At 46.1% G+C, this 72089-nt stretch overlaps 2 protein-coding genes across 4 annotated transcripts; both read right to left on the bottom strand.

Moving 5' to 3' along the window:
- Positions 1-26030: 26030 nt before the first annotated feature.
- LOC123771361 (uncharacterized) lies at positions 26031-41248 on the bottom strand. The gene is made up of 5 exons (XM_069305281.1): positions 40969-41248; positions 28293-28363; positions 26607-27074; positions 26339-26529; positions 26031-26247 (listed from the first exon to the last, which is right to left on the bottom strand). The coding sequence occupies exons 1-5, from the start codon at positions 41246-41248 to the stop codon at positions 26121-26123; spliced, it is 1137 nt and encodes a 378-aa protein (XP_069161382.1). The 3' UTR covers positions 26031-26120.
- A 3875-nt stretch (positions 41249-45123) lies between these two features.
- On the bottom strand, positions 45124-46773 carry LOC123771282 (uncharacterized). Of its 3 annotated transcripts, none has more exons than XM_045763758.2 (5): positions 46672-46773; positions 45886-45927; positions 45730-45813; positions 45352-45645; positions 45124-45275 (listed from the first exon to the last, which is right to left on the bottom strand). In XM_045763758.2, exons 2-5 carry the CDS (start codon positions 45925-45927, stop codon positions 45162-45164), a joined length of 534 nt encoding a protein of 177 aa, XP_045619714.2. In that variant the 5' UTR covers positions 46672-46773; the 3' UTR covers positions 45124-45161. The 3 variants fall into 3 exon arrangements, with proteins under 3 accessions (XP_045619714.2, XP_045619717.2, XP_069161239.1); XM_045763761.2 differs by having other exon boundaries at positions 46693-46773; XM_069305138.1 differs by having other exon boundaries at positions 46575-46679.
- Positions 46774-72089: the final 25316 nt, after the last annotated feature.

The following is a 72089-nucleotide window of genomic DNA, read 5'->3' as shown; positions in this document are numbered from 1 at the left end:
CAGGCAATGATATAATAGAACAAAAAATGTTATTTTTAAATTTATATACGTATTCTGCTAGGAGTACGTAACAGGTCCCTCCTCACCTGTACTCCTCTTTCTCCCTTCCTCACCATTTCCCACCACCTTTGCCTGGCCCTCACTTCACCCACTCAACTTGGTCCTACTCCCTCTACCTATTCCTTCACCCTCTCCATCCCCGTTTCTCTCCTAAAATATATTTTATTAATAATAATTATAGTGTCCTCATTCAATTGCTGTAAATGATATGCACACAGAATCTAATAAACACTTGAATTGAGTCTCCCCCACCCCCCCCCCCCCTACTTATGGGAGGGAGAAGTTCAGAATGTTACATGGGATTATGACCTCAGTTTAAAAGGCAGGGTGTTTCAGTTAATCCTCCAGAGACAAATGAATATTGGTGTATTTTTATAAGATGCTTTAATCCTTTTTTCAATATTTACATAGGTATTGGGACGGACAGTGCAAGAAATCGTGTGGCATCTGAATGTGACCCCAGCACACTGGTACCGATTGAATTCTGGCGTCCCTGACCAGCCTATGTTCATCCCGGACTGCCACCTGAGTGTCAAATTAGGTGACACTAGGCCCAAAAGTCTGGCCTACAACTTTGGACAGAAAATAATCTCTCACAGCTACAGATTAAACAATACAATCTCCTAACTGAAGACGTAAATACAAAGACTTCACATTTACTTCCCGCCTCGATTACACCTTGATGTTGAGGGAGGGGGCGGGGGGGGGGGTTGTGTTCTGCCCGGGTAAGTGAGTGGCTCCTACTGTCCTCTTATATGCTTGCTGTGGCGGTACACAAGCGAAGTGCCTCCCGTGTGTTTGCTGTGCATAGACCCATGCATTCACTTCAGTTCCTTTATTTGGTTAAGCCTACTCAGTCGTTGCATCACCTGGGTGGGGTAAAATGGGAGGTTGCGTGGCCCTCCTGAATCAGCCGTCTAGTTCAGACATTGCATCAACCTAGTATTGTAGGGCTGTTATTCCAATCGGTCCTTGGGCTATTTTTAAGGCCCTTATATAATGGCCCAAGTATACTATCCGTTAGCCCCGAAGATATTCGAGTGCTTGTGCCTAACCTTGTTGGGTTCAATGGCGGGAAGGGGTGCATTGATGTGAAGTCCAATTTCTAGTTACGTGCTTCTAAATACATATCTATTTTAGGATCTGAGAGAGCGAGTAGTCTCCAGAGTTGTACAGACGGAATATCGGGTTCCATATCTAAGGCAATGGTGGTCCCAGACCATGTTTAGTCTTTGGCTCCCTCTCGGTGGACGGTGCCTTGGCACAGTGAACGGACACTGGTGCACTGTCCTCAGGTAGGAGGGGGTATTTCCCACTCCCCTCAACTGCCTGCTGTGACGGGGCACATGCTAAACATGTTCCTATATGTTGGTCATGTATGGAGATTTCTGCATTCCTCAGTATGCTTTCATCTTGGGGTTAAGCCTACCCTGGGGTTGACCACTAAGAGTGGGGGAAATTGGAGGTTCAGAGCATCCCACCTGAACCAATCGCCTCTAATTAGCACCACCTAAACAGATATCGGGTCAAGTGAACATTGTAGGATTGGTGTCCTTATTGGACCTTGGGCTCAGTTCAGGAGTACATTCACTCTCCATGCCTTTGCATGGAGAGGGAATGTACTTCCCTCTTTTCCAAAATTTTGGAAAACTGCCATGGTTCTTTTAAGCGCAGAAGCAAGATGTTCCTTTGCCCCTTGTATGGTGATCCTGGACATTATTGTACTGGCAGCTCTTCCTGATCTCGCAGAATACACTGCGGGAAGGCTCAACCTGCCTTCCCTCATATTTACGTCCATTGTAAGTTTGAACAGATCATCCAGTTTAATCTTCCCTCCTTTCATGGATCGGCGCCAGAACTGGCAGCTGGACTCCTCTACCATTACTAATGCTCGTGTATTGCTTCACACTAATATTCCCTAACTTCCTTCTCTTCCATTGTTCTCATTTTCCAAACCTTAAAAACGGAGCCTCCATCAGTACCCCTTCTTCAAATCTTCTTCAATCTAATGGTAATGCTGCACGCTATTGCAGGCAGGACAGAAAAGTCTAGAGTAGACTGGCGAAATGAAATCAATGAGTAAGGAAAGACAAAGGGGGGGCACACGGACTGTAGGGGGATATGGGGGAAATAAGAGAAGCTTGTTGATGCGTTGGGGGTCTATTGCATGGTAATGTCAAAGATGAAGGATGGCATCTTCACTTTTAATGGAGACAAAAACAACAAATTGGGCATCACCACAGTTGATGTAGTGAATACACCAACATTCTTTCTTAGAATGGTCTGAGGAACCAAATAAGAGGAAACAGAATACCAGATTTCTTGGCTCAATGCCATAATTTCCAGCACCAATTGTACAGGTGAAGAAAGGGACTGTATTCCCGACTAGAGCTTCTGGCACCAGCAAGAATTACATTAGATGGGAGGGGTGCGACTATCGAGCGTTACAGTAAGTAAATTCGCTAACAAAGTCAACTTAGTTGACCTATGCAAAGCTCCTGACAAGCACACTTTTTGTCAAACTCCAACACTATGGAGTAGGGTCACACCCTTCTGTACTTGCAATCTAACCTCAGACAGGCAGCACTATGTTCGAACGATGCTACTTCTCCCACTTTGCTAATTGACATTAACCTGTGGAACGCTAACGTACTTGGTCCATTCATAACATCAAAGACCTAAATGCCAGTTAACATTTGAAGCCTATTCAATATGCCGATGCAACTTATTTTCTCCCATGCTAATCTAGGTAATTTTACAAACACGGTTAGTACCGATATATTTAATGTATCTGTAGTCGATTGCTAACAAGTAATTATCAAAAGGCACCAAACCAGGAAGCAACTGCTTACAAACTGGGAGTCGACTGCTAGCGGCCGTGGAGTGAGGACGTTTACCGACCTCCGTGGCTGTTGGAGTTGTTTGCTGTTTGGTCGCCTGTTACGAACCCGGATCCGACGTCCGAGCACGGAGCAGTGACGACCGCGCCATCTGTGGGTCAGCTCCCGAAACCCCCGCCAAACGGACGACGACACCTGGTGAGGACGGCAAATACTGGCCACAAGGGCCAGTTTCCAGTCCTGTGCAGCTCACAACACCGCCGCTGCTGACCTCTGGTGAGGTGGTGCTCAGACACCAGCGCCATCTATGGAGTGGATAGGTGGGCGTTTGTGTCTGAGCCTGTAAGTGAGGTGCCTTAGTGTGTCCCAGTTATTGATGACGTGTCTGCTTACAGAGTCTACCTGGGACTGCTGTGATGGAAGTTGAGTCAGTCTACCCAAGGCAGCCGTCTCCATACCTTGTGCTTTGCTGCAGCAGCTGTGAAGTCGTCCCCCGGAAGAACACTGTGGTGTTACCCTGCCAGTGGAGTGGCAGTAGAAGGATTACCCGGGACCGACTGCTGGAGACGTTTATCCACTGGGGTATTGAGGACAGGAGAGTGATTTGTGGCATCACGCGAGGCTCCTGTCTAGGGCGTTACCCTTATATCGTTCGTGGAGTGGCCTGACCAGCCTTGCTGATCTGGAACCTGCCAGCAGACCTGCTGGACGTGTGGTTGACGGCCTCCACGGCGGTGCCCCCAGTGGACCTGTGTTTTGGCTGGCTTGTGTTTGGGGTAGACTCAGCTTGGTCGAAGGATTCGTCGAGGGACCACGAAAGCACCGAGGACTCAGCACCGAGAGTCGGCATCAAGAGTCTTCAGCAGAAGACGTTTGTGCATTTTCCCCTGTACCGTGTTAATACCCCTCCCCCTGTGCACTCTTTTATATATTATTTATAGGTGATGGTAATTATAATCTTAAGTTCTTAACTTTCTTTCCCTTCCCCCTTTACGTTTCTTGCATCACGGATCACATCCCTTGAGAGCCACTATTGGCTTGGGGTCGGATACAACTTCCTCTAACAACATCAGAGTAAGAACCCCGTTGCGTCCCGAGAGGGCCGTAACATCGCCAGGTGATGGGGCGTCACTGCCCTCCCAGTGTTGTTGCCTGCCTGGCTGCGTGCTGACGTGGCCGTTTTGACATGGGGGGCCTTGCAATTCCTCCTGTTTTGCGGGTGAATTCCGTGGGACTAGAATTCTCGTGCCAGGCTGGTTATCCGGCCATTGAGTTGGTGATGTGCGACATGCTTCGTGTCCCGGTGGATGCTGTATATGGAGTTCAGCTTGTTACGGCCCACCGGGTGATTGTCAAGTTCGTGCGGGTGGAGGAGTATCGGGACTTCCTCCGGTGGAACGAAGGGCGTTTGTTGCAGTTGCCGGATGGCGCCGGCTCCGTTACGGTCTCAGACCGAAGTGGTGCTCTGACATATGTCAGTGTGCACGGTGCGCCCCTGGAGTTCCCTGAAGACCTTCTCCGGTGCTTCTTCGGGAGGTATGGTGCTGTCATCAGTGTGCGGGTGAACACGCTTTCCTCGGGGAAGTATGCTGGGAAGCAGACGAACGTCCGTACCTTAGGTATGCGCCTGCGTTCGGAAATCCCATCTTCTGTCCGGCTGCTGGGTTACTACGTTCGGGTGTATTATGCCCGGCAGCCCCGTACTTGTTTCCGGTGTGGCCAGTTAGGGTATCAGGCTGCCGGGTGCTCTGAGGCCCCTGCTGCACCTGTTAACTTGTTTCGGGAAGAGGATTTCCCGCCGTTCCGTCAGGGCGTGGATTCCGGAGATGAAGAGGGGCAGGTCCCATTCGCTGCTGATGCGGCCCCCCCCCCTGCGTCACCCGACATGCCCCCAGTGGTTGTAGTCCCTCCGCCGGGTGTTCCGGTGGCTCCTGTCGCTGGTCACTTCGCTGTGCCAGTTGCTCCCGAGGGTCTTCTGAATGGTCTCTGCGGGTCGTCTGCATCTTCCTCGACTCCTGCTGCTGCGCCTGGTCCTGCACCCTCGCCGGGTGTTACGGCTGTGCTGGGTGTTGGGGGGGCTGCGGAGCGTCCTGTTGTGTGCGGCCCGGTTCCCCATGTGGTTGAGGCTGCTGCTGTCCTGCGACGGGCGTTGGTTCGCCCGGTTCGTGAGGCCCGTGGTTCTGGGTCCGTCTCCGGTTGTGAGGATGTGCGGCCAGTACCCAAGCGTTCCAGGCGTTCTTCTACTGCTTGGGCTGATGTGGAGGACTACGACGCAGGTGGAGCTTCGGGATATGATGTAGCGATTCCAGGCGCTTCGCGCTCTACGTCGCTGGTGGTGGCTGATGTCCATGTGTCTGCTGTTGACGATGGTTGTGCGTCTGATTTACCTCCTATTCTTTCTCCTGCAGAAGGTTCTACGCAGTGGGAGGTGGTTGCTCCTACGGACGTGCGTGGTGTGGGTTCTGGTGCGAGCCGAGGCATCAAGCTGGTGCTGAAGAAGGATGCCAAGCGTGGGGGGTCCCAGCAGGTACAACGTTCGGTGGTTGACGTGGGACCCTGTGAGGCAGCCCAGGAGGCTCCCAGTGCGCTGCTCATTGCCCGGCCTCGTGGGAAGGAGCCTCTCCCTATCATCTTGGCCTCCGGAGTGGCGCATGATGATGAGCATCCTTTGCGGTTTGACATTGTGGACCGCGTGCGTCCTGTTCCGTGGTGCCCTTCTTCCATCTGGGTTCGGCTGGCTCGGTGTTTTATTGTGGGTGTGCTGACGTTAATGCCTGATCCTCGTACGGTTCGTAATGATCCTGTTACGGAGGACGTCATGTTACTTTGGGAGGCGTATTATATTCGATTCCCTGCGGCGGAGTGGCCGGATAAGTATGAGAAATTTTAGTAGTCTGTGTGCTTGCTGTGTGTTTGGTGTGTGCTTGGACCTGTGGTTTGTTTGAAATGTGTTGTACCTATTGTGCGCCCTTCATGCCGGTGTTATGTTTGTTCTCATGACCGTTGTTTTGTTGTATTTCTTCTATTTCTGGTATTGTTTCTTTTTCTTGTTTCATTATGTTTCTGTTTTTGTTGTAGGCCCTTCAGGCCGGTGTTTAGTGTCTTTGTATAAATTTGTATTGATTTGTTTTGTGCTGAAGTGTCTTGTTATATTTCTTGCTGTACTTTGTTGTTTTATTCTCGGTCCTTCAGGCCAGTGCATGTCAGTTGTTGTGTTTGTGCCTGTTTTGTTTTCAGGTGTGTGTGTTATGCTTGTTTATTATTATTGTTTATTTTGGCCTCGCCCTTTGTTTACGGGGCGGATGGCTTGGTGTGTGTTTTTTATTCCTGTATTGTTTGTGCTGTGCGCTTGACCTGGTGTTTTTATATTGCTTTACCAGTTGTACGTGTTTGTTCTTTGTTTTGTTTGAAATGTATTGTTTGTCCTGTTCTGTTTCCTGCTATGCCTCTTGAAGTATATTTTGTTTTTCTGGAGGTTTTGTTTTGTGATGTTACTGTGATTGCTAGTTTGCCATTGAATTATGTTTTGTGCTTTGATGTATGCTGTATTTTTCTATGTTTTTCTCGTGTATGTGTTTTGTTGTGCTATGCTGTCGGCCCTTCTGGCCGGTGGTCTATTGTTTTCCTTTGTTATGTATTCTGTATTGTTTTTATTGTATTTAAATTGCATGCTTTGCATGTAAAAATGAAAAAAAAATAAAAAAATGAAAAACTTACAAACTAAGCTATCGATCATATTGTTACCAATACGTCATTTTGTCTGGTACAATAATCAAATTAACTTAACAATACCCAAAATACTCTTAGGTACTGAATAATGTCATAGGCCTAGTGCTCCGGCTAACAATCGTATCTAGCCTCTTTCATAATTCAGAGCGGCACTTGTGCTGAATTTTCTGCCAAAGTTGTATACAATAGCTTGTTAAATATCGAGTGTGTCTGTTCACGATTAGGGAAGTAAAATAAAAACGTCCTGGAATCAATGATGAGCGGTTGGGTGGCGTCCCTGCCACTCCATTACCTCTATGGAGGTCTAAAACTTCCCCCTGCCGCTAGGAGTCCTACACCTGGCAGCGCACTAGATTGATTCCGGTTCAGATTCCCAGCAGTGGGAGACACTGAATTTATAAGACATACGAAATCTGTAATCATACAAGACTTCTCTCTGACGAAATAAAGTAGCAGCACGATACAAGCCCCTTTTTAAACCACTCAAACAAAACACGAGTGGAAGTAATTATTAATGGCACCAAGCCGGGAAAGCTATGCAACACCAAACACGAGCTGAAGCCATTCTCTGTGCCAAAGTAAGTAATTATCAAAAAGAAGGTACCAAACCGGGAAGGCTATGTAGCACCATCAAATGTGTGGAATAATCAGAGGGCCCTAAATATCACCAAGGATGCCGGTACGAGAACAGAAACGCACAAGGCGAACGATATCAAAAGTATCCGATTCATCAAGAATTCTATTGAAGGACAAGTGACCACGAGGGGTGGTCGGAAAGCAAGACTCACGCTCGTCCTGGAAATCAGGACATTCAACAAGGATATGCACGACTGTAAGAGGGACAACGCAACTTGAACAATAAGGAGCTGGGCGGCACTCCATTAAATGACCCAGAGTTAAGTGAGTATCACCAAAACGCAACCACGCTGGAGCCATTTCCCACGGCTGGTTTCGGGGCAGGAGGAAGGCCATGGGGGGGGAGAACAATGCTTAAGAGTACGCAGTTTATTACCAACAACAGAAGACCAACAACCCTGCCAACGGGCAAGGATGGTGGAATGAATAACTGGATAAAAGTCGGAAAAAGGAATACCTTTAAGGGAAACGGGAAATTTCTAGGAGATTTTTCCTCTCTAGCGGCAACATCCGCACGCTCATTTAAAGAAATATTCCCCCTCTCCATCCGGCCCGTTGGCATTGTGAGGGGGCTTCGTGGTCGCCTGCCGGAGTGTGATGCTCCGTGGGACAGTCCTCTGTTCTTTTATGGCCTTGTTCTCCTGTTGCTGTCTTCTCTAATTATGCCGGATCGCTTTTCCTTTTCATTATGTTTCGTTTTTCTCCCCCCTCTTCTCCTATCTGCTTGTCGTTTCCTGCCGGCCTTTTGCTTGTTTTGGATTGTTTCTTTGGACTTCTTCAATTTTGACGCCCGAGTGCTTGAGGAGGCATACTCTTGCACCCGTAGAACTGTAGTACCCAACGTACCCGAGCGAGGGGAACCTTTTATTGTCAATCCCCCCCTTTCGACGCTGAACCCGATCTCGACGGGCTGACAGTTCTTAAGGTGGCGTTTGTGGGGCATATACTCACGACGCACCCCTAGGGGGGCCCCGGCATGATCGGCGATAGCTTCCTGTTGGGTGTCCTGCCTCTAATTGTGGCTCCATGGTGGGTATGGGGGCACATTCGTGGATGAATTTTTCTCTTCGTCTCTATGTCGATTTATGTTTCCGTTGTACCCTCTCAGGCTCGTGGGGAGGGCGACCAAGCCCCCGAGTCGACCTGTATTGGAAGACCAGGCTCTGTAGCTCCCGCTGCGTTGGGCCCCGACCTTGCTCCTCCTTTGACCATCCTGACTTCTTCCCCCAGCTCCCCTCCTCCTCTGTGGTTGGGTCGAGCTCCCAGCCCCCAGTGGTGACCACTTCGTCCCCTGGTGCGGCTAAGTCTCTCAACCGGTGTTCGGAATCTGCAGGATTGCCACGATGATAATCGGCATTTCCTTGATGCCCAAGGCCATTCTGTCCTCCAGGTTGACTCGTTTACTCGTCCCCTTCGTGGTCGTCGCCGTCAACCCCTTCGCGTTGTGAAGATCACCTTTGAGGGTAGGACCCTTCCATCCTCTGTCATTCTTGCTGGTGCTAGATGCTCTGTCCAGGAGTATATTCCTTCTCCTCGACTTTGTAACAAGTGCTGGAGGTTTGGGCATGGTGCCCTCCGCTGCTCTGGGACTGTCTCTCTCTGTCCTTTGTGTGGGAGTGAAGGTCACTCTAAGTCGGAGTGCACTTCTCCCCAAGCTCGCTGTCTCAACTGCGGTGAGGCCCATCCTACCTTCTCCCGTGCCAGTGTCCATTACAAGCTTGAGGCAGCCGTCCTCAACCTGAAGCACCGGGAGCGTTTATCTTTTCCTGAGGCGAGGCGCCAGGTTCGCCGGCTCCCTCCTTATACTAGCATCTCTTATGCTCGCGTGTTGCGCTCTTCCTCTCCTCGTCCTTCCCCCCTTCCTCAGACTCTCAACCGTTTCCGGGCCTTGGACCGTGATACGCCCACTGCCCCCTCCTCTGTTCCTTTGTGTTCTGTCCCGAGGGGTCCCCCTCCTGGTCCTCTGTCTGGGGTTCCCCTTCTTTCTACCCGGTCTGTCATGTCTCCTGAGTCTTCTTCCTCGTCCCCCTCCGATCCTCCTTCCCATCCTCTTCCTCCATCTATCGGCTCTCCCCGCCGCCTGTCGGTGCAGGCGGATGTCCATCGCTCTCCTAACGGCCGTCATGTGTGCTCTCGTTCAGCTTCTCCTGTTGAGACACTGGAATCCGTTGCCCGGTACGTAGTTGCTGGGACACCAGTCTCTTTAAGTCAGAAGCGCAAGCCTGGCTCCTCTCCTTCCTCCTCCCCGGCGGGTAAGAAGGCTTCGCTTTCTTACCCGCTTCAACAGCTCCTACTTCTGGCTCTGTTGCTCCTTCCCCTCCCGTTTCAGTGATTGCGCCTCCTCTTCCTGCTGCTGTCCTTGACTGCTCCTCTCCGTTGTCTCCTCCTCTTCCTCCTCCTCCGGACCCCGCCCGCCCACCTCTGATCTGTTCTCCCGTTTCCTTCCCTCCGTCTTTGCTCAGTTTACCCATGCCCCCTAACCCTGACTTTGCTGACCCTGATCCCGACCCTGATATTCTTTAACGTGCTCTGTTGCTCTTTCGCCATTGTTTCTTCCTTGTTCTCTGTTTTTGTCCTTTCTCTTCTCGTCGTTGTCCATTCTTCATTGGAACGTTCGAGGTTATTATGCCAATTTCCTCGAACTCCAACTTCTGATTTCGCGGTTTTCGCCCTTTTGTGTCTGTCTCCAGGAGCCGATGCTTGGTGCTCGTCCTGGTCGTTTTCGTGGCTATTCATTTCTCTCCCCCCCCCCCCAGCCGTTGCTGGGGCTTCTAATTCTTCTGCTCTCTTGATTCGTGGTGATGTTCCCTTTGTTCCTTTACTTTTTCCTTCGCCTCTCTATTGTTCTGCTGCTCGTATCTTTATGGGTAAATGGTACACAGTTTGTTCCATTTATCTCCCCCCGAGTGTCCCGCTTTCTCTTCCTGATTTGAAACACCTCCTAGACTCCTTGCCGGAGCCTGTGCTCCTGCTGGGTGACTTCAATTGTCGTCATTCTCTTTGGGGTGACGTTCAGACGAATACCCGGGGTCGCCTTCTTGAGCCGTTTCTCCTCTCTTCTTCCCTGTCTCTTCTGAATTCTGGTGAGCCCACTCATTTGGACTCGCGGACTCGCACCCTTTCTTGTCTTGATCTTTTTCTCTGCTCTTCTTCTCTTTACTTAGATTTCACTTGGCAGGTGAAATTGGTGACCTCCATGGAAGTGATCATTTCCCCATCCATGTTTCCTTTTTCTCTTTTCGCCCTTCTCTCTCTTTCCCTAGGTGGCAGTTTGCAAAGGCGGACTGGACCCTATTTACCCCTCAGTGCTGCTCTCTCTGACCTCTCCCTTCTGCCTCTCTCTCGCGCTCTCATCCTTTTTCATGACACTGTCTTCAACGCTGCCCTCCGCTCTATTCCTCGCTCTTCCTCTCGGGGTCCACGGAAGTGCGTTCCCTGGTGGAATGCGGACTGTGCTCGGGCTGTCCGCTGTAAGCGTGCAGCCTGGAAGAGGCACCGCCGTAGGCAGACGACCGATTCTTTTCTTTTCTTTCGGAGAGCGAGTGCGGTGGCCTGTAGGGCCATCCGTATGGCTAAACGTGAATGTTGGGCATCTTATGTCTCAACAATTACGTCCGAAACTCCTCTGGCCCAGATCTGGAAGCGTATCCGCAAGATAGCGGGTAAGTTCGTTCCCGATGTTTCACCGGTCCTTCACCTCCATGATACTCTTGTGGCGGACCCGTTCCAGGTCGCTTCCGTACTTGGTTCCCACTTTTCTTCTGTTAGCTCTGGTCTTCATCTTCCCCAATCTTTCCTTCTTCCACAGCTTCCTCTCTCGTCGTTCCTTTCGGGTGCGCCTTGGTACCGCTCTCTCTGCCTCTTTTCAGCAATACGAAGGTGTGCCCCAGGGTAGTGTTCTGAGCACTACTCTTTTTCTGGTTGCCCTCAATGGTCTTCTTTCCTCTCTTCCTTAAGGTGTCTTCTCCGCTCTCTATGTCGATGATCTTACCCTTTGCTGTCAGGGTGATGATTCGCCTCTCCTTCAGCGCCGGCTTCAACTTGCAATTGATGCCGTGTCGTCTTGGGCCACCGATCATGGCTTCAAGTTCTCTACTTCTAAGACTTGTGCTATGACTTTTACGCGGAAACGGGTCGTTCTTCGTCCCTCTTTGTCACTTTATGGTCATTCCCTTGGGTACAAAGATTCCGCGAAGCTTTTGGGGTTAATCCTTGACACTCGTTTGTCTTGGTCTCCCCATATTTCTTACCTCCGTGTTGAGTGCTCTAAGGCCCTTACCCTCCTTCGGGTCTTGTCCCATACTTCTTGGGGGGCAGATAGGCGCACTCTCCTTGCTTTACATTCCTCTCTCGTCCTGTCTAAGCTCGATTATGGTTGCCCTGCTTACTCGTCTGCTTCTCCTTCTACTCTTCGCCTTCTTGATGCTTTGCACCATACTGGGTTGCGCCTCAGTTCTGGTGCCTTTCGTTCGACTCCCGTCCTGAGCTTGTATGTTGACACTGGCTTCCTGTCTCTCCAAGACCGCCGTGATCGCTACTGTCTTCGCTATCTTGCGCGGTCCTTACAACATCCTTCCTCTCGCCTCTGTCGTGCTTTAACTTTTACCCGTCCTGCGGTTCCTGTTCCTCTTCAGCACCTCCCTCTTTCTGTCCGGTTATCTCGCCTACAGGACTCTCTTTCCGTTCGTATTTCTAATGTTTCTCCTCGTGTTGTTCCTTCTTTGCCCCCGTGGAGAGTCCCTCTTCCGCGGTTTTGTACATCCTTGACCCGTATCACTAAAGCTTTTACCCCTCCTACGGTTCTAAAATGCCTTTTCCTTGAGCACTTTTCTTCTCACTCCCGCTCCGTTTCTGTCTTCACCGATGGGTCTAAGTCGTGTAGGCTACTCTGTTGTTTTTCCTGATCGCACTTATGTGTGTCGCTTACCTCCGGAGACTAGCATCTTTACAGCGGAGCTTTATGCTATTCTCTATGCTCTTTGTCTCCTGCTTTCTCGTTGTCAGTCTTCCTTTGTAGTTGTTCTTGACTCTCGTAGTGCCCTCATTGCTCTCAGGTCCTTTAATCCGGTTCATCCAGTAGTTGTCGAGATCCAGCATTGGCTGTTTCTTGTTCACAGTAAATTAAAGTCGGTTGAGTTTTGTTGGGTTCCCAGCCATATTGGTGTGTCTTTAAATGAGCGTGCGGATGCTGCCGCCAAGGAAGCTGTCCGCTCTTGTCCCATCTCTCGTAAAGGCATTCCGTATTCCGACTTTTACCCGGTTATCCATTCCTCAGTCCATACCCGTTGGCAGGCTTCTTGGTTGTCTGTTACTGGTAACAAGCTACGTACTCTTAAATGTTGTGTTTACTCGTGGCCGTCCTCCTTCCACCGTAACCGGAGGTGGGAAACAGCTCTGGCGAGGTTGCGTATTGGCCATACTCGCTTAACCCATGGTCACTTGATGGAGCGTCGCCCTGCCCCTTATTGTCCTAGTTGCATTGTCCCTCTTACGGTCGTGCATGTCCTTCTTGAATGTCCTGACTTCCTGGACGAGCGTGTGTCTTGCTTTCCGACCGCCCCTCGCGGTCACCTGTCCCTCGATAGAATTCTTGGTGACTCGGATACTTTTGATATCGTTCGCCTTATGCGTTTTTGTTCTCGCATTGGCATCCTTGGTGATATTTAGCGCCCTCCGATTATTTTGCGCATTTGATGGTGCTACATAGCCTTCCCGGTTTAGTGCCTTCTTTTGATAATTACTTACTTACTTAAAGAAATATTAACATGACTGGGAACCCAGCAAAACTCCACGGATTTAAATTTATTAGAGATAAGAAACGGCCAATGTTGAATCTCGACGACAACAGGATGGACAGGATCAAAGGACCCGAGAGCCATGAGGGCACTACGAGAGTCAACGACGATCACAAAGGAGGATTGACAACGAGAAAGCAGGAGACAGAGCATGGAGAACAGCATAAAGCTCCGCTGTGAAGATGCTAGTCTCCGAAGGGAGGCGACACATAATTGCGGTCAGGAGAAACAACAGAGTAGCCCACACCGTCCGTGGACTTGGACCCATCGGTGAGATGGAAACGGAGCGGGAGTGTGAAGAAAAGTGCTCAAGGAACAGGCGTTTCAGAACCGTAGGAGGAGTAAAAGCATTAGTAATTCGGATCAAGGATTTACAAAACTTCGGAAGACTCTCCACGGGGCCAAGGAAGGAATAATACGAGGAGAAATATGAAAAAGACGAATGGAAAGAGACCTGTAAGCGAGACAGCTGGACAGAAAGAGGGAGGTGGTGAAGAGGAACAGAAACTACAGGAGGGGTAAAAGTCAAAGCACGACAGAGGCGAGAGGAAGGATGTTGCAAGGACCGCGCCAGATAGCGAAGACAGTAGCGATCACGGCGATCCTGGAGAGATAGGAAACCAGTCTCAACATACAAGCTGAGAGCGGGAGTCGAAAGAAGGCACCAGAGCTGAGGCACAACCCAGCATGGTGCAAAGTACCAAGACAACGAAGAGTAGGAGAAGCGAACGAGTAAGCAGGGCAACCATAGAGTTTAGACAGGACGAGCGAGGAATGTAGAGAGGAGCGTATGCCTATCCGCCCCCCCCCCACCTCCCCCCCCCCCCCCCCCCGCAAGAAATATGGGACAACCTTAAGGAGGGAAAGGGCTTTAGAGCATTCAGCGAGGAGGTAAGAGATATGGGCTTACCAAGACAAACGAGTGTCAAAGAATAACCCCAGAAGCTTAGCGGAACCCTTCAACACAAGGGGATGTCCATAAAGAGAGAGGGACGAAGAATGACACGCTTCCGAGTAAAAGTCATAGTACAAGTCTTAGACACAAAGAACTTAAGCCATGATTGGTGGCCCAAGACACTGCATCAATCGCCAGTTGAAGCCGCCGTTGAAGGAGAGGCGAATCATCACCCCGACAGCAATAGGCAAGATCGTCTATATAGAGAGTGGAGAAGACCATTGAGAGCAACAAGAATTGTGCTCAGAACACTACCTTGGGGCACACCCTCATATAGCCGAAAATGGGCATAGAGAGTGGTACCAAGCCTCACTCGAAAGGAATGACAAGAGAGGAAACTATGGAGGAAGAGTAAGCAAGTAATTATCAACAGAAGGCGCCAAACCAGGAAGGCTATGTAGCACCATTAAATGAGCGGGATAATCAGAGGGCGCTAAATATCACCAAGGATGCCAATACGAGAACAAAAACACATAAGGCAAACGATATCAAAAGTATCCGAGTCGCCAAGAATTCTATCGGGGGACAAGCGACCACGGAGGACGGTCGAAAAACAAGACACACGCTCGTCCTGGAAGTCAGGACATTCAACAAGTAAATGCACGACCGTAAGAGGGACAATGCAATGTGAACAATAAGGAGCAGGGCGGCGCGCCATTAAGTGACCATGAGTTAAACGGGTATGGCCAATACGTAACCTAGCCAGAGCCGTTTCCCACCGCCGGTTACAGTGGCAGGAGGAAGGCCACTGGGACACACAACTCTTAAGAGTATGCAGTTTATTACCAATAACAGAAGACCAACAACTCTGCCAGCGGGCAAGGATGGAGGCATGAATAACTAGGCAAAAGTCGGAATAAGGAATACTTTTACGAGAGATGGGACAAGCGCGGATAGCTTCCTTAGCGGCAGCATCCACACGCTCATTTAAAGACACACCAACATGGCTGGGAACCCAGCAAAATGCAACTGACGTAAATTTACTGGAGATAAGAAACAGCCAATGTTGGATCTCGATGACCACAGGGTGGACCAGATTAAAGGACCCTAACGCCATGAGGGCACTACGAGAGTCATCTACCACCACAAAGGAGGATTGACACCGGGAAAGCAGGAGACGAAGAGCATAGTGAATAGCATAAAGTTCTGCTGTGAAGATGCTAGCCTCTGGAGGAAGGCGACACATATAAGTGTGGTCAGGAAAAAAACAGAGTAGCTCACACCGTCAGCAGACTTAGACCCATCGGTGAAGATGGGAATAGAATGGGAGTGAGAAGAAAAGTGCTCAAGGTAGAGGCGTTTCAGAACTGTAGGAGTGGTAAAAGCTTTAGTGATGCGGGTCAGAGAAGTACAAAATTTGGGAAGGGGGACCCTCCACGGGGGCAAGGATGGAACAATACGAGGAGAAACATTGGTAATATGAGCTGAGAGAGAATCCTGTAAGCGAGACAAACGGGCAGAAAGAGGAAGGAGGTGAAGAGGAACAGGAACTACAGGAAGGGGTAAAAGTCAAAGCATGATAGAGGCGAGAGTGAGGATGCTGTAAGGATCGCGCAAGATAGCGAAGACTGTAGCGATCACGGCGATCCTGGAGAGACAGAAAGCCAGTGTCAGCATACAAGCTGAGGGTAGGAGTTGCACGAAAAGCACCAGAGCTGAGGCGCAACCCAGTATGGTGCAAAGGATCAAGAGAGCGAAGAGTAGAAGGAGAAGCAGAAGAGTAGGCAGGGCAACCATAATCGAGTTTAGACAGGACGAGAGAGGAATGCAAATAGAGGAGCGTGCGCCTATCCACTCCCCAAGAGGTATGGGACAAAACCTTTAGTAGGTTAAGGGCCTTAGAGCATTCAACACGGAGGTAAGAGACATGGGGCGACCAAGACAAACGAGTGTCAAAGAATAACCTCAAAAGCTTTGCGGAATCTTTGTATTCGAGGGGATGACCATAAAGTGACAAAGAGGGACGAAGAACTTCCCGCTTCAGAGTAAAAGTCATGGCACAAGTCTTAGTACTAGAGAATCTGAAACCATGATTGGTGGCCCAATAGGACACGGTATCAATCGTTGAAGCCGCCTTTGAAGGAAAGGCATATCACCTCGACAGCAAAGAGTAAAATCGTCAACATAAAGAGCAGAGAAGATGCCAGAAGGAAGGGAGGAAAGACCATCATTGAGGGCAACCAGAAAAATAGTACTCGGAACACTACCTTGGGGCACACCTTCATACTGCTGAAAAGAGGCAGAGAGAGTGGCACCAAGCCTGACCCGGAAGGTACGACGAGAGAGAAAGCTTTGAAGGAAGAGAGGGAGATTACCACGAAGGCCAAAAGAACGAAGTTGGGACAGAATATGGTATCTCCAAGTCGTGTCATAAGCCTTTTCCAGGTCAAAAAGGACAGCAACAACGGAGGTCTTCGCAGCAAAAGCAGTACATATATAGACCACCAAGTTCACCAGGACATCAGTCGTGCTGTGACACTTGCGATAACCAAATTGAGAAGGAGAGAGGTGGCGATGGTGTTCCAAGAACCACATCAGACGGACATTTACCATACGCTTAAAGAGCTTGCAAACACAACTCGTGAGAGCAATAGGGCGGAAGTCCTTAGGGGACGTACCGAGAGACCCTGGTTTCCGAATAGGGAGTACAATTGCATCAGGGACGAACGACGACTCGCAGACCTGGTTACAGACTCAGTAAATACCGAGACGTGCACGGAGGGAGATGGCAAAGCATCTCATAATGAACGTCATTCGAGCCCGCCGCCGTAGATCCGCAGAGGGCCAGGGCAGACTTAGGTTCAGAAAGAGAAAGGATCGTTATAGGGAGGGCGGAAATCTAAAGGACAAGATTCAAGAACAGGCTAACGAAGAAGGAAGGATTGAGGGAAATGAGAACCAGAGCTAACAGAAGAAAAGTGGGAAGCCAGTTCGGTCGCGACCTGCACTGGATCCGCAACAAGATTACCTTGGAGGTGGTGAACCGGCTAGACATCCGGAACGAACTTCCCCGCAATCTTGCAGATTTTCCAGATCTGCGGCAGAGGAGTATCGGACGTAATGGTGGAAACATAAGATATCCAACTCTCACGTTTAACTGTACGGATGGTCCTATGGGCCACCGCACTTGCCTTCCAAAACAGAATAAAAGAATCAGCCGTCTGCCGGCGGCGGAGTTTCTTCCAGGCCGCACGCTTACAGCGGACAGCCCGAGCACAGTCCGCATTCCACTAGGGAACGCACTTCCATGTGCCTCGGGAGGTAGAGCGAGGAATAGAGTGGAGGGCAGCATTGAAGACAGTGTCATAAAGGAGGGCGCGAGGAAGAGGCAGAGAGGAGAGGTCAGAAAGAGTAGCACAGAGGGTGAATATGCACCAGTCAGCCTTGGCAAACTGCCACCTAGGGAAGGAAAGGGGAGGGCGGAAAGAAAAGGGAAACGAGGATAAGGAAAAGATCACTGTTATGGAGGTCATCAAGAACCTGCCACGTGAAATCTAAGTAAAGGGACGACGAGCAGAAAGATCAAGACAGGAAAGGGTGCGAGTTCGAGAGTCCACACGAGTGGGCTCACCAGAATTCAGAAGAGATAGAGAAGAAGCGAGGACGAACGGTTCGAGAAGACGGCGTCGGGTGTTTGTCAGAACATCACCCCAGAAGGAATGGCGACAGTTTAAATCGCCCAAAAGGAGCACCGGCTCTAGCAAGGAGTCCAGGAGTTGCTTAAAATCAGGAAGGGAAAGCGGGACATTTGGTGGGGAGGGGGGGGAAGAGATAAATGGAACAGACTGTATACCATTTACCCACAAAAACACGGGCAGCAGAACAATGGTTAGGTGATGGAAGAAGTAGGGGGACGAAGGGAATATCAGATCGAATTAAGAACAGTGGAGTTACGGGCCCCAGCAAGAGCTGGGGGGGGGGGGAGAAGGAAGGAATTATCAAGGGAAAGCGCCAAGCCATTACGACTGTATAGCACTGGGAAGGGGTCAGGATAAGGGGAGGGGGGGAGAAAGAAAGGAATAACCACGAAAGTGACCAGGACGTAAGCGAGACAAACTGACAAAGAGGAAGGTGGTGAAAAACTACAGGAGAGGTATAGGTCAAAGCACGATAGAGGTGAGAGTGAGGATGCTGTAAGGATTGAGCAAAATAGCGAAGACTGTAGCGATCACGGTGGTCCTGGAGAGACAGTCAGTGTCAGCGTACAAGCTGAGGGTAGGAGTTGCACGAAAAGCACCAGAGCCAAGGCGCAACCCAATATGGTGTAAAGGATCAAGACGGCGATGAGTAGGATTAGCAGAAGAGTATACAGGGCAACCATAATCGAGTTTAGGCAGGACGAGAGAGGAATTCAAATAGAGGAGCGTGCATCTATCAGCTCCCCAAGAATTATGGGACAATACTTTAAGCAGGTTAAGGGCCTTAGAGCATTCAACACGGAGGCTATGGAGGAAGAGGGAGAAATTCCCAGGAAGGCCAAAAGAATGAAAAGGGGGAGGGGGGGACAGAATACGATACCGCCAGGTAGTGTCTTGAGCCTTTTCCAGGTCAAAAAGGATGGTAACAACAGAAGGTCTTCGCAGCAAAAGCAGTACGAATATAGACCAAGCTCACCAGTACATTTGTCGTGCTCTCCGTGCCCAAGTAATTATCAAACTAAAGCACCAAACCGGGAAGGCTCTGTAGCACCATCAAATGTGCGGAATAATCAGAGGGTGCTAAATAAATATCACCAATGATGCCAACACGAGGACAAACTTACTAGACAAACGATATCAAAAGTATCCAATTCACCAAGAATTGTATCTAGGGACAAGTGATCGCGAGGGATGGTCGGTCTCTGCCTAAACCTATACCAGGCACCAATAGTGATGTGCACCCCCAAATATATAATTTTGACCTACACCGAGATTTGTTTGGTTTTGTTACATTCCAGCAAATTTGAGCGTATTTCCCAGTGTTCCACTTCTGCAGGGAAGGGTCAACTCCCAGATACATGTACCCAAGGGGAATGTACAGGTCTCCATCCAAAGTTATTGAACCAGTGTTGCATTTCAATTGTGCACCGTGACAGTAGGAAGAGTGACGCAGCCACTTTGTACGGAGCACGGTACACCCGAGCCGCTCACAATGTCTAGTTATCCCCAATTGTGGATAAAGTGGCTGTATGGATTAAGTGCAGAGGTATGCAGCTAAAGAACAGCAAAAAGTAGAACACGTTTGGAGATTAATATTAAAGAAATTTATTTACCATTTTAGTTTTCCTTGCAGATTGTTTTTTTTTCTATTTACCAGTTACAGGGTTAGTCATGAAGGTATCCTCTTAGATTTGCATACCAGGGGCAGTCAACCTACGAGCCTTAAGAGAACGTTGCTAGGCCAATAATAATAAAAATAAAAGTACGTGGTATAATAGTCGTACTAACAGCAGTCTGTTCTCTTTTGGCATTTTCCCGTGGCCGTTACGTTTTCAAGTGTCCGGAGATGTGCTCCGTTGGATCACCGACTATCTTTAAGGCACCAAATGGTCAATAGCTGGTTTACTAGACATTCCTCCCAGAATGTCATCTTTAGTGCAACACCCGCACTCTCTCAACCTCAAGAATACAGGTAATAAGTAAGTAATTATCAAAAGAAGGCACCAAACCGGGAAGGCTATGTAGCACCATCAAATACGCAAAATAATCAGAGGGCGCTAAATATCACCAAGGATGCCAATACGAGAACAAAAACGCATAAGGCGAACGATATCAAAAGTATCCGAGTCACCAAGAATTCTATCGAGGGACAGGTGACCGCGAGGGGCGGTCGGAAAGCAAGACACACGCTCGTCCTGGAAGTCAGGACATTCAAGAAGGACATGCACGACCGTAAGAGGGACAATGCAACTAGGACAATAAGGAGCAGGGCGGCGCTCCATCAAGTGACCATGGGTTAAGCGAGTATGGCCAATACGCAACCTCGCCAGAGCTGTTTCCCACCGCCGGTTACGGTGGTAGGAGGACGGCCACGAGGAAACACAACATTTAAGAGTACGTAGCTTGTTACCAGTAACAGACAACCAAGAAGCCTGCCAACGGGTAAGGACTGAGGAATGGATAACCGGGTAAAAGTCGGAATACGGAATGCCTTTATGAGAGATGGGACAAGAGCGGACAGCTTCCTTAGCGGCAGCATCCGCACGCTCATTTAAAGACACACCAATATGGCTGGGAACCCAACAAAACTCAACCGACTTAAATTTACTGTGAACAAGAAACAGCCAATGCTGGATCTCGACAACTACTGGATGAACCGGATTAAAGGACCCGAGAGCCATGAGGGCACTACGAGAGTCAACAACAACCACAAAGGAAGACTGACAACGAGAAAGCAGGAGACGAAGAGCATAGAGAATAGCATAAAGTTCCGCTGTAAAGATGCTAGTCTCCGGAGGCAAGCGACACATAAGTGCGATCAGGAAAAACAACAGTAGCCAACACCGTCCGCTGACTTAGACCCATCAGTGAAGACAGAAATGGAGCGGGAGTTAGAAGAAAAGTGCTCGAGGAAAAGGCGTTTTAGAACCGTAGGAGGGGTAAAAGCTTTAGTGATACGGGTCAAGGAAGTACAAAACCGCGGAAGAGGGACCCTCCACGGGGGCAAAGAAGGAACAACACGAGGAGAAACATCAGAAATACAAACGGAGAGAGAATCCTGTAGGCGAGATAACCGGACAGAAAGAGGGAGGTGGTGAAGAGGAAAAGGAACCGCAGGAGGGGTAAAAGTTAAAGCACGACAGAGGCGAGAGGAAGGATGTTGCAAGGACCGCGCAAGATAGCGAAGACAGTAGCGATCACGGCGGTCCTGGAGAGACAGGAAGCCAGTGTCAACATACAAGCTAAGGATGGGAGTCGAACGAAAGGCACCAGAACTGAGGCGCAACCCAGTATGGTGCAAAGCATCAAGACGGCAAAGAGTAGAAGGAGAAGCAGACGAGTAAGCAGGGCAACCATAATCGAGCTTAGACAGGACGAGAGAGGAATGTAAAGCAAGGAGAGTGCGCCTATCTGCCCCCCAAGAAGTATGGGACAAGACCCGAAGGAGGGTAAGGGCCTTAGAGCACTCAACACGGAGGTAAGAGATATGGGGCGACCAAGACAAACGAGTGTCAAGGAATAACCCCAAAAGCTTCGCGGAATCTTTGTATTCAAGGGGATGACCATAAAGTGACAAAGAGGGACGAAGAACAACCCGTTTCCGCGTAAAAGTCATGGCACAAGTCTTAGAAGTAGAGAACTTGAAGCCATGACCTGTGGCCCAAGACGACACGGCATCAATTGCAAGTTGAAGCCGGCGTTGAAGGAGAGGCGAATCATCACCCTGACAACAAAGGGTAAGATCATCGACATTGGGAGCGGAGAAGACACCAGAAGGAAGAGAGGAAAGAAGACCATTGAGGGCAACCAGAAAAAGAGTAGTGCTCAGAACACTACCCTGGGTCACACCTTCGTATTGCTGAAAAGAGGGAGAGAGCGGTACCAAGGCGCACCCGAAAGGAACGACGAGAGAGGAAGCTGCGGAGAAAGAGGGAGATGACCACGAAGGCTAAAAGAATGAAGTTGAGATAGGATATGATAACGCCAAGTGGTGTCGTAAGCCTTTTCTAGGTCAAAAAGGACGGCAACAACGGAGGTCTTCGCAGCAAAAGCAGTACGAATATAGACCTCCAAGTTCACCAGGACATCTGTCATGCTGCAGCACTTGCGGAAACCAAATTGAGAAGGGGAGAGGTGGTGATGGTGTTCCAGGAACCACATCAGACGAACGTTAACCATACGTTCAAAGAGTTTGCAGACACAACTTGTGAGAGCAATAGGGCGAAAGTCCTTAGGGGAAGTACCCAGAGACCCCGGTTTGCGAACAGGGAGGACAACGGCATCGAGCCAGTCCTCAGGGACTGACGACGACTCCCAGATCCGATTATACAGACTCAGTAAATACTGAGACGTGCTCGGAGGGAGATGGCGAAGCATCTCATAATGCATACCATCGGAGCCCGCCGCCGTAGAACCGCAGAGGGCCAGGGCATAACGAAGTTCAGAGAGAGAGAAGGGATCATTATAGGGAAGCTGAAGATGAGTGCAGAAATCTAAAGGACGAGACTCAAGAACAGGTTTACGAAGAAGGAAAGATTGGGGAAGATGAAGACCAGAGCTAACAGAAGAAAAGTGGGAACCCAGTTCGGAAGCGACCTGCAACGGGTCCGCCACAAGAGTATCACGGAGGTGAAGGACCGGTGAAACATCGGGAACGAACTTACCCGCTATCTTGCGGATACGCTTCCAGATCTGGGCCAGAGGGGTCTCGGACGTAATTGTTGAGACATAAGATGCCCAACATTCACGTTTAGCCGTACGGACGGTCCTACGGGCCACCGCACTCGCTTTCCGAAAGAAAAGAAAAGAATCGGTCGTCTGCCTACGGCGGTGCCTCTTCCAGGCTGCACGCTTACCGCGGACAGCCCGAGCACAGTCCGCATTCCACCAGGGAACGCACTTCCGTGGACCCCGAGAGGAAGAGTGAGGAATAGAGCGGAGGGCAGCGTTGAAGACAGTGTCATGAAAAAGGAGGAGAGCGCGAGAGAGAGGCAGAAGGGAGAGGTCAGAGAGAGCAGCACTGAGGGTAAATAGGGTCCAGTCTGCCTTAGCAAACTGCCACCTAGGGAAAGAGAGGGAAGGGCGAAAAGAAAAAAAGGAAACAAGGATGGGGAAATGATCACTTCCATGGAGGTCATCAAGAACCTGCCACGTGAAATCTAAGTAAAGAGAAGAAGAGCAGAGAGAAAGATCAAGACAAGAAAGGGTGCGAGTCCGAGAGTCCAAATGAGTGGGCTCACCAGAATTCAGAAGAGACAGGGAAGAAGAGAGGAGAAACGGCTCAAGGAGGCGACCCCGGGTATTCGTCAGAACGTCACCCCAAAGAGAATGACGACAATTGAAGTCACCCAGCAGGAGCACAGGCTCCGGCAAGGAGTCTAGGAGGTGTTTCAAATCAGGAAGAGAGCGGGACACTCGGGGGGAGATAAATGGAACAAACTGTGTACCATTTCCCCACAAAGATACGAGCAGCAGAACAATGGAGAGGCGAAGGAAAAAGTAAAGGAACAAAGGGAACATCAGCCCGAATCAAGGGAGCAGAAGAATTAGAAGCCCCAGCAACGGCTGGGGGGGGGGGGGGGAAGAGAAAGGAATAGCCACTAAAACGACCAGGACGAGCACCAAGCATTGGCTCCTGGAGACAGACACAAAGGGGCGAAAACCGCGAAATCAGAAGCTGGAGTTCGAGGAAATTGGCGTAATAACCTCGAACGTTCCATTGAAGAATGGACAACGACGAGAAGATTAAAGACAAAAACAGAGAACAAGGAAGAAACAAAGGCGAAAGAGCAACAAAGCACGTTAAAGAATATCAGGGTCGGGATCAGGGTCAGCAAAGTCAGGGTTTGGGGGCATGGGTAAACTGAGCAAAGACGGAGGGAAGGAAACGGGAGAACAGATCAGAGGTGGGCGGGCAGGGTCCAGAGGAGGAGGAGGAGGAAGAGGAGGAGACAACGGAGAGGAGCAGTCAAGGACAGCAGCAGGAAGAGGGGGAGTAGAAAGAGGGGAGCGCACCCCAGCAAGAGCAGCAACCGAAAGGGAAGCAGGGGCCAAAGAAACCTCCATAGCAGGAACAGGGGGCGCAATCACTGAAACGGGAGGGGAAGGAGCAACAGAGCCAGAAGTAGGAGCTGAGGAAGAAAGCGAAGCCTTCTTACCCGCCGGGGAAGAGGAAGGAGAGGAGCCAGGCTTTCGCTTCTGACTTAAAGAGACCGGTGTCCCAGCAACTACGTACCGGGCAACGGATTCCAGTGTCTCAACAGGAGAAGCGGAACGAGAGCACACACGACGGCCGTTAGGAGAGCGATGGACATCCGCCCGCACCGACAGGCGGTGGGGAGAGCCGATAGATGAAGAGGATGGGAAGGAGGATCGGAGGGGGACGAGGAAGAAGACACAGAAGACACGACAGACCGGGTAGAAGGAAGGGGAACCTCAGACAGAGGACCAGGAGGAGGATCCTTCGGGAGAGAACCCAAAGGAACAGGAGAGGGCAGTGGGCGCATCAGGTTCCAAGGCCCGGAAACGGTTGTGAGTCTGAGGAAGGCGGGAAGGACGAGGAGAGGAAGAGTGCAACACGCGAGCATAAGAGATATTAGCATAAGGTGGGAGTCTGCGAACCTGGCGCCTCGCCTCAGGAAAAGATAAACGCTCCCGGTGCTTCAGGTTGAGGACGGCTGCCTCAAGCTTGTAATGGACACACGCACGGGAGAAGGTAGGATGGGCCTCACCGCAGTTGAGGCAACGAGCCTGGGGAGAAATGCACTCCGACTTAGAGTGACCTTCGCCACCACACAAAGGACAGAGAGAGACAGTCCCGGAGCAGCGGAGGGCACCATGCCCAAACCTCCAGCACTTGTTGCAGAGCCGAGGAGAAGGAATGTACTCCTGGACAGAGCACCTGGCACCAGCAAGAATGACAGAGGGTGGAAGGGTCCTACCATCAAAGGTAATCTTCACAACCAGAAGGGGTTGACGGCGACTACCACGAGGGGGACGAGTAAACGTGTCCACCTGGAGAATAGAATGGCCCTGGGCAGCGAGGATATGTCGAATATCGTCGTGGCAGTCGCGCAGGTCCCGAACACCGGTCGCAACATGGGGCGGGAGCAAAATAGTGCCAACACTGGCATTCAACTGAGCGTTCTTCGAGACCCGAACGGGGGTCTCGCCAAGGCAGGATAAGGCAGCCAAGCAGGAAGCAGCATCCTGAGAAGGAGCAGCAACGACACGTGTACCGAGACGAGTGGGGTTGAAAGTAATGGAGGCATCCACGGAATCAATGAGATGTTGATGGAGGGAGAAATCGTCGGGAGGCGCAGAATCAAGAGGGAGGAGATCAAAATATTTGGCCCACGAAGCGGAACCAAACAAGGCTCGATAGGTAGCAGAACTGGAAGGAATCGAGCGAGGGCGGCCGTGACGAGGACGGCGGTGAGAACCCCCAGAGAGAGAGGGGTTAAAAGGCGCAGTAGTTACAACTAGAGAAGGAGCCGCGCCAAGGGACGAGGTAGTCACCACTGGGGGCTTGGGGCTCGACCCAGCCACAGAGGAGGGAGGGGAGCCAGGGGAAGGAGTCAGAGAGGCCAAAGGAGGAGCAAGGTCGGGGCCCAATGCAGCGGAGGCTACAGAGCCCGGTCTTCCAATACGGACCGACTCGGGGGCTTGGTCGCCCACCCCACGAGCCTGAGAAGGTAAGCCAGAAGCAGCCGAAACAGGGGTTATCTTGACGAAAAGAAGAATTCATTCACAAATGTGCCCCCACACCCACCATGGAGCCACAATTAGAGGCAGGACACCCAACAAGAAGCTATCGCCGATCTTGTCGGGGCCTCCTAGGGGTGCGTCGTGAGTATACGCCCCACACACGCCACCTTAAGAAACCGACAGTCCGTCGAGAACGGGTTCAGTGACGAAAGGGGGATTGACAATAAAAGGTTCCCCTCGCTCTCGACGTCGGGTACTACAGTTCTACGGGTGCAAGAGTATGCCTCCTCAAGCACCCGGGCGTCAAAATAGAAGAAGTCCAAAGGAAGAACCAGAACGAGCAAAAGGTCGGCAGGAAACGGCAAGCAGATAGGAGAAGAGGGGGGAGAAAAACGAAACAGAAGGAAAAGGAAAAGATGCCCAGCAGAATTGGAGAGGACGGCAGCAGGAGCACAAGGCTAGAAAAGGACAGAGGACTGTCCCAAGGAGCATCATACTCCAGCAGCCGCCCACGAAGCCCCCACACGGCGACAACGAGCTGAGCGGGGAGGGGGATACAGGTAATAAGAATCTACTCAATCTTCTCAAACGCTTAGATTTTTTTTCTCAGCAAGTAAATGTGCATGCAATTATTTATTATGTACACCAAGTAGCTATTAAAAGAACACCCAATGCTTATATCAAGTTTAATAGCTTATAGAAACCGATGGTGTTAAAGGTTAATATTACATTCTTTAAAATCTTAGCATGGATGAAGGTGCTAGAGTTGTCTATAACCGTAGCGGGCTCCGGGGACGAGGACTGTGTCAGTGACTGTGCGGTAGTCCGTGAACACTGTGCTCTTAGTATTGATGTTTGTTCTCACCAGCGTTGTCGTGTACGACAGCCTGTGGGGAGTAAATTTATAAATTAGCCATTACAAGTAATCAGGAGGCTCACAGTTCCTGTACAATACTGTAAACTTAGAATCGAACTTACACTTGGGTAGCAGTAGTAGTGTAGGTAGTCTGAATGATGACGTAGGAGGTGTGGGCGATGGTCACGTAGTCTAAAGACCTTTCAGTCACAATCCTGAAGTCTGACTGCACATACGTGACCGTTAGTGTTGAAGGTCTGACAACTACCGTTGTCTCGAGGGCGACGCGGTCATCCACCGGCGTCTGCACCACCTGTGTAAGACAACACTTAACTAGCCTAAGCTCAGCGTCCAGACCATCATTTATCACAATACATACCAAGTACTCACCGCGCGTGTTCCAGTGGTGACAGTCTGGACGGTGAGGGAAGTGAGGGTGACAGCCACACTCTGGAAAGCCTGATCAGTGAGGGTGACGAAGCGGTCGATGGTGACGAACTGGGTGACAGTGGGGTTAAATAGTGCATCCACTCTGCTCACTTGAGGACTGCCATACCTAGCACCAGCGTAAGAAGCCGGACCGCTGCTGCCAGAAGCAGCTCGAGGTCCGCTGCTGACCTGTGCAGCCCTGTCACCGCCGCCGGCTCTTTGACTAGAACTGGCAGCTGGACTGCTGGCTTGGCCGAGGTTAGTATCTATTCCTTGACCGCTGCCAAGACCTAATCCAACACCTGGAAGTGGACCGCTGCCGACGCCCGGGCCGCCACCTACAACTGAACCGCTGCCCTGTTGACCCGATGACTCCCGAGAGCTGGCACCTCCCTGTCCTCGGGTCTGACTGCCATAACCAGAGCCAGGCTGATGGGTTGGGGAAGGTATATAGTAGTCCAGATGATGCATAGGAGTGAGCTGGAGCAAGTTTTCTATAAATTCGTAAAATTTTATAAGCCAAATATCAAAATTTATGAGGCACTTGCAAGGGGAAAAAGAGTATGTAGTCTTATCCAAATTTATAAAACTAATTTGTTACTAGGTTTCACATTTATTGAATATTAGGCATGTAGTTGTGCCCAGGTGCCTAAACCATGCTATTTCACCAATTTTCTTTAACTAACCACGTTAACTGTGTGCCATTGTAGGGTCCTCGGGAAACTATGTGACTAAGTTTTAGGAGATGCCGATCCTATTTCACATCGCGGGGGTCCCTTAATTGGAGTAACCAATTGAACATGTAACCCCCCCCCCTCTCTCTTGGGGGGGGGGGGGCTCGGTTAGGGGGAGTTAATATTGTATTGTTAACGAGGGAAAAAAAAAGTAGCTTTGTACATTCAGAAGTTAGGATCAGTGAATTTTTTCCTTTTGCTTGGTTAGCTGGAAATTACTGCAAAATTAACGTTCCCCAGAAGTATAGAGCAGGGTCAATTTCAGGCAGCAATTTAGAGTTTAGCCAGGAAATTTGAACACCCAATATTATCGACGTTGATTAATAATAGCGCACATATATATACGAATATATTTATATTTTATTTTTACATTAGTTAAAACACTATTCAAACTAAAGACTTTTGAATGTACAAAAGTCTTTTAGACAAGTTCTGGCCTCTAGGTGGATGCCTCACCAAGTAAGAATTGACACATACTCGCATGGAGGAAAGTTATAGTGGCCGAATGCCTAGGCTTATTAACAAGCACTTCTGTAAAACTTCATTAATGATCAGTACTCACGGTTGAGTAGTGTGTGGATACTACTACCAGGTATATTTGCAACACTAGTTATACTAACGATCAAAATTTTCATCGTTCAGGGTTATGGCTTTAGTACATGGATGGTTTAGCGAGATCCGAAATTAACTTATTCCTAAACAAAAATTCTTACCATTTTAACAATTCCTGATTTTAATTAGAGGCAAAGCTTTAGCATAACTAGTCTTGGTAAGCCGAAATTAAGTCACGTAACTTCAGAAATAGTCAAGAAGTGTTTAAATTGTTAACATTCCCTGGGATTTATGCAAGTGAAACGTATAAATTTTGCCAATACATCTTCTGGAACATTTATCTAAGCCAATATTTACTTACGGTGGAAATTTGTGCATCGACCAACACCCGGGACACCACCAGGGTCGTCCATAGCAGCAATACGAACACATCTGAAATTAATAACTTTTGTTACTATTCAAAATCAGAGGTGGGAGACCAGTGTTACATATACTGACAGCAATTTACAGGAAAATTTCATGAAAAAATATACATATGAATTTACTTCTACCTTCACAAGATCAACTACCTACAAATAAATTTGTTTCGGAAAAAGTGAAATACGCAAGCTAGTATTAAACATTAACTTTACTGCACAACACTAAATCAATGCATAAACTTACTACTACAACACGCACAAACCTTATAATATAGAAGGAGTGTTGCCAGTAAAGGAAGCAATGACTAGAATGTCGAGCACAAAAACGCTGCCCGCCTTGTTGCCTTCCCCACACACTACAAACAGACACACTAACAACAGACTGTGAAACAAGGACAGGAAAGCTCCCTATAAAATGTATGTTCATGTATCACCCAACTCAACTCTCTGCCAACCTATTAGCGCCATCTATTGACGGGCGCGGCTACTACAGGAGAATGTGATACTATTTCATTCCGTTCCCAATTACATTAAATCATTGACTTTCTTGAGTAATTGTTAAGACTATCTGTTTTTTAATTATAATAATTATTAATTTAGTTGTCCGTCTATGTTATATAGTTTGTAGTTTGTACTTCACTGTACTTCAATAATCACAATGTTTCCAGTGATTTTACTGAGTTTAACCTCCTATATAAATACAAATATTAAACATATATTAGTTCATAATGAGGTGAGACAAATCAAATACCCAGTCTCGCGAGACTGACCTCAGTCCTTCTAGACTGCGCTTCTTCAATTTTTTTCGTTCGTGACCCAGTTTAATGTTATGCAATAACCTCCCGACCAACCGACATATATCATGCACAAATGTAAAGTACTGGCACACCGTCTTGCGTGAACAGATATGTAACATATGTTATTTTCTTAACCATATGATACATACGTGCATATATTCATACATAAAATGTTCACCTGTGCATTTTGGTGAAGTCTGCCTGAATTTTAACTTGTAAGATATGAATTCCTAAAAAAGATGTTGCAAGCAAAGTAAGGAAGAAATTTATAATTAGGTCATCCCGTTCTCTAGGTAAAGTGATATCATCGAGTCACCAAACCCACTCTCACACCTGGCGTGTAAATAACTGGGCCTCCACTCTTCAAACAGAATTGGTCGCCATAATCCTTGCACTCGAAAGCGTATATGAATCCAAAGTTGATATGCTAGTTGTAGGTGACTCCTTGTCATCCATGAATGCCCTCAGCTCTCCACGGCATAACTGTGACCTGTTTGTGTCTGAAGCTAGACACATATATAATTAAATAATCATCGAATGAGTCAGAGTTTGTCTTCTGTGGATTCCTTCCCAATATTGGTCTCCGAATAAATGATTGAACTGATGAATAAGCCAAATCCTTTGCTCGTAAAGAGAGAATTGATTACCATCTTGAACTGCCTTTTATTAGCCTGAGGGCAGAAATATGCCGGTAGCATCAACAAAATCTCGTAGATTTGAGGCAAAGTGAAATTCACACCAGTTACTCCATTGTTCATCATTCTATTATGCAGGAAGAACAGTACGTCTATGGGTCATCCAATAAGGTTAGCAGACTTCTAGATGTTACCACTGCTAGGTTTAGTCTCGTCTACAAGTGCCTCTGGGAGTTTGTAATAGTAGTGAAGTTGAGAACTACGACCGCGCGCACCATCTGGCCAGGTGGTTCTATTAGAGCCAGCTGGTCATGTGGGTCAAAGGTATGTGGCCACATAAGAGTATTTTCCCGGAAGTTGGGGCGTGTCGGACGCGTGTGAGCGTCCGGTGATTGGGTATGCGGTCAGGAAAGATGGGGGGTCATGTTGTTGGGGGGTAGGAGAGTATGTGGGGTGTGGGTATGTGGTAGAGTAAGGAATATGTGGATTGGGTAGTTGAATATGTATGTGTGTTTGCCGTAGACTTAATCCTGTGTGTAGATAATAGTTTTGATTAAAAGATGTGAGTATGTATTGCTATGTAGAGGCAGTGTGTAGGTGTGAGGGGTCCCAACATATGTTGATGGGGTGGGGGTGAGGGAGGGGAGCTTCCCCTTGGCTGGAGAGTGTTTAGGGCTATTTGTGGTTTTGTGATTTTGACGGGCATTAATTTTCTTCGAGCTATGCACACAGCCGGAAGTGAGAGAAGGGTAGGAGAGAGCAGAGTCCAGGAGGAGATGAGAGCTGCAGCAGGAGGGATGTGGTCCATTAGCCTTAATCGTTTTGTTTTCAAGTCTGTTTTCTTCAAGTTATGCAGCTGTGTTTGGTGATGATCCATGAGGGTAATAGTTCGGCCATACATGGCATGAAGTGTGGAGGAGGAGGAGGGGAAGGAGGAGGGTGAGAAAGAGAGAGCAGACACTCTTAAGTTGTGAATGAGATGAGACATCAGTTGGTATAGAAGGTCTGTTTTATGTAACAATGCATGGGAGTGTATAGGTGACAGACCTAGACGGATGTGGTCCATTACCCTTAAGTCTTTTTCAAAGTCCGCAGAGGGGTGTGTGTGTGTGTACTGCCCACTGGTAACTGAAGAGCATTTCCAAGTAGCTGGTGTGATCATATCTTCCCCTCCCAGAGGGAGCGCAATGACTGCCATTACTTCCTCCTACACGGGCGGAAGTGCCCGGGGGAACCATACCCACTGTGGTTTCGTTAAGGAAAGGGAGATGTAGCTACTGTCAGCGAGTTCGCCTGTTCCACTTACCATCCATGCTCATTGGGGGAGTGACGGTAATGGGGTGTACCATCTCTTTCTCTCTCTCTCTCTCTCTACATTATATGTGGGGTTACATAGTGTGTCAAGAACTGCCTACGTGATGATAAACAGCCCAATCACACAGGGTGATAAGTCATATGGGTAGTAAAGGCTTGCAGAAACACAAAGGGGACAAGGACTGAACCCCGCAATTCATTTTAGGTAAGCAAGTTAAAATCATGACGAGCTAGTTACAAAATTCAATACAAGTCGACACATCGACACGGGAGACGTGATCACTACCTACAAATTTTTGCTATATTTTGCAACATCTCCTGTCCAAATATAAATCATTGAAATGTATGCGTGTCTACTCAATCTCCATCACCTCTTCTTCCTACACCCATTTTTGCTGTGCACACCTTGTAACACACAACGTCACACGCCGTTCATTCTCTCTCAAGGGAGCAATGTTCCCCACATACAAATTCCAAGCAAAGTAAACATATATAAGACAATGCGGAAAAACATAGTCTTGATACAATTATTAAATTGACTCGTTCATTATCCCCGAGTTCAAGGCTGCCTCTAAGACCTACATTATCCAAATGTAAACAGACCGGATGAGTCGATAGTGAAATAGCTCTGGGTTATGTCTGTTTTCATTTCTTGTAACACAGTCAATGTAGCGCAATGTGGGAAAACAGACTTTCTGCTGTCCAAATAAATAACATTTGAAAATGTATGCGTGTCTACTCATTCCGTCTCAATAGGGTCTGACCTTGTGTCTTTCCATAGCGCGAGTTTTCACTCACCACCGTCCTTCGCACTCATCATCCGTTAGTGATCATTCGATCCAGCAGAAATAACAGAGACTGCTGACTGTGTGACTGTTTTAGCCCTGTGTAACACATTGTAACAACGTGGAAATCAACTTTGTCTGATGCCCTAATAACATTATATCGTTACGTAACGTAACGTAACGTGGACATCATCATCTTTCTGTCTGATGTCCAAATAACATTTTGAAAAATGTGAAGCTTTGTAGATTAAATTTTAAACAAACGTGTTCCACCAGTCCATGAACTAAGAGGGGAGAGTTAGGAAGAAAAGTCTTTGTGAAGCAGGCACAGAAGAGTTTGGAGAGACGTGTTCACCACCTACAAATTCTAATATATTTTTCTGTTAACTGTGTGATCACAACATATACCTCCTGGTCTCTTGTTCTGCCTCGCACTAGTCAATAAACACAATTTTGTGTCAATTCTTGACTAAAATAGCACGCCGAAACATCTTTGCACTTTTAATTTAAAATAGTTAGCTCTGGTTATGACTGTTTTAGCAGTCTATCAGATAGAAAAAAAAACAGAGACTGGTGTTAGCATAGTGGGTGCAAAAATAGTTTATCATTCTCCTAATACGTTTTATTCAATAACTGGTAGACATAACATCATAATGCACCCATATGGAGATAACATAACATATCACATAATGCAGTTACACGACTACTAGATTTCAGCGGAGTATCAAAGTTTTTTTCAGCTTTAGGCTCGGATTTTAGATTTTTTTTGTTTAGGTTTTTCTATAGTCAGACGATTATCACTTCGTTTAATCTGTCGTTTGGGTGGGGGGAGGTGCGATTATTTCACGCTCAACCTCGTTATCACTATCACTATCTATTAAGATCATCCCCAACTCGAATCCTTCGCAGAGGGGTGAAGTTTTCGTCATCACTGCTTTTTATCACTGACTATGACACGTTGTTCCATTCATCACGACCTCTAGCCCGAGATGTGGGTTTGTGTGAACTTAGTTTAGAGTCAAGATATACATTCTTGATATTATATATATATTCTTCAAGCTATGCACACAGCCAGAAGTGAGAGGAGGGTAGGAGAGAGCAGAGTCCAGTAAGTAAGTAATTATCAAAAGAAGGCACCAAACCGGGAAGGTTATGTAGCACCATCAAACACGCAAAATAATCAGAGGGCGCTAAATATAACCAAGGATGCCAATACGAGAACAAAAACGCATAAGGCGAAGGATATCAAAAGTATCTGCGTTACCAAGAATTCTATTGAGGGACAGGTGACCGCGAGGGGCGGTCGGAAAGCAAGACACACGCTCGTCCTGGAAGTCAGGACATTTAAGTAGGACATGCACGACCGTAAGAGGGGCAATGCAAATAGGACAATGAGGAGAAGGGCGACGCTCCATCAAGTGACCATGGATCAAGCGGGTATGGCCAATACGCAACCTCGCCAGAGCTGTTTCCCATCGCCGGTTACGATGGTAGGAGGACGACCATCAGGGAACAACATTTAAGAGTACGTAGTTTGTTACCAGTAACAGACGACCAAGAAGCCTGCCAACGGGTAAGGACGGAGGAATGGATAACCGGGTAAAAGTCGGAATATGGAATACCTTTACGAGAGATGGGACAAGAGCGGACAGCTTCCTTGGCAGCAGCATCTGCACGCTCATTTAAAGACACACCAATATGGCTGGGAACCCAACAAAACTCAACCGAATTAAATTTACTGTGAACAAGAAACAGCAAATGCTGGATCTCGACAACTACTGGATGAACCGGATTAAAGGACCCCAAAGCCATGAGGGCACTACGAGAGTCAACAACAACTACAAAGGATGACTGACAACGAGAAAGCAGGAGACGAAGAGCATAGAGAATAGCATAAAGCTCCGCTGTAAAGATGCTAGTCTCCGGAGGTAAGCGACACATATAAGTGCGATCAGGAAAAACAACAGAGTACCCAACACTGTCCGCAGACTTAGATCCATCGGTGAAGACATAAACGAAGCGGGAGTGAGAAGAAAAGTGCTCAAGGAAAAGGCGTTTTAGAACCGTAGGAGGGGTAAAAGCTTTAGTGATACGGGTCAAGGACGTACAAAACCGCGGAAGAGGGACTCTCCACGGGGGCAAAGAAGGAACAACTCGAGGAGAAACATTAGAAATATGAACAGAGTCCTGTAGGCGTGATAACCGGACAGAAATTGGGAGGTGGTGGAGAGGAACAGGAACCGCAGGAGGGGGTAAAAGTTAGAGCACGACAGAGGCGAGAGGAAGGATGTTGTAAGGACTGCGCAAGATAGCGAAGACAGTAGCGATCACGGCGGTCCTGGAGAGACAGGAAGCCAGTGTCAACATACAAGCTAAGGACGGGAGTCGAACGAAAGGCACCAGAACTGAGGCGCAACCCAGTATGGTGCAAAGCATCAAGACGACGAAGAGTAGGAGAAGCAGACGAGTAAGCAGGGCAACCATAATCGAACTTAGACAGGACGAGAGAGGAATGTAATGCAAGGAGTGCGCGCCTATCTGTCTCCCCCCCCCCCCCCCCCAAGAAGTATGGGCCAAGACCCGAAGGAGGGTCTTGCCTTAGGAGCCTTAGAGCACTCAACACGGAGGTAAGAGATATGGGGAGACCAAGACAAACGAGTGTCAAGGAATAACCCCAAAAGCTTCACGGAATCTTTGTACTCAAGGGGAAGACCATAAAGTGACAGGGACGAAGAACGACCCGTTTCCGCGTAAAAGTAATGGCACAAGTCTTAGAAGTAGAGAACTTGAAGCCATAATCGGTGGCCCAAGACGACACGGCATCAATTGCAAGTTGAAGCCGGCGCTGAAGGAGAGGCGAATCATCACCCTGACAGCAAAAGGTAAGATCATGGACATTGAGCAGAGAAGACACCTGAAGGAAGAGAAAAGAAGACAATTGAGGGCAACCAGAAAAAGAGCAGTGCTCAGATCACTACCCTGGGGCACACCTTCGTATTTCTGAAAAGAGGCAGAGAGAGCGGTGCCAAGGCACACCCGAAAAGAACGACGAGAGAGGAAGCTGCGGAGAAAGAGAGGGAAATGACCACGAAGGCCAAAAGAATGAAGTCGAGATAAAATATGATATTGCCAAGTGGTGTCGTAAGCTTTTTCCAGGTCAAAAAGGATGGCAACAACGGAGGTCTTCGCAACAAAAGCAGTACGAATATAAACCAAGTTCACCAGGACATCTGTCGTGCTGCGGCACGTGAGGAAACCAAATTGAGAAGGGGAGAGGAGGTGACGGTGTTCCAGGAACCACATCAGACGAACGTTATTCATACGTTCAAAGAGTTTGCAGACAACTTGTGAGGGCAATAGGGCGAAAGTCCTTAGGGGAAGTACCCAGAGACCCCGGTTTGCGAAAAGGGAGGAAAACGGCATCGAGCCAGTCCTCAGGGACTGACGACGACTCCCAGATCCGATTATACAGACTCGGTAAATACGGAGACGTGCACGGAGGGAGATTTCGAAGCATCTCATAATGAATACCATTGGAGCCCGCCTCCGTAGAACCGCAGAGGGCCAGGGCAGAACAAAGTTCACAGAGAGAGAGAGAAGGGATCATTATAGGGAAGCTTAAGACGAGTGCAGAAATCTAAAGGACGAGACTGAAGGACAGGTTTACGAAGAAGCAAAGATTGGGGAAGATGAAGACCAGAGCTAACAGAAGAAAAGTGGGAACCCAGTTCGGAAACGACCTGCAACGGGTCCGCAACAAGAGTATCATGGAGGTGAAGGACCGGTGAGACATCGGGAACGAACTTACCCGCTATCTTGCGGATACGCTTCCAGATCTGGGGCACAGGAGTTTCGGACGTAATCGTCTAGACATAAGATGCCCAACATTCACGTTTAGCCGTACGGATGGCCCTACGGGCCACCGCACTCGCTTTCCGAAAGAAAGGAAAAGAATCGGTCGTCTGCCGACGGCGGTGCCTCTTCCAGAATGCACGCTTACAGCGGATAGCCCGTGCACAGTCCGCATTCCACCAGGGAACGCACTTCCGTGCACACCGAGAGGAAGGGCGAGGAATAGAGCGGAGGGCAGCAAGAACAAGGAAGAAACAAAGGCGAAAGAGCAACACAGCACGTAAAAGAATATCAGGGTCAGAATCAGGGTCAGCAAAGTCAGGGGGCATGGGTAAACTGAGCAAAGACGGAGGGAAGGAAGCGGGAGAACAGACCAGAGGTGGGCAGGCGGGGTCCAGAGGAGGAGGAAGAGGAGGAGACAACGGAGAGGAGCAGTCAAGGACAGCAGCAGGAAGAGGGGGAGTAGAAAGAGGGGAGCGCACCTCAGCAAGAGCAGCAACCGAAAGGGAAGCAGGGGCCAAAAACCTCCATAGCAGGAACTGGGGTCGCAGTCACTGAAATGGGAGGGGAAGGAGCAACAGAGCCAGAAGTAGGAGCTGAGGAAGAAAGCGAAGCCTTCTTACCCGCCGAGGAGGAGGACGGAGAGGAGCCAGGCTTACGCTTCTGACTTTAAAGGGACCGGTGTCCCAGCAACTACGTACCGGGCAACGGATTCCACTGTCTCGACAGGAGAAGCTGAACGAGAGCACACACGACGGCCGCTAGGAGAGCGATGGACATCTGCCTGCACCGACAGGCGGCGGGGAGAGCCAATAGATGGAGGAAGAGGATGGCAAGGAGGATCAGAGGGAGACGAGGAAGAAGACACAGGAGACATGACAGACCGGGTAGAAAGAAGGGGAACCCCAGACAGAGGACCAGGAGGGGGACCCCTCGGTACAGAATGCAAAGGAACAGGAGGGGGCAGTGGGCGTATCAGGGTCCAAGGCCCGGAAACGGTTGTGAGTCTGAGGAAGGAGAGAAGGACGAGGAGAGGAAGAGCTCAACATGCGAGCATAAAAGACGGTAGCATAAGGCGGGAGCCGGCGAACCTGGCACCTCGCCTCGGGAAAAGATAAACGCTCCCGGTGCTTTAAGTTGAGGACGGCTGCCTCAAGCTTGTAATGGATACAGGCACGCGAGAAGGTAGGATGGGCCTCACCGCAGTTGAGGCAGCGAGCTTGGGTAGAAGTGCACTCCTGCTTAGAGTGACCTTCACCCCGACACAAAGGACAGAGAGAGAGAGAGAGAGAGTCCCAGAGCAGCGGAGGGCACCATGCCCAAACCTCCAGCACTTGTTACAATGTCGAGGAGAAAGAATGTACTCCTGGACAGAGCACCTAGCACCAGCAAGAATGACAGGATGGAAGGGTCCTACCATCAAAAGGCGATCTTCACAACACGAAGGGGTTGACAGCGACGACCACGAGAGGGACGAGTAAACGAGACAACATGGAGGACAGAATGGCCTTGGGCATCAAGGATATGCCGAATATCATCGTGGCAATCCTGCAGATTCCGAACACCGGTTGCAACATGGGACGGATGGAGAATAGTGCCAAAACTGCCATTCAACCGAACGTTCTTGGAGACCCGAACAGGGATCTCGCCAAGCCAGCCAAGCAGGAAGCTGCATCCTGAGGAGCAGCAGCAACGACACGTACCGAGACGAGTGGGGTTGAAGGTAACAGACTCATCCACGGAATCAACAAGATGCCGATGGAGGGAGAAATCGTCAGGAGGCGCAGAATCAAGAGGGAGGAGATCAAAGTATTTGGCCCATGAAGCGGGACCAAACAAGGCCTGATACGCTTCAGTACGGGAAGGAATCGAGCGAGTGCAACCAGGGCGCGAACAGCGTTGAGAACCCCCAGAGAGAGGGGTCAAAAGGCGCAATAGTCACAATGATAGACTTACCCGCACCAAGGGACGAAGTGGTCACCACTGGGGGCTGGAGGCTCGACCCAACCACAGAGGAGGGAGGGGAGCTGGGAAGAAGAAGTCAGGACGGTCAAAGGAGGAACAAGGTCGGGGCCCAACGCAGCAGGAGCTACAGAGCCTGGTCTTCCAATACAGGCCGACTCGGGGGCTTGGTCGCCCACCCCACGAGCCTGAGATGGTACTACGGAAACTTTTATCGATAGAGACGAAGTGAAAGAAATTCATCCACGAATGTGCCTATACCCACCATGGAGCCACAATTAGAGGCAGGGCACCCAACAGGACGCTATCGCCGATCATGCCGGGGTCCCCTAGGGGTGCGTCGTGAGTATACGCCCCACAAACGCCACCTTAAGAACCGTCAGTCCGTAGAGATCTGGTTCAGCGACAAAAGGGGGATTGACAATAAAAGGGCCCATTCGCCCGAGACGTTGGGTACTACAGTTTTACGGGTGCAAGAGTATGCCTCCTCAAGCACCCAGCCGTCAAAATAGAAGTCCAAAGGAATAAACAAAACTAGCAAAAGGTCGGCAGGAAATGACAAGCAGATAGGAGGAGAGGGGGAGAAAAACGAAACCATGAAAAGGAAAAGCGATCTGGCACAATTAGAGAAGTAAGTAATTATCAAAAGAAGGCACCAAACCGGGAAGGCTATATAGCACCATCAAATGCGCAAAATAATCAGAGGGCGCTAAATATCACCAAGGATGCCAATACGAGAACAAAAACGCATAAGGCGAACGATATCAAAAGTATCCGAGTCGCCAAGAATTCTATTGTGGGACAGGTGACCGCGTGGGGCGGTCGGAAAGCAAGACACACGCTCGTCCTGGAAGTCAGGACATTGAAAAAGGACATGCACGACCGTAAGAGGGACAATGCAACTAGGACAATAAGGAGAAGGGCAGCGCTCCATCAAATGACCATGGGTTAAGCGAGTATGGCCAATACGCAACCTCGCCAGAGCTGTTTCCCACCGCCGGTTACGGTGGAAGGAGGACGGCCACGAGGAAACAACATTTAAGAGCTTGTTACCAGTAACAGACAACCAAGAAGCCTGCCAACGGGTAAGGACTGAGGAATGGATAACCGGGTAAAAGTCGGAATACGGAATGCCTTTACGAGAGATGGGACAAGAGCGAACAGCTTCCTTGGCGGCAGCATCCGCACGCTCATTTAAAGACACCAATATGGCTGGGAACCCAACAAAACTCAACCGACTTAAATTTACTGTGAACAAGAAACAGCCAATGCTGGATCTCGACAACTACAGGATGAACCGGATTAAAGGACCCGAGAGCCATGAGGGCACTACAAGAGTCAACAACAACTACAAAGGAAGACTGACAACGAGAAAGCAGGAGACGAAGAGCATAGAGAATAGCATAAAGTTCCGCTGTAAAGATGCTAGTCTCCGGAGGTAAGCGACACATAAGTGCGATCAGGAAAAACAACAGAGTAGCCAACACCGTCCGCCGATTTTGACCCATCGGTGAAGACAAACGGAGCGGGATGGAGAAGAAAAGTGCTCAAGGAAAAGGCGTTTTAGAACCGTAGGAGGGGTAAAAGCTTTAGTGATACGGATCAAGGAAGTACAAAACCGCGGAAGAGGGACTCTCCACGTGGGCAAAGAAGGAACAACACGAGGAGAAACATTAGAAATACGAACGGAAAGAGAATCCTGGAGGCGAGATAACCGGACAGAAAGAGGGAGGTGGTGAAGAGGAACAGGAACCGCAGGAGGGGTAAAAGTTAAAGCACGACAGAGGCGAGAGGAAGGATGTTGTAAGGACCGCGCAAGATAGCGAAGACAGTAGCGATCACGGCGGTCCTGGAGAGACAGGAAGCCAGTGTCAACATACAAGCTAATGACGGGAGTCGAACGAAAGGCACCAGAACTAAGGCGCAACCCAGTTTGGTGCAAAGCATCAAGACGGCGAAGAGTAGAAGGAGAAGCAGACGAGTAAGCAGGGCAACCATAATCGAGCTTAGACAGGACGAGAGAGGAATGTAAAGCAAGGAGAGTGCGCCTATCTGCCCCCCAAGAAGTATGGGACAAGACCCGAAGGAGGGTAAGGGCCTTAAAGCACTCAACACGGAGGTAAGAGATATGGGGAGACCAAGACAAACGAGTGTCAAGGAATAACCCCAAAAGCTTCGCGGAATCTTTGTATTCAAGAGGATGACCATAAAGTGACAAAGAGGGACGAAGAACAACCCGTTTCCGCGTAAAAGTCATGGCACAAGTCTTAGAAGTAGAGAACTTGAAGCCATGATCGGTGGCCCAAGACGACACGGCATCAATTGCAAGTTGAAGCCGGCGCTGAAGGAGAGGCGAATCATCACCCTGACAGCAAAGGGTAAGATCATCGACATTGAGAGCGGAGAAGACACCAGAAGGAAGAGAGGAAAGAAGACCATTGAGGGCAACCAGAAAAAGAGTAGTGCTCAGAACACTACCCTGGGGCACACCTTCTTATTGCTGAAAAGAGGCAGAGAGAGCAGTACCAAGGTGCACCCGAAAGGAACGACAGGAGAGGAAGCTGCGGAGAAAGAGAGGGAGATGACCACGAAGGCCAAAAGAATGAAGTTTAGAATATGATATCGCCAAGTGGTGTCGTAAGCCTTTTCCAGGTCAAAAAGGACGGCAACAACGGAGGTCTTCGCAGCAAAAGCAGTACGAATATAGACCTCCAAGTTCACCAGGACATCTGTCGTGCTGCGGCACTTGTGGAAACCAAATTGAGAAGGGGAGAGGAGGTGATGGTGTTCCAGGAACCACATCAGACGAACGTTAACCATACGTTCAAAGAGTTTGCGGACAACTTGAGAGCAATAGGGCGAAAGTCCGTAGGGGAAGTACCCAGAGACCCCGGTTTGCGATCAGGGAGGACAACGGCATCGAGCCAGTCCTCAGGGACTGACGACGACTCCCAGATCCGATTATACAGACTCAGTAAATACTGAGACGTGCACGGAGGGAGATGGCGAAGCATCTCATAATGAATACCATCGGAGCCCGCCGCCGTAAAACCGCAGAGGGCCAGGGCAGAACGAAGTTCAGAGAGAGAGAAGGGATCATTATAGGGAAGCTGAAGACGAATGCAGAAATCTAAAGGAAGAGACTCAAGGACAGGTTTACGAATTAGAAAAGATTGGGGAAGATGAACACCAGAGCTAATAGAAGAAAAGTGGGAACCCAGTACGGAAGCGACCTGCGAACATCAACCAGTGAAACATCGGGTACGAACTTACCCGCTATCTTGCGGATACGCTTCCAGATCTGGGCCAGAGGAGTTTCGGACGTAATTGTCGAGACGTAAGATGCCCAACATTCACTTTTAGCCGTACGGATGGCAACATTCACTTTTAGCCGTACGGATGGTCGTCTGCCTACGGCGGTGCCTCTTCCAGGCTGCACGCTTACAGCCGACAGCCCGAGCACAGATCTCATTCCACCAGCGAACGCACTTCCGTGGACCCCGAGAAGAAGAGCGAGGGATAGAGCGGAGGGCAGCTTTAGAGACAGTGTCATGACTGCCCGAAACGCTTTGCGTAATAGTGGCTTTAGGCATTGTATGTACTAGCTCTTATCTATAAAGCCAACAAACTTTGTAAAATCTCTTTATGTATGTACCTTTGCCTAAATAAAAATTATAATTATTATAAAAAGGAGGAGAGCGCGAGAGAGAGAGGCAGAAGGGAGAGGTCAGAAAGAGTAGCACTGAGGGTAAATAGGGTCCAGTCCGCCTTTGCAAACTGCCACCTAGGGAAAGAGGGAAGGGCGAAAAGAGAAAAAGGAAACAAGGATGGGGAAATGATCACTTCCATGGAGGTCAAGAACCCGCCACGTGAAATCTAAGTAAAGAGAAGAAGAGCAGAGAGAAAGATCAAGACAAGAAAGGGTGCGAGTCCGAGAGTCTAAATGAGTGGGCTCACCAGAATTCAGAAGAGACAGGGAAGATGAGAGGAGAAACGGCTCAAGAAGGCGACCCCGGGTATTCGTCAGAACGTCACCCCAAAGAGAATGACGACAATTGAAGTCACCCAGCAGGAGCATAGGGTCCGGCAAGGAGTCAAGGAGGTGTTTCAAATCAGGAAGAGAAAGCGGGACACTCGGGGGGAGATAAATGGAACAAACTGTGTACCATTTCCCCACAAAGATACGAGCAGCAGAACAATGGAAAGGCGAAGGAAAAATTAAAGGAACAAAGGGAACATCAGCACGAATCAAAGGAGCTGAAGAATTAGAAGCTCCAGCAACGGCTGGGGGGGGGGGGGGGGGAGAGAAAGGAATAGCCACGAAAACGACCAGGACGAGCACCAAGCATCGGCTCCTGGAGACAAACACAAAGGGGCGAAAACCGCGAAATCAGAAGTTGGAGTTCGAAGAAATTGGCGTAATAACCTCGAACGTTCCATTGAAGAATGGACAACGATGAGATGAGAAAGGACAAAAAACAGAGAAAAGGAAGAAACAAAGGCGAAAGAGCAACAGAGCACGTTAAAGAATATCAGGGTCGGGATCAGGGTCAGCTAAGTCAGGGTTAGGGGGGCATGGATAAACTGAGCAAAGACTGAGGGAAGGAAACGGGAGAACAGATCAGAGGTGGGCGGGCGGGGTCCGGAGGAGAAGGAGGAAGAGGAGGAGATAACTGAGAGGAGCAGTCAAGGACGGCAGCAGGAAGAGGGGGGGGTAGAAAGGGAGCGAACCTCAGCAAGGGCAGCAACCGAGAGGGAAGCGGGGTCTAAAGAAACCTCCATAGCAGGAACAGGGGGCGCAACCACCGAAATGGGAGGGGAAGGAGCTAGAGAGGCAGAAGTAGGGGCCGAGGAAGAAAGCGAAACCACCTTACCCGTCGAGGAGGAGGAAGGAGAGGAGCCAGGCTTACGCTTCTGACTTAGAGACAGGTGTCCCAGCAACCACGTACTGGGCAACGGATTCTAGCGTCTCAACAGGAGAAGCCGAACGAGAGCACACATGACGGCCGTTTGGAGAGCGATGGACATCAGCCCGCACCGACAGTCGGCGGGGAGTCAAGAGACGGAGGGGAAGGATGGGAAGGAGGAACGGAGGGAGACGAGGAAGAAGACACAGGAGACACGACAGACCGGGTAGAAAGAAGGGGAACCCCAGACAGAGGACCAGGAGGTGGATCCTTCGGGAGAGAACCCAAAGGAACAGAGGAGGGGGCAGTGGGCGTATCAGGATCCAAGGCCCGGAAACGGTTGCGAGTCTGAGGAAGGCGGGAAGGACGAGGAGAGGAAGAGCGCAACACGCGAGCATAAGAGATAATATATAAAGCGGGAGACGGCGAACCTGGCGTCTCGCCTCAGGAAAAGATAAACGCTCCCGGTGCTTCAAGTTGAGGACGGCTGCCTCAAGCTTGTAATGGACACACGCACGGGAGAAGGTAGGATGTGCCTCACCGCAGTAGAGGCAACGAGCCTGGGGAGAAGTGCACTCCAACTTAGAGTGACCTTCGCCACCACACAAAGGACAGAGAGAGACAGTCCCAGACCAGCGGAGGGCACCATGCCGAAACCTCCAGCACTTGTTGCAGAGCCAGGGAGAAGGAATGTACTCCTGGACAGAGCACCTGGCACCAGCAAGAGTGACAGAGGGTGGAAGGGTCCTACCATCAAAGGCAATCTTCACAACCCGGAGGGGTTGACGGCGACTACCACGAGTAAACGTGCCCACCTGGAGAATAGAATGGCCCTGGGCAGCAAGGATATGTCGAATATCGTCGTGGCAGTCGCGCAGGTCCCGAACACCGGTCGCAACATGGGGCGGGAGCAGAATAATGCCAACACTGGCATTCAACTGAGCGTTCTTTTGACCCGAACAGGGGTCTCGCCAAGGCAGGATAAGGCAGCCAAGCGGGAAGCAGCATCCTGAGGAGCAGCAACGACACATGTACCGAGACGAGTGGGGTTGAAAGTAATGGAGGCATCCACGGAATCAACGAATTGTCGATGGAGGGAGAAATCGTCAGGAGGCGCAGAATCAAGAGGGAGGAGATCAAAATATTTGGCCCACGAAGCGGGGCCAAACAAGGCTTGATAGGTAGCAGAACTGGAAGGAATCGAGCGAGGGCGGCCGTGACGAGGACGGCGGTGAGAACCCCCAGAGAGAGAGGGGTTAAAAGGCGCAGTAGTTACAACTAGAGAAGGAGCCGCGCCAGGGGACGAGGTAGTCACCACTGGGGGCTTGGGGCTCGACCCAACCACAAAGGAGGGAGGGGAGCCAGGGGAAGGAGTCAGAGAGGCCAAAGGAGGAGCAAGGTCGGGGCCCGATGCAGCGGAGGCTACAGAGCCCGGTCTTCCAACACGGACTGACTCGGGGGCTTGGTCGCCCACCCCACGAGCCTGAGAAGGTAAACCAAAAACGGCCGAAACAGGGGTCATCATCATTACGAAAAAGAAATTTAATTCACGAATGTGCCCCCACACCCACCATGAAGCCACAATTAGAGGCAGGACACCCAACAAGAAGCTATCGCCGATCTTGCCGGGGCCTCTTAGGGGTGCGTCGTGAGTATACACCCCACAAACGCCACCTTAAGAAACCGACAGTCCGTCGAGATCTGGTTCGGTGACGAAAGGGGGATTGACAATAAAAGGTTCCCCTCGCTCTCGACGTCGGGTACTACAGTTCTACGGGTGCAAGAGTATGCCTCCTCAAGCACCCGGGCGTCAAAATAGAAGAAGTCCAAGGGAAGAACCAGAACAAGCAAAAGGTCGGCAGGAAACGGCAAGCAGATAGGAGAAGAGGGGGGAGAAAAAACGAAACGGAAGGAAAAGGAAAAGGTGCCCAGCAGAATTGGAGAGGACGGCAGCAGGAGCACAAGGCTAGATTAGGACAGAGGACTGTCCCAAGGAGCATCACACTCCGGCAGCCGCGCACCGAGCCCCCACACGGCAACAACGAGCTGAGCGGGGAGGGGACACAATTAGAGAAGACAGAATCAGGAGTGCAAGGCCATAAAAGGACAGGTATGCTCCCCACGGAGCATCACACTCCGGCAGCCGTCCACCAAGCCCCCTCACGACGGATGGGGAGGTGGTTAGAAGTATGAAGTCCTACAGCAGGCATTTAAATTTCTTTACCAGTCTTATCACCTTTTTTAAAACTCCACTATACAAGGGGCAGTTTTATTCTATTAGCATGCTTTATCGAGTCACTGGCCGACTAATTAAATTTCTCAAGATAAGGCATTTACCAAAGCTAGTGCCTGCATGTGTAGAGATCTGTAAACTATTGTGTTTCGTATTAACAGTTTTTTGCCTAACTACGGTATGCAATCCAACTTCTCAAATTATCTGCCATTCATTGCAAAGTTTACTGTAAAAGTTGAGCAAATGAAAACTTTCATACAACATACTTTTGAGCTAATAAAAAGCCTATTTCATTTATAGGCTTTTATTTCAAGAAATTTAATAAATTAAGCATAGTATCTGGCGGTGGTGGAGGTAACCGTAGTAGTTACTATTTGGGTGATGGTAGTTACTATATCCTGCACGAGTTCTTGTGTAGATACCACAGGGACCGTCTGGATCTGCAAATACAAACATTATTGACGTTTGTTTAATAAGTTAATGAACACTGGCACACGTTAAAGATTACATTGTTACCTCGTGAGTGACAGCCACGTGGGTGATGGTCTGCCAGTATTTAACAGTGTCTGTTGTGGTGACGAACTGACTGTAGACGGAGACCATTGTGCTCACTGGGTAGACCCCCACTGTAGCCGTCACCAACACTACCGGTGTGGAGGTGACCCTTATCACAGAGGTCACCGTCTGTGGCTGCTGGGGAACAAACTCCCATTGGGTGGTTGTCTGGGTGACTGTCAGGGTGATCGCTGTCTGCTCAGTAACCCAGACGTCAGAGGTTGTAGTCTCCCGCAGAGTGTGGGTCAGGGTAGTCTGCAATATTATACACCATTACCAAATGGTTAATTAGTTATAAATAACAGGTTGGTTAAAACAGGCAATGCCATAGTTACCAACCTCAGTTGTGACGGTGGTGGTTGTGGGGGTGACCACTGGCAGGGGCGCGTGGGTGCCGTATGGTTGGTACGCCTGACCCTGGATCTGTTGGGGAATTATTTTTTAGTAACAAATATTTTGGTCAATATTTCAAAGAGTAGTGTAAAATTATGTTACCTGGGCGATACAACCGAGGAAGAGTAGAGCAAATACTGCCATCTGTAAGGAAGAAAATGCAGTTTTTAATTAGAAGCGAGATATGCGTTATTAGCTGCCATGATTAAATAATTCTGATTTACTATCAGACTTTGGAACTATTTAAAACTTGGTTCATAATACTTACACTTGCTCAGATAACTAATGCCGGACCAAGGAAGACTTTACGTAATAGTATGGCAAATTTTATATAAGTAACGGATTTGAAGACTGTCAATATATTAAGGAGTGTTTGAAGATACTTCGGGGGGGGGGGGGGGGGGGGGAAGTGGGCGGGGGCGCGTGTGCGCCCATGGAGTATTTTAAAAACTATGCCCCTAGAAATGTTATTTTAGTTATTAACCGATAGGGTAGCAACTTCAATTAAATGTCAAGTGTCATTAGAAACTTTTGTCTAATATGTATTTGGATATTTAAATCCAAGAGCAATCTCAAAGTTAAAAAGCATATCAAGACTTTGATACTTATTGATACTATATTTACGTCATGTTCTATGTTGGGCAGATATTTGTTGAGAACGTGACGTAGAGACATTAAAAGCTACTAATAAATACAGCCTAAAACTATTAAAATTGTTATTTTTAAGCTCCTCATGAGCGGTCATAAATAAACAGATTTCACCAAATTGAAGAACAGAAGTATTTACTTACAAGAGAATTTAAATATATTAGGCAGAAACTGTGTAAACAAAGCAGACTAACTTATTCAGAAATCATGAATATTTAATTACAACATATAATATCTAACCTTAAACAACACTTAACATACAAGAGAATGTACCACACAGACACCAGTGGACTAACTGAGGGTTGAAGGCGGCCCGAGCACCTCGTTGACTCAGCACCAAATACTTTAGGGGAAAGGTAGACAGTTCCCCACAAAAGATGCCACGGCCACCATAACAGCGCCATCTATTGACTGAACCGTCAGCTACGCTCCCAGTGGAACAAAATGGTGTGAAGACTCATGGGGTTTCAATATTTATTTATTTATTTTTATCATCTCCAATAAATCATTGCGTTTCTATTTTATAATGATATTAAAATATTAATTTTATTTGCAGCCTTTCTGTCGCATTACTGATTATTAGCAAAAAATAAAGGTTTTGCTTAGAATATTTTCTTTAGTTTAAGAATATTTAATTATCAGTAATTCTAATACCATAGTCCGAAATGTATATATTTACCACCCGAGGCCTACACTCCCATATTGAGAAATAACACCGCGGGCTTAAATTCATATATTCAACACCCTAGGTCATCACTCACATATTGACAAATAACACTGTAGCCTCAAAGCCTATATTTACAACCGTATGCCTACTTATCTCCACTTGTGAGTTGAGAGTTGACACTCCTCTCCCTCAGATCTGGAAGAAAATCCCTAAATTAGTGGGTATGTTTGTTCCAGATATCTCGCCAGTCAAGTTCAATTATGTTCATTAAGATAATAAAATATATCTAGAGTAGCTTAGGCTATTTCTACCTTCACTTTCGTGGTTCTGTTGTGTCGGATCCGGTGTTGGTAGCATCCAACCTGGGTTCACGCTTTTAGACTGTTAACTCCGGTTCTCATCTTCCTCCCTATTTTCTTACTCGTAAGCCCCTTCTTGAATCTTGTCCTTTAGATTTTCGCACACATCTTCAGTGCCCCTATAAAGACCTTTTTTTTCTCTCCCGGAGTCACACTGGAATCCAGTCTGCCCTGGCCCTCTGCGGTTCTAAGGCAGCGGGCTCAGATGACATTACTTATGAGATGCATCTTTCTCAATATACATTTCAGTTTTTACTGAATATTTATGACTGTATCTGGGAGTCGTCGTCAATCCCCAAGGAATGGTTCGAGGTTATTCATCCTGTTGGAAACCAGGTTCTCTACGAACATCCCGTTATGACTTCCGCGCCAATGGTCTAACGCATTGCATCTGCAGACTTTTTGAACGTATGGTCCATGACCCTTTGATGTCCGAAACCCGAAACGAAACGCTATGCGTGCTAGTGGCTTTACAACAATGTAAAACGTCAAGTCTCTGTTTTCTCTCATAAACCCAATGCATCATCTTGGATATAAATAAATAAATAAATAAATAAATAAATAAATAAATAAATAAATAAATAAATAAATAAATAAATAAATAAATAAATGTGGTTCTTGGAACGCTATCACCACCTCTCACCTTCTCAATTTGGCTTTCACAAGAGTCGCAGTACGACTGATATCTTGGTGAACTTGGAGGTCTATATTCCTACTGTCTTTGCTGCGAAGACTTCCGTTGTTGCTGTCCTTTTTTGTCCTGGACAAAGCGTATAACAACACCTGGAGATACCGTACTTCCCCCCAACAGGGTGCCGGTCGGCCGAGCGGACAGCACGCTGGACTTGTGATCCTGTGGTCCTGGGTTCGATCCCCGGCGCCGGCGAGAAACAATGGGCAAAGTTTCTTTCACCCTATGCCCCTGTTACCTAGCAGTAAAATAGGTACCTGGGTGTTAGTCAGCAGCCATGGGCTGCTTCCTGGGGGTGGAGGCCTGGTCGAGGACTGGGCCGCGGGGACACTAAAAAGCCCCAAAATCCTCTCAAGATAACTGTCCTTTTAGCCTTCGTGGTAATCTCCATCTCTTTCTACAAAGCTTCCTCTCTAGTCGTTCCTTTAGAGTGAGGCTTCGTACCAATCTCTCTGTCTCTTTTCGCCAGTACGAAGTTGTACCCAAAGTTAGTGTTCTGAGCACTACTCTTTTTCTTTGTTGCTCTCAATGGTCTTTTTGCCTCCCATCCTTCTGGAGTTTTCTCAGCTTTATGTTGACGATCTTACCCTCTGCTGTCAAGGTGAAGACTCACCTTTCCTTCAACGACAACTTCAGTTTGCGATTGATGCCGTGTTGTCCTGGGTTACCAATCATGGCTCCAAGTTTTATTCAAAGAAGAATTGTTCTATGAATTCTACTCGGAGGAAGGTCATTCTTCATCCCTCTTTGTCGCTTTATGGCATTCCTCTTCTTTATAAAGTTTCTTCTAAACTTTTGGGGTTAATCTTCAACACCCGTTTTTCTTTGTCGCCCCATATCTCTTACCTCCGAGTTGAATGCTCTAAGGCCTTTAACTGACTTAGGGTGTTCTTCCATTCTTCCTGGGGCGCTGATAGACGCACACTCCTCTCTTTACATTCCTCTCTCGTTCAGTCTATACTCGATTATTGTTGTCCCGCTTACTCGTCTCCCTCTTCTTCGTTGCCTTCATGCTCTGCACCATACTGGGGTTACGCCTCAGCTCACCTTTCGTTCGTCCCCTAAACTAAGCCTTTCGTCCTGTCTCTACAGGATCGTCGAGATCGCTATTGTCTTCGCTACAGCGAGCGGTCCCTACAAGTCCCTCACTCTCGCTTACATCGCTCTTTGACCGTTATTCCACCTGTGGATCCTGTTCCCTTACACCAACTTCCTTTTTTGTTTTGTCTCCCCCTTCCCAACCGAAGCCAACTGCACTATCTCTGCAGGCACAAATAGTAAATGCACACACACACACGCACCTACAAAACAAAACAAAAAAATGTGTTTATCTGCCTATAATCAGACCCTGAGTGTGTATTCAAGTTAAGATCAATGTGTAGCAAAGGAGTCGCAGAAGCCCAGCTGTGGGAGCGTTCTCTGCAGCCTCACAGTCCAGAGATTAAGCCCAGCATTGGGGATAATTAGCTCATTTTTTGTCACTCATTACTGATTTAAAACTCTATTTTGTTCTTGTTTCTTCTTTCTTTACGATTTGAAAACGTTGATTTTTACGTTTCACTTTCAAGATTCTCTGTTCCTGTTGCCAACATTTCTCCTCATGTCGATCCATCCTTGCCCCCCATGTAGGGTCCCACTTTCAAAGTTTTTCTAAACCTTGACCCATATGGCAAAGCATTCTACCCTTCCTACAGTTCTGAAACACCTATTCCTTGAACACTTTTCTTCACACTCCCACTAAGTTTACCGACGGTGTAGGATATTCCGCTGCATTTCCTGACCAGACCTATATTCTCATATAGGTCTGGTGGGAGCCTGGCCTGGAGACTAGCATCTTACCGGCAGAATTTTATGCAAATTTATATGATCACGGTCGTCGTAGGTGATTATCACAGTTCCCTCATGGCTCTAGAGTAATTTAATCTTGTCGATTCTGTGGTAGTCGAAATTCAACATTGGCTGTTTCTAATCTCCAGCAGCTTTAAGACAGTCAAGTTTTGCTGAGTTCCCAGCCATATTTGTGTTTCCATAAAGGACTGTGCGGACGCTGCCATATTCAACCGCTGTTGAATGTGCTGACTTCCCAGACATGCTGGAAGTCTTGCCTCCAGACTGGTGAATCTGTGGTGAATAAGATACCTTTGATATCGCTCGCCTTATGCACTTTTGTTCTAGTATTGGCATACTTAGTGATATTTAGCGACTTTTGAATATCCTGCACCTCTGATGGTCTTACATAGTTTCCCCAACTTGGTGCCTTCTTTTTATAATTACTTACTTCATCCCATCCCTTTGGTCCCTCCTCACCCATACTCCTTTTACTCCCTTCCTCACCATTTCCCACTACCTTTGCATGGCTCTCGCTTCACCTACTCAACTTGGTCCTACCCCCTCTCCCTACACCCCCTCCATCCCTGCTTCTTTCCATATCTATAAAATATATTTTATTAGTAATAATTATAGTGTCATCATTCAATTAAAATAAATTATGTTTTCATTGACAATAATAAACACTTTTGATTTGAGAGCAGCTCTCTACCGTGCAGCCATTTGGACGGCACAGTAGAGTGATGGTTTCGCTTCATGCTGGTCGGCGTTCAATCCCCGACCGTCCAAGTGGCTGGGCACCATTCTTAACCTCCGGCCTATCCCAAATCCTTATCCTGACCCCTTCCAAGCGCTATATAGTCATAATGGCTTGGCGCTTTTCCCCCTGATAATACTCTCCAACACACATCCCTCCTAGTACAGAGAGAGAGAAGTTTAGATTATTTTATGGGATTATTGCCTTAGTTTAAAGGGCACAGATTTTCATATAATTCTCCAGAGGCACATGAATATAATTGTATTTTAACAAGATGCTTTAATATTTTTTTCAGTATTTGTATTGTATTGGGAAGGACAGAACAAAAAATTGTGTGGCGTCTGAATGTGACCCCAGCACACTGTTCCCGAGTGAATTTTGGCGACCCTGACCAGCCTATGCCCAGCAAACAATTTTAGGTTGCCACAACATATCTGGAAAGTATTTGAAAGGATTGGAAACGTTTGTTTTATCGTATCAGATACGATATTGTGTGTGGACTTAAATAGGTTACCAAAACTTATAACCAAGACATATGTATCTAACACTAATTTGAGATGTTGTGGCAACTTTACACTCCTAACATGAGTCATTCATAATCCATTCATACACCAATATGAATCTCTTGTGAAAGGTTTGAGCCTTATCTGAACCCTTTTCACATCTTTGTGTTTAAAGTTAAATTTCTTGAAATTAAATTATATTATTTTATATATTATATTATTTTTATTATATTTTATTTTATAATGTATTATTATTTTTCTTATATTTTTTTATATTATATTATTGTTTTCAATTTAAATATTAAAACCAATTTAAGGGTAAAAAAATCAAATAATTTATATTTCTTTTATTATTTACTAACAAATCAGCAAAAATACAAAAACATATGACCTATATAATTATATATATAATATATATATAAATAATATATATATATATATATATATATATATATATATATATATATATATATATATAAGAATGTAGTGTAATAGTATATATATTATATAAATATATATTATATATATATATTATATATATATATATATATATATATATATATATATATATAAATAATATATTTATATATAAATAATATATTTATATATAAATAATATATTTATATATAAATAATATATTTATATATAAATAATATATTTATATATATATAATATATTTATATATAAATAATATATATATAAATAATATATATATATAAATAATATATATATATAATATATATATAAATAATATATATATATAAATAATATATATATGATAACCATCTTTGTAACCTATATGTAACTCCCTCTTTGTAACAAAGTTAAAATAAAGCAAATATATATGTGTACATACAAAAGAATGGGGGTGGTAGAAGATAATATTAGTGTTTAGTGAGTGACCACAAGGTCTCCTCTGAATACTTTTTATTTTCTTCTCCGAGGCTATGGGTCCCCACATTGGCACCAGAGGTCTTCCTCACAAACTTTTTATATAATATATATATATAAATAATATATATATAAAGGTAAAACTAGCTAGTTATACGTAGATATATCTACCTAACCACCAAAATGTCAATCCATATCTTTTATTTTAAACAATGCTGTTTTGTTGACCAAATTGTATTTTTACTCTTTTTCTGTCATGTTTCTCCCACCCCTGTTTTTTCCCTTTTTTCTTATTTTTTCTCAACATAATTCATACTTTAATTAGGCGGATCAGGACATCACCTGATCAAACACATCAAACATCGTTTGACCACCATCAAACACACATTTCGTGTGTGTTTGACGCTCACTGATATGTACCAGCGTTGTTTTATATATGGTGCTATTCTATCTTACGCTTTGTTGCTCTTTTTTACCTACGGGCTCATAGAACATTCTATTGCGAAAACATTGGCACAAAAATGAATGACGTACATACAATAATAATGTCAGGACAGTGAAATAATTATAAACTTTCAAAGCGCTGTATCGCCCATGTGTCGTCGTGTCACCAATACTGGGTAACAGTTCCGCCACTTCCCACACTCTTGCGGGTGGGCAGCGACCATTATTCTACGTTTATATTCATATCACCGTGTTGGGAATTTCATTGCGAGTACATTGATACCAAAATTAACGCTGTAGGACAAGTGTGGAAGTGATAACAATCCCAAGAGTAAAAACATTTTGTTGCTCTTGGGCACTCACGGCGAGTCATCTACGTAGGTATTTATTGGGTGCTGGTATTCATATAACTTTTGGTGACCGTTTTTACTGATGTTCTTCTAGAGAATGTTATTGCGAACACGTTGGTACCAAACTGAAATACATAGCTCGAGAACTAAGGTCAGGAGAGTAAAAAGAGTATACACATTTTTGTTTTGACGCTTAATTAAGGTTATTGTGAGTACTCATCGCCTGCCTAGAAACTGGAACTAGTAATTCCATCTATCATCATACTATCATACAAGAGGAGCCACACATATATGGATCATCCAATAAAATCAGCAGACTTCTAGATGTTACTACTGCTCGGCTTAGACTCGGTTACAAGTATCTCTGGGAATTCTCATTATCTGCTGATGTAGACCTGACCAAATGTAAACTGTGTCAACAAAATTATTCGCACACCCTCCGTCACTATGCGATGGAGTGCGAAAAGATACATGAATTTAGAGACAATTCTATAACCAATGTTCCAGCGATGTGTCAATATTTCATTCAAAATGAGCTGCTACCAGAAATTTTAGCCAAATATCCCCAGTTTGCTAACTGTAGATAACAACTAAGTGATTGTAACCTATCCACCGCTGCCCACTGGATGGGGGGCGGTGTGCAGGACAAACATATAAATTTTGATACTAGCTCTCCACATATGTCAGTTGCTTAATTTAGAACCTGTACTTGAGGTTGATCTCGAACCCATTGTTGATGTGATGACTTATATTGAATTTTGTAACTAGCTCATCAAGATTGTAACTTGCTTAGCTAAATGAATTGTGGGGTTCAGTCCCTGAGCCCATTATGTGCCTCTGTAACCCTTTCCACAACCGCCCACAAGATGGGTATGGGGTGCATAATGGGGTGGGGTGACTTGGCCAAACGTGCCACATCAAAACCACAAGTTGACATTGAATGTGAATTAACAATGAGACAAGTAAGATTTATACTAATACATTTATACTAACTCTGTTGAGCGTTGACCATTTATACATCAAATCTGTTGATGTGAGCACTTTAGTTTAGTCTGCCGTTTAAAGAAAAAAAGAGCATATCAATGGTATATCACAGAAAACGAATTTATCATAAACTCATGTATTTGTCTTATCATATTGAACTGCATTCATATTTTTAATATATAACAATATGAATATACAAATTTCTGTAAATCCCCTACCATGTTGGAATCTGTGGAAATGAATGAGCAAATGTGCTGGCTGAAGGCGCTGAAGGAAACCACATTGGTTTCATTTTGGATACAAATGTCCATGGAGATTCAAAATGGAAACTAATTATATAGTTGAACTTGCAGAGAGGAGTTTAAGAATCTGTGTTGAGAGTGATGGACACAGCTGCATCCACAACAGCAGGCACCCTCAAATGCCCGTCATCCACGGACACACCCACAATCACCACCAGAGGATGGAAGTTCTCCTTCCAGAAGCGATTTACACGGTTGATATGCCCGCACTGCATCTCGCAGCCTGGTCCCTCTACATCCCGCAATGGAAGCAGGTCCCCGACTGCGAGGCATAATACATACGTAAATAATATCCCATCAGTCTCACTGACGACGGGATGTCGAACTGAAGCCGCATTTCCAACGTGCAAATGCCATTTAGAACGCCCTACAAGCGACTGGAAGAGATAATTCTTCAGCACAGACACCACCTTCCCAAACTGGCCAAAGTTTCACCGTAACAACACCGTAAACTCATTAGGGGCGCCATGGACACTGACGTAAATCAATGCGCCACTGTGGTCGGAGAAAATTACAGACCCAGCAACTGGAATGTGCGCCCATCAAACCGGCATAGAAAGACCCACCAGGCCTCCTCAGTAGAAAGGTCCACTACAGCCCGATGCTTCGTTATCAGTTCAACAACACCAACGTCAGCAACGTCAATGCACAACACGTCGAATAGTGTCGTATCCACAGTAATGTAATTCGCAAGTCCTGAATATTACAGGCCAATCAGATGTGGACCGCAGCACGGTGGGGGGGGGGGGGCAGGGGCCCCTCATCACTCGGTGAAGTCAGATGAGACCGCAGCACGGGAGGGGTCAGGGGCCCCTCATCTCTCGGTGAAAGCCGGTCACAAACACAACAATGGACTGCTCGCTAGTCTGGTGCACCACTAACTGGAGAGAGCAGGCAGCATGTCTGCCCCCTCTAGTTTCCAAACACACAATCCCTTATGTTTGTGTGTTGTTTCACACTACTAAGTAATGGTACGGGAGTTCAATCGACAGTTCTGGCGCTGATCCATGAAAGGATGGGGGTTTGAACTGGATCATCTGGTCAAACCTACAATGGATGCACGTATGAGAGAAGGCAGCGTGGGCCTTTCTGCATTTGATGCAGACAGCTCAGGAAGAGGTGCCAATACTATAATGTCCAGGATCACTATACAAGGGGCAGAAGGACATCATGCTGCTGCAGTTAGGAAAACTATGACAGAGTTTCCAACACCTTTTGCAGAGGCATAGAGAGAGAATGTATTCCTGAACGGATCCCAAGGTTCAGTAGGGACACCATTCCTACAATGCTTGCTTGACCCGATGTCTGTCTAGCTGGTGCTAACTAGAGGAGCCGATTAGTTCAGGTGGGCTGCCCTGAAACTCCAGTTTTATCTTTTTTTCCCTCCACCTAGGGGTCAGCCGCAGGGTAGCCTCAACCTCTAGATGAAAGGACACTAGGGAGAGCAGATATCTCCATACACCACCAACACATAGGAACGTGTATAGCTTGTACCCCGTCACAGCAGGCAATGGAGGGGAGCGGGAGCTATCCCTCCTACCTGCGGGCGGTGAACAAGTGGCCCCTCACTGCGCCAAGGCACCGTCTACTGACGGAGGGTTGGGAGAGGGGGGGAAGGGAGCCAATGACTAAGCATGGTGTGGGACCATCATAACCGGAGATATGGAGCCCGATATTCAGTCTGTGCAACTCTTAAGCCTAGTCGCCCTCTCAGAGCCAAAGATAGTTATGTATTTAGAAGTACGTGATTAGAAATTGGACTTCACAGCCCTGCACCCTTTCCCACTATGGAGCCCAACAAGGGGAGGCACAAGCACACGAGGATCCTCGGGGCTAACATGGTATATGCGGGTAATTATTTAATGGCTTTAAGAGTAACCCAAGGACTGATTGGAATAGCAACCCTACAATGTCCAGTTGACTAAATGTGTGAACTAGACGACTAATTCAGGAGGGCCATATAACCTCTCATTTTATCCCTCCCCGGGCTAGATGCTACAGCCACTAGGTAGGCTTAACTAAATGATGGAACAGAAGTGAATGCATGGGTTCGATCTCGGGCGCCGGCGAGAAACAATGGGCAGAGTTTCTTTCACCCTATGCCCCTGTTACCTAGCAGTAAAATAGGTACCTGGGTGTTAGTCAGCTGTCACGGGCTGCTTCCTGGGGGGTGGAGGCCTGGTCGAAGACCGGGCCGCGGGGACACTAAAGCCCCGAAATCATCTCAAGATAACCTCAAGAAGAAGATGGGTCTATGCACAGGAAACACACGAGAGGCACTTCGCTTGTGTACCGCCACAACAGGCACATTAGAGAACAGTAGCAGCCACTCACCTACCCAGGCGGAACACAAGCCAAAGCTCCTTCACATCAAGGAGTAACCGAGGCGGGAAATAAATTTGAAGTCCTTGTATTTACGTCTTCAGTTATGAGATTCTATTGATTTATCTTTAGCTATGAGAGATAATTATCTGTCCAAAGTTGTAGGCCAGACGCTTAGGCCTAGTGTCACCTAATTTGACAGACAATTGACCGGGATGAACATCCCAGCAAACACAAATCATCTACACAACGTTCGCCTATCTCTTCCCATAGGTGTGGGAATGATTTGCATTGAGAATGGTGCAGGAGAGCCTTTGAGAAACTTTTACTCAAAAAATCCAAACACAAAGGTTTAATTATAAATTGTTTTTCTACAATTATTTTCTTCCAAATGTAAAACAAATAGTTTTTACATGTTTAAATATAAAATTTATGGTGTTTTTTTGTAAAATTCAGTAATAAATTGTGAATGATATATATTGGCTGAGTGAAACCTTTAAAATCCATTTAGTTATAATATGAACAGAAAAAAGTAGTTTTCCAAATTTTCTAAAAATCGCTCTTTTTAACACAATTTGACTCCTTATGCATTCCACTAAACACTATATCATGTTTAAATATATAATTTATGTATTATTCCCTAAAATAATTTATATAAATTATATAAGTTGCTGGAAAGTGGTGTGAAAGAATCTGAAAACTTTTTGTTGTGTTATAATTGGAATGTTCTTATTAACTATGTCTCAAGTTCACAGTTTATCAAACAAGAATATTAACATTCGTCAACTCTTAAAATCTTATATGTTATCTTGCTGGTGCAAAATGGGTGAATCTTTAGGAACAGCTAGTATCTATATATCACAAATGGTGTTTTCCCTAACTCAAACAATGTAGGGTTTATTATTCTACACATATTTCTAATGACTCTTAGATGTTTACATTCTCTGAAGTATAATTGTGAATGTAGGGTTTATTATTCTACACATATTTCTAATGACTCTTAGATGTTTACATTCTCTGAAGTATAATTGTGAGGTCGCCCGCTGGTAGCTGTATCATCGTTGTCTGTGATTTCTGTGGCTGCCATGTGTGCTGCTGGCGTGGGTGTGGAGCGGGTCGACCCTCCTCCGCCTCACTTTTGCGGCTGTTACATTCCCCCCCCCCCCCTCGAGATGTAGACCGGTGGCAGCACAGGGGACATGTCGAAGGATGGCTAGAAGGACGGTTCTAGCCACCCGGTTGCAATTCTTTTAACCATATTGTGGCACAGTCGATTAAGGCGTGCCTGGGATCATCGCGGACGTAGGTTCGAACCCTCATTACGGCCCTTGTGGATTTGTTCATTTGATACATCACGCTATTGTGATTTCTGTGTGTAATATCCTCTTTGTTATGCCCATTCGTCCACTTGCACACCTCTATCATGTCACCCCATAATTCTTCGCCTCTCTAGAGAATGTAATTTAAGCTTTGTCAATTTTCTTCATATGACAAGTTTCTAATTTTGGGGGTTAACTTTGTCATGCTATGCTGAACGCGTTTTAGTGAATTTATATCCATTCTATAGTATGGCGACCAAAACAGAACTGCATAATCTAAATGGGGCCTAACCAGAGCAAGATATAGCTGAAGAACAACACCAGGTGTCTTATTAGTAACACTTCGATTAATAAATCCCAGTGTCCTATTAGCATTATTACGAACATTTATGCATCGAGTTTTGTGTTTTAAATTCTTAATAATCATAACTCCCAGATCCCTTTCACAATCAGACTTCGCAATCTCAACACCATCTAGCTCGTATCTTGTAACTCTATCATCATTACCTAGCCTCAAAACCATACATTTATCAGCATTAAACTGCATCTGCCAATCTTTTGACCATTTCAAAACCCTATTAAGGTCGTCTTGAAGTTATTGCGAGTCTTTTTCCGTGTTTATTTCCCTCTCCATTTTTGTATCATCGGCAAATTTGCAAATATTACTGATCAAACCTGAATCTAAATTATTTATATATACATTAAAAAATAACAGAGGTTCCAGTACAGATCCTTGAGGGTTAGGGAGCCGGTCGGCCGATCGGACAGCACGCTGGACTTGTGATCCTGGGTTCGATCCCAGGCGCCGGCGAGAAACAATGGGCAGAGTTTCTTTCACCCTATGCCCCTGTTACCTAGCAGTAAAATAGGTACCTGGGTGTTAGTCAGCTGTCACGGGCTGTTTCCTGGGGGTGGAGGCCTGGTCGAGGACCGGGCCGCAGAGACACTAAAAAGCCCCGAAATCATCTCAAGATAACCTCAAGATATACTCCACTTACAACATTTTCCCATTTTGACATAACCCCATATATACCAACTCTTCTTTTCCTTTGGTAAAGCCATGCAGTAATCCAACCCAACACAGCACCCCCAATACCATGAGCCTCTATCTTTGTAATCAGTCTTTCATGTCTCACTGTATCAAAAGCTTTGCTGAAGTCAAGGTACACAACATCATAAACCTTTCCACAATAAACTGCCTCAACCTTGCTGGAATAAAATGATAGCAAATTTGTTAAACATGAACGGTCATTTGTAAAACCATGTTGTGAATCATTTATTAATTGATGTTTTTCAATATGAAGACAAATTGCATTTGCAATTATCGATTCAAGTAACTTTCCCACAATAGATGTTGGGTCCATGATATGGTAATAATGTCGAAGGTGGAGGATGTCCTCTTCACTTATAATCTTGAGGTTATCTTGAGATGATTTCGGGGATTTTAGTGTCCCCGCGGCCCGGTCCTCGACCAGGCCTCCACCCCCAGGAAGCAGCCAAACATCTGACTAACACCCAGGTACCTATTTTACTGATAGGTAACAGGGGCATAGGGTGAAAGAAACTTTGCCCATTGTTTCTCGCCGGCGCCTGGGATCGAACCCAGGACCACAGGATCACAAGTCCCGCGTGCTGTCCGCTCGGCCGACCGGCTCCCGGAGACAAAAATAATTGAGACAAAAACACGACAAAACAGAGTGGACATCACAGTTCATACAGTGAACACGAACAATTTCCTTGAATGGTCTGAGAAACCAAACGGAGGAAAAAAAAATACCAAATTTCTAGCCTCCATGCCAGAAATTCCAGCACCAAATTCATAGGCGCAGAAAGGGACTGTATTCCTGAGTGGAGTTTCAGGCACCAGCAAGAATTACCGAGGATGGAAGGGTGCGACTATCAAGGGGTACAGTAACGAAGTTAATTTGCTAAGTTAACTTTTTTTTGGTAAACACAAATACAACATAACAAAAAAACATCAACAGCATCATTCACATTTACAAAGCAAGAAACACATTGACAAACCTTAGAACAGGAAAACATACAAACAAAAGTCGTACAATACACAATATGGAAATATAAACATTGGTATCAGTGATATGCAGTCAGAGAAGAAAAAGCACTAGAGCACTATAACCCAACAATAACCAGGCAAGAAACACATGAAAACAATAACCCATATCTCACAGCACCTCAAAACAAATAAAGAAAGCAACACAAAGCAAGAACCACACACACATAGTTAATCATCATATATATCCGGATACAGACGACGAGGGTACTTCTTGCTGTAGGCATTCCACCGTGCCCACAACTCCGCAGATACGTTAACGTGACTACATGATCCCCGCGGTCGATGCATAAAGTCAGGAACATCCAGCTCGGCGCCCTCCACCACGGGGGCGGAAGTCACGGGAAGTGGCCGAACAGAGCTTGTCGGCACAGACGGTGGAACCACAAGGGGGTGTGTCACAGGAGCCGGCCGGACATAATACAGCAGCACAGCGGGCAGAGTCGCAGGGGACATAGTCCCAGATGGGAATGATGCAGGGGCCGACACCAGAGGGGGCGGATTAACAAAGGGCGTTTGAGCAAAGGGCAGCCGCACAGCTGTCAGCATCACCGAGGGCAGATGCACGGAGGGCACAGACATGGACGTCAACGGCATGGGGGCCACCGGAACAAAATCTTTCTTAAGAACCAGCACCAGGTCCCCCCCTCCTCTCCCGCATCCTCGGCCGGTGCCACAACCTCCCAACCGGGGAACCAGCAACAGGGGATGCAGAGGCAGCCGGAGAAGACACAGGACCAGGGATAGGCGATGTTATGAATCTTACCTCCTGTGGAAGTTAGTTTCATGTATAAAATATTGGTAGACACAGTGGAGAATGTTTTATAAGAAAATATCTACAGCTGTTATCAGGGAGGCCGCTAGTTACTAGTAATACTCCGTCCAGCAAAGTAGTATCTTCTCAGCAGGAGATTGTCAGGAATAATGTGAACTGGAATAGCCTAACTATGCGAGGGAAAAATGGACTCAATCTAAAAGCATGCATTGGGAATATGGTATATAAAGTCAATAAAGAGTTTGATTGCAAGTGTAAAGCATAGAATATTAAGGGGCGATGACGCAAAAGAGGTGGACGCCATCTTGACTTGTGGGGAGGTGTAATCCCGCCAAACACACACCGAAACTACGACGTTGGTACAACGTTCGAACAAGTTTTAACACCTCCTAACCAGTTATAACAACCAATATAGCAAGTTGTAACAACGTTCTAATACGTCATAAACAGGTTAAGCCAAGATGTAACAACTTTATTACAAGTAGTAACAAGCGGAAAATAGAGACAGTTACGGTTTGTGTTTCCAGGGTATATAGCTGCCGACCCAGTCCTGCTATTTGAGGGGTTTTCTCCTGCCGTACAGACAGATAAGCCTACCTCCGTATCTAAACAGGGATGCAAGATATTGTAGAGTAGTTATGCAGACTTTGGAGATGTTTGTAAGAGAGAGTCCAGGTTTCCTAGAGGTGTAAATATATGTGTCACTGGGTTGACAGCTGTGGTGGCTGTTTGCACGGTTCCGGGTTTGGGACGGTGAGCCTTAGGGTATCTAGAGGCCGCTAAAAACTTTTCAATAATACTAAATGACCATGTATAGTAAGGATATCACCTTATTGAATATGTTTGTGTGTCTTTGCATATAAATTTGTGTCTATGTACTAAGCTGTTTTTCCTTACACCTTGATTCTTCCCTAGGCTCAAGTACAATCATCTATTCCCCTACACAACATTTAAAGATCCATCACCACTAAATTCTTAACAGGCCTCTGAGACACAGCTATGACAAAAGTGTTTGACACACGCCCTTGTGATACAATTGGGTAGCCTGTCCGGGAGCACCTCACTTACTGAGCAGCCTGATCGAAAGTCGAATAAAAGTGGATAGCCTATAAGTGTAACCTGACATAAAAATTGTGTAGGCTATTTATTCACTTTAACTTGTGTAGAAATTTAGAATATTTTTAATATTGGTATAATATGAATATGTACTTTATTACTTATTCATGTACAGTTTGTTAATCTTTATGAAAAGTGTTTTAAGAAATTTTTGTGTGTGTTCTCGAGTGCCAAAAAAAAAATACCAATTGACAAGGCAGTCAAGTGAACTAAGCACTGTCCTTATCAGTTTTCAAAACAAATTCTCAGCCTAAAAAGAGAAAGGTGGTGCAGAAGCATAAATTTTGTGTTGGAGTCTGCTGTATCTTAGCACACTAAAAATGGATTTGGTAGCACAACAAATTGTCAACAATCCTAGTGTTGAGGGTTTGAAAGCGTCAAAAAAGTCTATCCTAGTGGCTGTTGGCAAGCACTATGGACTATTATTGCACATGGGAATGGTGAAGACGGAACTCCTAAGAGAGATAATGATGCACTGGGTAGATGAGCAAACTCTCCTTCAGGAAATATTAGATCTGTCCCCGTCCACCAGTGGTGCAAATGTAACTGCAGGAAAGGTGGAGACTCAGATGCAGTGGCAGGCAGAATTGGAACTAAAGAAGTTGCAGTTGGGGGCAGAGCAAGCTCAGAAGAGGCTAGAGGCAGAGCAAGCTCAAGAACTAGCTATGAAGAGGTTAGAAATGGAGCATGCTCAGAAAAAAATAGAGTTAGAGATTAGGCTAGCAGAATTGGGAATTAGATCAGAAAATACCGGTGTTACTGACTTAGGAACACATGGGCAGTTAAAGGTTAACAAAAATGTCAAGTTTCCTCTATTCTGCGAGACTGACCCAGGCCAGTTCTTTACTCATTTTGAAAAGTTGGCACGGAGTATGGAATGGCCTGAAATGCAATAAGTAACTCTTCTGCAGGGTCAGCTGGTGGAAAGGCACAGAAGATATTTGCAGCTATGACTGAGTGACAGTTTTGATTATGAGAAGGCTAATGGAGCCATCCTTACTGCTTATTAACTTGTTCCTGAGGCTTATAGGCAAACGTTTAGACAACTGAGACGAGACCCAAGTCAAACCTTGGTAGAATTTGCACAAGAGAAATATAATATGTTTAATAAATGGTTAGATGCAGAATAAATTAGGGATCTGGACTCTAAAAAATTTACTCTTAGTAGAAGAATTTTTATCTTGCATACCTTCTAACGTGGCTTTGTATTTGGCAGAGAAATTACCCAGAGATATTTATGAGCTGGCTGAATTAGCAGATGAATATGAGTTGATGCATAGAGTAACTTTTAAAAATTAAATTCAATCAAATAGGCAAGGATCTGGTCGAGCAGTAAACTCCTCAGATTTAGGTCCCACAAGTGCCCAACAGCAGGTCAAAGAAACACTTTTTCAAAGGTGCCAGGTGGTAAAGAGAGTAATGTGAAACCCAAAGAGGATCACACCAGTAATAAGCCTCACCCAGAGTTGAAACAGTGTTTCTACTGCCCTAGGTAGGGTCATGTTGTAAAAAATTGTTGGTTTCTTCACCCAGAAAAGAGACCTATGGCACTCACAGTGTGTGAGGGGAGGAAAACCAAATGTGTAGCAAAATAAAAGGGAAAAAAGCACTTGCTATAAATCATTCTGGAGAGTTATATCAAATGGAAAATTACAGTGTGCAAATGGTTTGTGGCATGATAACATTTTGAGGGATATAGGAGCATCCAAATCTTTACTATTAGAGAGTGTGTTACAATATTTCCAAAGGTGTTTATTTTTATTTTTATTTTTTTTATTTTTTTTTGTTTGTCATCTTTGCCTGTTTTATACTCTTAATTATTTGTTCTTAGTTAATCCCCTTGTCACTAAACCTAGGGCTTTTTATTACCCTGTTAATTAACCATTACTAAGCTAATTATCTTCAAGATCATTTTTTTTATGATTATTATTTTTCTTATTATTTTTTATTTTACATTTATATTGTCAGTCTCTACTGATTTTTTGTTTTTTATATTATATAACTTCTGTGTCCTCCCTGGCTATCTATTGGATCTTTATTTTACTTCTAAATTGTTACTATTTTATTGTATTTGCTTTTATTCTTGTGTTTTGCTTTATCGTGTATCTTGTATCGTGATCCCTCTGCATCTCTATGCACACTGATACTGATCCTGATCAAAATCTTCTGTCTCATATCTATACCAACCAGCACATTGATCATCATTATTGCAAGTATTTCACAGCACACCAGGCTAAAAACAAACTTCAAAATAGCACCTGTCTATCAGTTTATAACCAAAATGTTAGATCACTTGGTAAACATTTTGACGATTTAAATGCATTACTCACAGCAATAGGTACTAACCTATCGTTCATTATTTTAACAGAAACTTGGCTAAATAAAGACTATACCCAACTCTACAACTTAGCTGGTTATAAAGCCATTCATAACTGTAGGCCTAATAAAAAAGGTGGTGACACAGCTATATATTACCGAGATACATTTATCTGCAACAGTGTTATTAGTGACAGAGATGACTACTGTGAATATACTTTTGCTCAGTTTACAATTAAATCCCTTAAATCCTCTTTGACTATTGGAGCCATCTGTAGATTTCCCAATACTAACATAGCTTCTTTCTCAGACAACCTAAGGAATCTTATTATAAACAACAATCTCAACAAAAACCACATCATTCTGGGAGGAGACTTTAATATTGACCTGGGTCAACAAAATTGCTCTCAAGTTGACTATTTCCTTAACAGCATGAACTCCTGTATGCTAATCCCCACAATCACCAAACCTACCCGAGTCACTCAAACATCAGCCACTACCTTGGACCACATATGGACAAACATAACAGCTCCCCTTGTATCTGGTGTAATCTACGACAGAACAACTGACCACTATCCTACCTTTCTCATAGCGAACATGGACATAACACCACCAAAAAGCAAGAAACTTTCATTTAGGCTACACAGTGAATCAGCTTTAGACAACCTTACAGAGGCACTTTACAATATTAACTGGGATTCTGAATTCAATAATACCCATGATATAAATTCATTAGCTGACCTCTTCATCTCCAAAACTCTAAGCCTCTACAACCTTCATTGTCCCCTTCTTACCAAGCAAGTAACTGACAAAAGATTAAACAATCCATGGCTCACAAGTGGCATTCTCAACTCAATCAACAAGAAACATGAAAATGAAAAGAAAGTTAGGATTGGCCTAGTTTCAAAGGAAGTAGCTAAAAGGTACTCATCAATGCTTACCAGTATCATAAGAAAGGCAAAACTTGCATATTATGTGAATAGATTCAATGAAGCAAAAGGCAACATGAAAAGCACTTGGAAAACTATCTCTAGTATCCTAGGAACTAAACAACACTCACATAATCAAATAAAACTCTACAAGGATGGGGATATACCGTCAACTGATTTAGAAATGGCAAATGAATTTAATAGTTTCTTTTCATCGGTTGGTGCTAATCTTGCCAGTAAAATCCCACAGACTCAGACACATATTAACACATATCTCTCAGGCAGCTATCCAAACTCTCTTCTCCTTTCACCAATCAGCCCGGCAGATGTTGTGTCCATCATACATTCTCTAAAAACCAAGGCAGGGAACACCAGTAAAATTCCGTCCATTGTGTACAAGAGAGCCTCCCATGCCCTTGCCCCACCCATAGCACTACTGTTCAACAAATCTATAGAGTATCACACCTTCCCTGATATCCTCAAAAAAGCAAGAGTAACGCCAGTCCATAAAGGAGGCAATCCGGCGGACATAAACAATTATAGACCAATATCAAATCTACCCATTCTATCAAAAATATTTGAAAAAATTATTTACAAACAGCTCTATTCCTACCTCGTAAAATTCGACATACTCAGCCCCTGCCAGTTTGGCTTCCGGTCCCAAAAGAGCACCAATGATGCAATCATTAGTCTCCTTGACATTATCTACTCAGCCCTTGACAAAAATGAGTTTCCGATTGGACTCTTCATTGACCTAAGAAAAGCCTTTGATACTGTTAATCACAACTACCTCTTACTTAAACTCCAGCATTATGGAATCCGAGGCCTTGCCCTTGACTACATCCGATCCTATCTTAGTGACAGACACCAATATGTAACCATCAATGATACAACTTCTTCCACTCTACCAATTACCGTTGGAGTGCCACAGGGCAGCATCTTAGGACCTCTTCTATTTCTTATATATATAAACGATCTGCCTAATGTCTCTAATATTCTCAAACCTATATTGTTTGCTGACGATACTACCCTCATCTACTCAAACCTCAACCCACATACACTAAATAATGTTGTGAATAATGAATTAAAAAAAGTCCACTTATGGATGTCAACGAACAAACTAACATTAAACATCGAAAAGACTTACTACATCTTATTTGGAAGCAAATCATCAAATGCAATTCAGCTACAGATAGACAACATTAACATCAGTAATAAAAATGATGGCAAGTTTCTTGGCCTATTCCTAGACAAGAGACTCCACTTCAGCACCCACATTCAACACATAACTAAGAAAGTCTCTAAGACAGTTGGTATACTCTCCAAAATCAGATATTATGTTCCTAACTCTGCTCTTCTCTCACTATATTATGCACTAATCTACCCCTATCTTAATTATGGTATCTGTGCATGGGGGTCTACCACTGCAAACCACCTTAAGCCCATCATCACACAGCAAAAATCTGCTATCAGAATAATAACTAACTCTGCTTTCAGACAACACTCAGCTCCCTTGTTTAAATCCCTAAACTTGCTAAATATTAACTCCCTCCACACATTCTCTTGTGTCAACTACATTTACAAAACCCTGTTCTTAAATGCAAACCATGCTCTGAAACTCTCCCTGGACAGATGTAATAGGACCCATTATCACCACACCAGAAATAAATATCTCTTTGATATCCCCAGGGTCAAACTTAATCTGTGTAAACACTCTATGCAAATTAAGGGACCTAGTCTATGGAACTCACTCCCTAGTGAATTGAAAAACTGTAAAACTTTTGCCTTAGTTAAAAGCAAAACCAAAAAGTACCTAACTTCATCTTCTTAGTTTCCTACACTGAGCTTTAAATTTGCTCTGTACCTAGTGTTACCCAATCTCCTAATTTTTATGTAATATCAAACAACCTTATCATTGTGTTCATTGCTGTCTTCTTTTATGTGCTAGCCATATGCTGTATTGTGACTACCAATTTTTGTCAACTACCATTCAAGCTGTCATTGCAATCAATCTTATATTGTTTCTGCTGTATTGTGCCTACCAATTTGTTGTCAACTACCATTTTAAGCTGTCATTGCAATCAATCTTAGCTACCTATGTGCTTTAATATACTGTAACTACAATTTTCTCTCATCTTTTTTTTTCATTCCATGTAATCTGTTATCATTTTTTTGTCTATAAATTTTGCAAGTATTTACCTCCTTAAAATTTTCTTAGATTAAGGACCTGCCCGAAACGCTGCGCGTGCTAGTGGCTTTACAAGACTGTAATTACCATATTTGTATCCTCACATTCCTTATGTACATTCTTGTATATGCATAAATAAATAAATAAATAAATAAATAAATAAATAAATAAATAAATAAATAAATATATACAGTCTACAGAGACGGGGGAGGTAATGATTATACAGAGAATCACTGGAGATTTCCAGACTGTACCCTTGAGGGAAGTAAACCTTGAATGTGATTTTATTAAAGGCAAAAGGTTAGTAGGTGTTAGTCCTAAATTACCAGTTGCTGGCATTTTTCTAATTGTGGGGAATGATCTTGCAGGTAATAGAGTTAAAAAGAGATGACCACCCAATAATGCTAACGAAGCCAGAGGTGATTAGGGCATGGACAGATTCTGAAGACAAGGTAATGTACCCAGCATGTGCCTTGACCCAGTCAAAATCAGAGTCTCATATATCACAAACTCCCAATAATGTAAGTCAGAAGACAAAATTAGAGGTTAACAAATCATATAGTGAAGTAAGTAATTATCAAAAGAAGGCACCAAACCAGGAAGGCTATGTAGCACCATCAAATGTGCAGAATAATCAGAGGGCGCTAAATATCACCAAGGATGCCAATACGGGAACAAAAACGCATAAGGCGAACTATATCAAAAGTATCCGAGTCACCAAGAATTCTATTGAGGGACAGGTGACCGCGAGGGGCGGTCGGAAAGCAAGACACACGCTCGTCCTGGAAGTCAGGACATTTGTTACGACCCTGGGTTCTCCAGTGGAAACCAGAGGTCAAAATTGAGCTATTAAACTTCCTAAGTAGTACAGTTGGCGCATTTCGAATGGAAATTGTTTGTATCTTCCCTGCCAGACGTAAGACTATTATTGTTTCTCAAAGAGCATTTAAAGACAGAGCTGGGGGTTGATTATTAAATAATATCATAGGCACCAACTTTGCTTACTAATACTTTCTAATCATTCATAAAGTAACAATACGTTGCATAGGGGAAGATCTTTAATGTGCTTAGCTGCACGATCAATTAGGCTCCTCCCGGCACCACGATGAGGGAGGCAGCAGGTGGTCGCGAGGAGCTCGCTCTTCTCTTGGCTGGTGGCGTGAGGTTAAGACCTACTCTGTGGCTGTATCCCTACTCTCCTTCCTTCTCCTCTTACTTATTTCCCTTACCTGAAGTTCCTGTACCCTTAAGTTAAGTATTATATGGTGTAAGTGTGCCTACTCTGGTAGTAACTATTGGTGAGACCTGGGGTTAGTATTTGCCAGTGTTTTGTTTACCCTAAGTGTTCGTGTTTTGTATTAGGGTCCCACGTGGTCTCACTACCCTAAGCTGCATCCAGCTTCAGGGCTTATCCAGTAGTACTTTACCCTAGCTTGTTATTAGTGTAAACCTTGTATCCTGCCTATGTGGACCAAGGCTTTTAACGTAAGATAGTGTGGTAAAGTTATTATTATTATTGTTATTGGTGTGAGTGTATATGGGGGGTTGTTAACGGGTTAATAAATAAGTACATGAATTACAGAGTATCTCTTCTTCCAAGGTGGGAGCGCAGTGATCAACCCTTAGACTAACATATTTGGTCTTGTAGCAAGTTATTACTACTGTGGATAGTTTATTTTGGGGGCCGGGCCTTTTAGCTCTCCCATATTTGATACTCCTGTCTTCTAACTACCTATACCCCTTAATAGTACCAGTACCCCATAGAGTCCCACTCATATCAGTTGTAACAAGTGGTTGGCCAGTCCGGGAGGAACATTATAAGTGTAAAAAATTAGATTCTTGAGTGCCAAAATTAAAATTTTTTATTTCCGCAGAACGGTTGTGTGCTAGCCTAGGGTCCAGCTCATCTAGCAAAGGACATTTTTGCACTGACTTGACACCCAGCTGGATCCCTTCACGATTAAGGTTAGTGTGGCCTTGTGTTAGGGGCCGTGCAAATTTTTGTTTTTTTCCAATTTTTATTTTTTAATTTTTTCTTTGGCTGGGAGCTAAAATTATTAGTGATGTCTTCTGAAATGCAGAAACTGGCAAGGGAGCCTTCAGTGGTAGAGATAAAGAAACTTAAAAAGTCTAATTTAGTATTGTTAGGCCAGGAATTTGGCCTAGAATTAAATGTCGCAGATAAAAAGTGGACTTTGGTAAATGAAATATTAGAACATTGTATTGATGAACAACTATTGGCAAGTGATACACCTTTATGCCAGCCTAGCCAAGCAGAAAGTGCAACTCATAGGGAAAGTGAATTAGCTTTAGAGTTAGCAAAAATAAAATTAGAGGAGCAAAAACTCAAAACCGAGGAGGCTAGAATTAGAGCGAATGCCACTGGAACTCCACCTGCCGGGGATTCAAACCCCAGGCATTATGAGAAAAAGCATAATTTGCCTGAATTTTCCGAGTCTGACCCTGAAAGGTTTTTCAACCATTTTCAGAGAGTGGCCACGTCCATGAACTGGCCAAAGGAAGAGTGGGTGAAAATCCTACAGGGAAGACTTAGGGGTAAAGCACAAGATATTTTTATAAACATGCCTGACGACGAGTGTTTCGAATATGATAAAGTCAGGGAAGGTATTTTGCGGGCATATGAAATTACTCCTGAAGCTCACCGCCAAGTTTATCGTAACCTTAGGCCTACTCACAACCAACCGCTCACTGAATTTGTGAATGATCAAATTCGATTATTTGATAGATGGATTCGCTCGGCGAAAGCCGAAACATACGAGGTTCTCAGGAACTTAATTTTAATGGAGCATTTTATAGATGTTATGCCAGAGAACGTATCACAATACATTAAAGGAAGGATAGAGTTAAATTCTAAAATAGGGGATTTGGCCAAGTTGGCAGAAAACTACCAATTGGCGGGCAAAAGGCCCAATAAAAATAATTATACCCCACAGAGTAGCAAACCTTATACCCACAGCCAGTCCAGACCAGCTCATTCTAACCCTTTACCTAATGCACCTTCTGTTTCAGACATAACTAACCCTGTTAAAGTGTCTAGCCCAACGGCACCTAAAGGTGAACCGAAGGGTAATTCTGTTAGTAATGTCTCTTCTCCCCGACGTTTTTGTGGTCACTGTAATCGTCCAAACCACACTATTAGCCGTTGTTGGCAACTGCACCCTGAAAAAAGACCCAATGCTCTAGTTGTGACACAGGGCTTGAGGCTTTCAGAAGGGTTAGGGAGTAAGACCTCCAACCCACAGTGGTTGGACTTGCTTACCCCATTCTTATCGAAAGGGAGACTACTTTTGTCTGAGGGTTCTTCCTGGAAGGACGTGGTGATCTTCCGAGACACCGGTGCCATCCAGACTTTAATTTTAGAGAGTGCATTGCAAGGTGCCAACACTCTCGACACTGGAGAGGTGGTACTGGTCGAGGGTGTCACTAGTGATACTCGAGCAGTACCCCTCCATAAGGTTACCCTGGAATCTGATTTCCACAAGGGTGTTTGTACAGTCGGAGTCACTTCATACCTACCTTTCCCTAATGTTGATGTAATAGTTGGTAATGATTTAGCAGGGGATAAGGTAGGGGACTCCAGACTGCCTATTATGTTGCCTACCCCTAAGGTTTGCCTGGATCCACTCGCCGCAGAGGATAATGTTGTGTACCCTGCGTGCGCGGTGACCAGGTCTATGGGACTTAAATGTAAGGGCAGCCCTGTGCTTGCCAAGGTGGTAAATCCCGAGGTCACGAGGAGCTTTCCGAGTGGTGAAAACCAAGTGGACCTCGCGGACACATTCATGGCCCGACTCGATGACGTGGCCGAGGACATTGTGGAGAGCCTGCCACCGCCATCTACTGAGAGTAGTGGGGAGGTGGAGAACACTGTTGAGCCTCGGCCAATGGCATCTGACCAAGGCCTAGATGCCTCCTTGAGTGAGTTACAGAAAGCTGACCCCACTCTTGCAGATTGTCATGAAACAGCCGTCTCTATGGAGGAAATTGTAGACGCAGCAACTGGGTACTACTACAATGATCGGATTTTGATGAGAAAATGGAGACCACAGAGTGCTCCCTTGTCAAATGAGTGGGAGGTAGTCCACCAGGTTATGTTGCCGACCTGCTATAGAGAAAGGGTTTTGGCAGCTGCTCATGATGATTCTATGGGGGGACATCAAGGTATTAATATTACGTATCACAAAATTTTAAAGTATTTTTTCTGGCCCAAGCTGAAAAGCGATGTGGCAAAATTTTGTAATGCGTGTATTGTTTGTCAACTGGTTGGGAAACCAAACCAGACTCCACCTAAAGCTCCTCTAAGGCCTATTGTCGTGCCGGAGGAACCATTTTCTCATGTGGTAATGGACTGTGTTGGACCATTACCTAGAACTAAGTCTGGTAATATTTACCTAATCACGATGATGTGTATCACTACTCGTTACCCAGAGGCTTTTGCTGTAAGGAACATCCGAGCAAAAACTGTTGTTGCTCGTATGTTGCAATTTTTTTCCACTTTTGGACTGCCTCGGGTCGTGCAAACTGACAATGGTACTAATTTTAAGTCTGATGTTTTCGAGCAATTTTGTAAGGAACATGGAATAACTCATAAGGTTTCCAGCCCATACCATCCACAGAGTCAGGGGGTAATTGAACGTTTCCATCTAACTCTGAAGCAGATGTTGAAGACATCTTGCGAGAGTTCCCACACCTTCTGGGATGAGAATTTACCGTATGTTTTGTTTGCGGCTAGAGAGGGATTACAAAGTTCACTGGGCTGTTCTCCTTTTGAGTTAGTCTTTGGCCATAAAGTTCGTGGACCCTTGCAAATGTTACAGGAGAATCTG

This window comes from Procambarus clarkii, chromosome 54 (assembly GCF_040958095.1).
Source record: "Procambarus clarkii isolate CNS0578487 chromosome 54, FALCON_Pclarkii_2.0, whole genome shotgun sequence".
Taxonomy (NCBI): Eukaryota; Metazoa; Arthropoda; class Malacostraca; order Decapoda; family Cambaridae; genus Procambarus; species Procambarus clarkii.
This window is presented reverse-complemented; position numbering and strand designations above follow the sequence as displayed.

Bases quoted from the DNA above. Each gene is read 5' to 3' on its own strand.
- LOC123771361 (XM_069305281.1), bottom strand. From the start codon at position 41,248: ATGACACTGTCTCTAAAGCTGCCCTCCGCTCTATCCCTCGCTCTTCTT. The intron at 28,364-40,968 runs GTAAGTTCGTAC...TATTAATTTCAG, and splicing joins GCGTATCCGCAAGATAGCGG to ATGTGTTCGTATTGCTGCTA. The intron at 26,530-26,606 runs GTGAGTACTTGG...TGTCTTACACAG, and splicing joins TCACCACTGGAACACGCGCG to GTGGTGCAGACGCCGGTGGA.
- LOC123771282 (XM_045763758.2), bottom strand. From the start codon at position 45,927: ATGGCAGTATTTGCTCTACTCTTCCTCGGTTGTATCGCCCAG. The intron at 45,814-45,885 runs GTAACATAATTT...ATTCCCCAACAG, and splicing joins TCCTCGGTTGTATCGCCCAG to ATCCAGGGTCAGGCGTACCA. The intron at 45,276-45,351 runs GTAACAATGTAA...TTGTATTTGCAG, and splicing joins ACGTGGCTGTCACTCACGAG to ATCCAGACGGTCCCTGTGGT.